Source organism: Crinia signifera, chromosome 11 (assembly GCF_055691185.1).
Source record: "Crinia signifera chromosome 11, ASM5569118v1, whole genome shotgun sequence".
NCBI lineage: Eukaryota > Metazoa > Chordata > Amphibia > Anura > Myobatrachidae > Crinia > Crinia signifera.
The window spans coordinates 67,128,577-67,200,665 of NC_139227.1; the positions used below are offsets into that span (position 1 = coordinate 67,128,577).

Sequence of the window (72,089 nt, forward strand, 5' to 3'; positions counted from 1 at the left end):
TCAAAATAATAAATGCGTTTAGGTGCCTTGACTAAGTACCAGTAACTGGGTTGTGGACCCCCACTCCGGCACTGATACAGTCTCGATTTGTGGTCCGGCACTCCAAATAATTCAGCAACCACCGTGGTGCCCTCCTAGCAATAATATATACTGAAGTGTATCTGACAATACAAATGGGCGGCACTCCAACGGATTTAACTGGCAAATAAATTCAGACCCACGGCTGTGTTTAGTCTGATGTTTTGGTTATTTATTAACCTTTTTCAAAGACAACATGTACAGAGACATAAAACTTACTTTATAGATGAGTTCACCCGTGCTCACTCCCCCGTCAACCACGTCTACGTCCCGACCGCGCATGTGTGTGACGTCATTGGAACCACGTCCTCTGCCGCATCCAGCAGCTGGCCGGCGGCATTACCATGGTAACCAGGGAAGCTGAAAAAAGTCACAGGCACAGAGGCCCCCTTTAGGGGTACACACCAGGGCCAAAGTAGGTGCCCTGGGCATCGAACTCGTCGAGGGCATCAATGGCAGAGAAGCGAAAAAAACTAAACCAAAGGGGAACCAGTAGTGTTCAATTTATCCAAAAGGATATTAACAACTGAAGAAATGTCTGTATTGAATTTGGGGCTATCATTTGTCCCCACAAATTATTACAATGCTCTTAATACTAAAGTGGAAAACTACAAATTTGCTAGATCTCTGAGATTGAAAGAGCATTTTGGCACACTCAACACCAATATCCCCACAGAACAATTACCAATCAGGACAACTTCTAATTATGACCCGTATTCCACGAATCCAAGTATTAAATATCTTACAAGGATGTAAGACCAAGCAAATCCAGCACACCCTATCACTGAGTCACTGCGCAACAATATGACCAAAAATCAACAACATGCCCTTAAACAATTACAATCTTACGAGGACATTGTTGTACGTTCTGCAGATAAGGGTGGTGCAGTGGTCATTCTGGATGTGGAATTTTACAAATCTGATATATATACAAACAATTATCCGACCCTGTGGTATATGAGCGTCTGGTGGGAGACCCGACTCAAAAATTTAAATTGGAGTTGGACGACATCCTAAAGGCAGCAATGGAGAATCAAGTTATCACCAAGAAGTGTGCAGAAGCATTGCAAACTAAACATCCGATGACTCCACTCCTTTACACCATACCAAAGCTGCACAAAAACGCAAGTCCATCGGGAAGGCCGATTATTTCCGCCAGAGGATCACTATACTATGTAATATCTCAGTTTTTGGACGCTTATCTCCAGCCAGTCGTGCAGATGCAAACATTTTTCTCAAAGATACGACGGATCTCATCCTGAGATTAGAAGCCCTGGGAAAATTACCTAATTCTGTCATCCTGTGCTCACTTGATGTGGTGAGCCTTTACACCAACATCCCGCATCAGGATGGACTCTCGGCTACTGCTAATCTGATTCAAAACTGCACTGAATACAAAGGTCCAGTCATAGACTTTTACTTACGTTTATTGGAGCTGACTTTAAAGCGAAATTATTTTTATTTTGATGGGGCGTATTATCTGCAGCGTCGGGGCTGCGCAATGGGATCTTGCGTAGCCCCGACGTATGCGAACGCATACATGTTCCAGATGGAAAACAGTAATCCTTTCCCATCCAACGGCTCAAGGTAACATTGCACTGTACGTGCGATTTATAGATGACATCCTGCTCGTCTGGACTGGGGGGAAAAAAGATTTGGATGTAGTTCTGTCATATGCTAACACTGCAGACAGCAACATCAAGTTTACATCTTGTCAAAGCCCATCCACCATAAGCTAAATGGACGTGCAAATTACAGTCTGTGATAATCGGTTAACAACATCTCTTTTTCATAAAGAGACAGACCGCAACACGCTTCTCAAAGCATCCAGCTTCCATCCACCTGCGGCCAAACGGGGACTTCCATTCTCCCAGATGCTGAGAGCCAGGAGAATCTGCAGCAATGAACAGACAGCAGCAGAACATATGGATGAAATGATCAAAAAATTTGAACATAGAGGATATAAACATGAATCTCTAGTCCATGCCAAGAATCGGGCCTTGTCTATTAATAGAGAGGACACTCTACGAAGCAAGGATAAAAATAGCCAATTGGAGAAAATCCCATTCATCAACACGTATTCGACAGGTAGCTCCGTGTTGGTAAATACAGTGAAAAACATCTGGCCATTGGTTAAACAAGATCCTGACCTACCGGCTTTGCGAAACAAAGAAGTAATGCCATGTTACAAACGAGGAGCAAATCTCCGTGATAAATTTGTGAAAACTGATGTAACTGGTCTGGGCCAACAGAAGAAAACACACTTTTTGATGAGAAAACCGGGCAACTATCGCTGCACAGGATGTGTAACGTGTGGTTACCTGGAGCAAGGCGACACCTTCACACACCCACATACTGGATACCGTTATAAAATCAAGAAGGTATTCACATGCATGAGCCGATATGTGGTATATATAATCAAATGTCCCTGCGGGCTCATGTATGTGGGGAAAACAACTAGGACCTTCAAAGAACGCATGGCCATGCACCGGTCTTCGATCAAACATGCACTTGAAGGAGAGATATCGGAACAACCTGTGGCCAGGCACTTTAGAGAATTGAGGCATAGTCTCCCCACATTAAAATATAAAATGATTGATCAGGTCCCACACAGTATACGTGGTGGTGACCGGGACAAAAAACTGTTCCAATTAGAAGCAAAATGGATTTTCAAACTTAGGGGTTTATTCTAGTTCATTCTTTCTGACAAAATCCTTCTTAGATGGACAAAACGATGTGCACTGCAGGGGGGCAGATGTAACATGTGCAGATAGAATTAGATTTGGGTGAGTTATTTTGTTTCTGTGCAGGGAAAATACTGACTGCTTTATTTTACACTGCAATATAGATCTCACTTTGAAGAAAAACCCCACCCAAATCTAATTCTCTCTGCACAAGTTACATCTTCCCCACCCGCAGCGCACATAGTTTTGTCCATCTAAGAAGGATTTTGTCAGAAAGAATGAACTAGAATAACCCCCTTAATGTGGTGGCACTCTTCCCTCAATTGTTTTTTGTGACACAATGATCGATGTCTGGACACTTAGCAGTTATCCATCCTATTTATATTGTTGGCTATGTTTTTCATCAGCGTATCATGTTTCTCTCGTTGTCATTCTCCTGCATATAATTGTCATGTTGATCTCATTGAATTTTCATATGCATTAGCCTTGTTTACTTATATACATTTAGCTTATTATTTGTAGCTATATCGTCTTTATGACGGCAGTGCTCAACTTACTATGATTAGTCATACCCTATGCAATATGTTATAACATCTTGATTCAGCCTGCTCACAGTGCCTTAACGGTATTTTTCTTTCACATATTCTTTTTTCAGCTTCCCTGGTTACCATGGCAATGCCGCCGGCCGGCTGCTGGATGCGGCAGAGGACGTGGTTCCAATGACGTCACTCACATGCGCGGTCGGGACGTAGACGTGGTTGACGGGGGAGTGAGCACGGGTGAACTCATCTATAAAGTACGTTTTATGTCTCTGTACATGTTGTCTTTGAAAAAGGTTAATAAATAACCGAAACGTCAGACTAAACACAGCCGTGGGTCTGAATTTATTTGCCAGTTAAATCCGTTGGAGTGCCACCCATTTGTATCGTCAGATACACTTCAGTATATATTATTGCTAGGAAGGCACCGCGGTGGTTGCTGAATTATTTGGAGTGCCGGACCACAAATCGAGACTATATATATATATATTAGTTGAAGTAATTACACAAATAGAGACACACCCATCAGCAGACCACCCAACCAGAACAATGGTCACACACCACGCATTATAAGGTGCTGGCAACAACCTCTATTATTGTGCATAATAGGCCCTTGATAATTTTCAGCTCCAGGCCCATTTAGACCTTAATCTGGCACAGCACGCAGGTGCAGGTGGTCACAAGTGCAGGCAGCTGAAGCACAGGTGCAGGTAGTCACAGGTGCTGGTAACTGAAGCACGCAGGTGCAGGTGGTCACAAGTGCAGGTAGTCTAAGCACAGGTGCAGGTGCAGGTAGTCACAGGTGAAGAAAAGAATAGAATAGAAAAAGTATTATTATATGTGAACGTGCTCTATAAAATAATGAATAAGTCAGGTGAAGAGATTAAAAGGCACATACTAGTAGCTGGGATGGGTATCAATACATCCAGAAAATATAGGAGCGAATAAAAATGGGTCTTTTTACAACAAAAATAATTCAAGGATTAATAACTATAACATCAGTGAACAGAATTTCCTCCTGTACGTGTTGCTCCGCCCCCAGATCTCCTTCTACAGCTTCTCAGTTCTGCTGTCCTCCACTGCTTACTGTGAGTCTAGATTCAGGAGGATATCCCCAGCTGTGCCACTGCCTCTACCTACCCCGATGTGTGCCCCTGCCCACCCCATGTGTGCCCCTACCCACCCCATGTGTGTCCCTGTCCATCATATGTGTGCCCATGCTCCTGCAAACCCCATGTGTGTCCTTCCCACCCCATGTGTGACCCTATGCCATCTCTACCTCTTCCCCCCCCCCATGTGTTCCTCTGTTGCTTTCCCCATCTGTACCTCTACAGCTCTGCTATGTCTTATGTGTACCCATGCCTCCCCTCCCCCCTCCATGGCTGTTGGCTGCAAGACCAACACAAAGAAGACCATGTACAGCGCCAAACATTTTAATAATACAGGATGTAAGCACTATTTTATATTGGTAAAGCACTGGTGAGGGTCTGTGTGGATGTGGGGAGGGTTGTGCTCCTTCTCATATGGTGACTTACTGACTGACATCTATTGAGTGTTACCTTATGTCTAGCATACAGTGTAAGGTGCATTACAGTGTGTGGTGTGTAGTGTAAGTGGCGTACAGTGTAAGTGGCACTACAATGTGTGGTGTACAGTGTAAGTGGCATTACGATGTGTGGCATACAGTGTAAGTGGTATTATGTGTTTGGCATACATTGTATGTGTGTGACGTACAGTATAAGTGGCATTATGTGTGTGGTATACAGTGTAAGTGGCATTAAGTGTGTGGCGTACAGTGTAAGTGGCAGTATACGTTGTGTGTGGTGTACAGTGTAAGTGGCATTACAGTGTGTGGCGTACAGTGTAAGTGGCATTACGTTTTGTGCAGCTTACAGTGTTAGTGGCATTACAGTGTAAGTGCCATTACGTTGTGCGTGGCATACCTCCCAACTGTCCTGCTTACCGTGGTAACGTCCCAATATTCTGGGACGTTCCCGCGTCCCGCCCGGGGCCGCCATTGTCCCGCGGTGGGGGGGGGACAGTTGGGAGCCCCCCCAGCCTGCCAAGAATAGACGCTGTGTGCATGCGCACAGCGTCTATTCAGCGCCGACAAGCGGCGAAAACGGGGGGGGGGCGGCCGGAGGACGCGTCACCCTGCGAGACCACGCCCCCTTTTCTAGAGGCCACGCCCCTTTTCGGGAGCGCGCGTGGCGTTGCCGCGCAAAAGTCCCAACCTCCCAACTACAGATGTTGGGAGGTATGTGTGGTGTACAGTGTAAGTGGCATTACAGTGTGTGGCGTACAGTGTAAGTGGCATTACAGTGTGTGGCGTACAGTGTAAGTGGCATTACATTGTGTGGAGTATAGTGTAAGTTGCACTACGGTGTGTGGCATACAGTGTATGTGAAATTATGGTGTAAGCAGCATTATGGGGGCGGCTCCAGATACTATTTTAGCAGGGGGGAGCAAAAGTTATAGTTACGCCACTGCTCTGACCTCTTGTGCAAAGTCTCATGGGTCAACTCCCATTAATGCACTGCCATTGTCACATTGACAGATAGGTGAAGCTGAAGCACTACCCCACTCCCATGCACAAAACCTTTAGCTTAAAAAAAACAAAAATATTTTTTCTCAAAAAGAATACATGCTGACCACAGGGCCCCTAGATAGAGTGGGGCACAGGAGTACTGAGACTCCCCCCTAAACCGGCCCTGGGTTAGAGGGCAGTCCTGTGAGCTTCCTATCTGTATCAGGCTGCTCTCATAGCTTTAGTTTAGACGGTTTGATACATTTCCCTTTAGATGTTTCAGTTGTGATGCATTTGCACATGGTTTGACACGGGATGTATCTCCTTCCTTTCCTGATATCCGGCATATACCAACCCCAGCACAAGCAGTTACAGTAGCTTCTTGGCTGACTCAAGTACGTAACTATAGTAACTGTAGCCCTACGTAATAACGGAGCTTCTGTGCAATACTAGCGGCGGCCACACGTGTCACTAGGGCAACCATGAGCTACAGTCGGACTGTAATGCTGCATTTCTCAGCTAATCAGAGCGCAGAAACAGTGGGAGGGACATTTCAGGGAGTACAACTGTCCTTTGTGTGGCGTAGCCATACCGAAGCTATATAAGGCAGTAATCGCTCCTGGAACGTTAGATGAGCGTACTGCGTATACGTTGTGTGGAGTAGCAGTCTGTCATACGCATGTTATAAGCGTCATACCCAGTCAGATACTAGTAATTCTCATTCTAAGCTCAGCGCCTTCTGCCTTCCGTATTAAAGTTACCATCTCGTTTAGGACAACGTCTATTACTAGGATGAAGACGAAGTTCGCCTGCGAGGATGAGCTGCCTAATTCATTGGGCTTAATCATCAGCGCGGCTGGGGGGCTAGTGGCCGGTCAGAGAATCGTGGAGCCAGTGGTGGCGGACAACCGGGAGAAGGAGGAGGAGAGCCGCAGGGGGCAGGAAGACGAGCCCGACCAGCGCACCAGGCGCAAGGCTTACCGCTGGTGTAAGGAGTTCCTGCCCGGTGCCTGGAAGTTGCTGGAGGAGGAGCGCTTCCAAATCAGTGCTATACGGTCAGTGACGGGCAGGCAGGGGCTCAGGGCACAGGGATAACATTGTGCCATCATGAGTACCCAATGTTGTGCCATGTCTATAACATTGTGCCAGCCATGCTAACATTGTGCCGTGTCTACACACTGTAGATTCATTCACACATACACATCATATCATTAGGATAATATATTATTTCCAACATATATCTCTCTCTCTCTCTCTCTCTCTCTCTCTCTCTCTCTCTCTCTCTCTCTCTCTCTCTCTCTCTCTCTCTCTCTCTCTCTCTCTCTCTCTCTCTCTCTCTCTCTCTCCCATACTACCGTTCTACTGGTACCAGTACTGTCAATAATAATGCTGGGGATTGGCAATTTTAATAACATCACAGCTGCAGATACTGTGGTAAGGTATGATCACAGCTGCAGGTACTGTGGTGAGGTGTGATCACAGCTGCAGGTACTGTGGTGAGGTGTGATCACAGCTGCAGGTACTGTGGTGAGGTGTGATCACAGCTGCAGGTACTGTGGTGAGGTGTGATCACAGCTGCAGGTACTGTGGTGAGGTGTGATCACAGCTGCAGGTACTGTGGTGAGGTGTGATCACAGCTGCAGGTACTGTGGTGAGGTGTGATCACAGCTGCAGGTACTGTGGTGAGGTGTGATCACAGCTGCAGGTACTGTGGTGAGGTGTGATCACAGCTGCAGGTACTGTGGTGAGGTGTGATCACAGCTGCAGGTACTGTGGTGAGGTGTGATCACAGCTGCAGGTACTGTGGTGAGGTGTGATCACAGCTGCAGGTACTGTGGTGAGGTGTGATCACAGCTGCAGGTACTGTGGTGAGGTGTGATCACAGCTGCAGGTACTGTGGTGAGGTGTGATCACAGCTGCAGGTACTGTGGTGAGGTGTTATCACAGCTGCAGGTACTGTGGTGAGGTGTGATCACAGCTGCAGGTACTGTGGTAGGGAATGATAGGTCAGATTACAGCTGATTATTGCTGGTTCTACCAGCCTGCTGCGTGTATATTGCGACTGAGCAGAACCAGAGGCATTTATCCTCACTGTATATCAGATTTCCCTGCTATTTTGATTTCCTTTCATGCCAGTAATCCAGTCCCTTGCCAAAAACATGTTCTAGTTCTAGTTCTTACATGGAGGCGTGTTTTCATTGTCATTTCTACTTCTCCTATTTCACATTCCCCTTATGCTATTTCAGTCTCTTGTCCTTTTTGTTTAATTTTTTTCTATTTTTAAATCTGGTTTACAATACTTGTTAATCTGTGCACTGTTTCTGAAATAGTTGTGCATTAATGGTAAATACACACTTTGGTGTGATCGAACCACCATGACATTCTTTAAAATCCACTTTATTTAAGTGGAAATTACAGACTGATGAAATGAGTCAGTAGATCTGGTGACCTACATTAATGTGTGATAGAAATGAGTCATCTAGATTCTATTGGTGTAATAGACTTCTTGATTTGGTATGTTGCATTTGTGTGTAGTCTGTTTGTAGAACATATCTTTTATGGCTTTTTGTTATTGTAACTAATATAGCTACTGGTGTATTTGTTTAGCTGTGGTTATTTAAAGGACCCTTCGCTTACAACTATATACACCCAAGTAACTACAAAATACCCCTATGTTCTTCTGTTTTTAAATGTATATACCTCCCTGATGACAGAAAGAGAAGGTCCTCGTCAGCTTAATTTTTGTACCTAGATTTTAAGTTCTAAAAGTCATGACCTTGCAGCTGATCAGTCGGTGACATCACTGAGGTGCAGGCATGTAATCTATCACTCACCCTCATGACTACAGTCGTGTTACTGGATGAATCATGGCATAGCCCATAAAATATTGGCAGTGTATCCTACACAGGTGTATTGTCAGGAATAGTAAAATTCCTTAATTAAGCTATATAAATCCAAAATCTGCCGAGATAAAGACATATGCAAAGTTTTCTACTGGAAATTGTTGATTAGCGAGTTTTTTCTTATCCAAGAAAGAATCTTCAACAAACTGAAACATCCACAGTTTGCTTAAGTGTACTTTTGTTCATGAGGGCTAGTGGCCTTGCAACTAAAAACAATGGCCTCACAACCATATATTTTTCGGTCAACATACCTAATTACATGTCCAGCCAAGCTAAGCCTATGAAGTGTTCTGTTTAATGATTTACCACCATAGTGGGTGCAAGTTTCACAACCATTTTTACAGAGATACAGTAGCTGCAGGAATTTGCACTTCATGAATGAAAATTATGCGTAATAAACTAAATATAGTTTATATTGTTTTGCAATAGCTAATCGGTGAAATGTGAATTTTATTTTGCACATCTATATCCTAGATCGGATTGATCCACTATATTATGACTAAAGCTGGCCACTTAGGCTGGTTCTGTTCTTGCCAAGAAACATTGGTGGCCAAAATGGACTTTATGGTAGGGATGACCATTAATGTTTAGAAAACATTGATGGTTTATGGCATAAGTTGAATAGTTTTGACATCGATGGGGGAGAACCTTATGGTTTCCCACCATCAATGTCCAGCTTAAACAAATAGTTTTGTTTTTCCTAGGACACAGAGCATAGCTCCGCCCAGGACACCCGTGAAGCCCTGCCCATGTATTCTGATTGGCCCACAGGCCAATCAGTCAAAGACAATGGATGACCATCAATATGTAAAAACATTGATGGTCAATCATTGCATAGTTATGCACCATCGATGGCCAGTTGCACTTTTGCCATCGATGGCAAAGGCAACGATGGCCATTCCTACTTGATGGGGCCCTTTAGTACACAGCATGATCACTCAACAACCTCATGGGAACTTCAGTAGAGGACTGTACACAAAGGGTGATATTTATCAAAGCTTTGAAAAAGATAATCAATGAATCCGCTTTAATATTTCCTGACTGATTATCACATTTATATATTTTTTGGGGTGATATAATCTAAATTTGGTTTGTAAATGACTGTCCTGTATAAACTGTGTCAATGTAGTTAAATCAGTGTGTAACAAATTGTTGCATTTTTACTGCAGAGGTGGCCTAAGCAACATGCTATTCATTTGCTCCTTACCAGAAGATGAGAACAGTATCGCTAACGAACCACGGAATGTCCTGCTGCGGCTATATGGTGCCATCCTGCAGGTGGGTTAGCTCAAAAAGTTATCTTAACTGTCCTTGTAGGAGAGGCTAACTAGTCAAAGGTAAATTACTTCATTAAAATATATTTGCTCTGATTTACTTAAAACTAGTATAGTGTGACTGCTTATTGTGCTGACTATCACCTATAGTGGTTTCTGCTTAATGTAGAGTACATGTACAATACAGGTTCACAGGTATGTTCATGGGCTTAGTTACTATGATACTGTAGATTGCACACATTCACCAATTGTGTTTGTACACCAGCTTTAACCCTTTGAGCGCCAAGTGAATTTGTGAAAATTGGCAAGCAAACATTTAATGTTTACCTTATATAGAAAATCTTTTTTTACATACTATTTTGTATTTGAATTTATATAACAAATGTGAGCGACACTGGCATTTTTAGCAGATATTTTGCGCGTCTCTCACAGATGTTAGCACTTAAGGTGCCCATACACGTTACAATTATTGTATACAATATTGTATACAATATCGCATCTCATCACATCTCGGTTTTACGATAAGATGAGATGGGATGAGATCTAGTACAAAAAGTATGTGCAGCACATACTTTTTGTACTAGATCTCATCTCATCTGATCTCATCGGAAAACTGATATGCGATGAGATGCGATATTGTATACAATATTGTATACAATAATTGTAACGTGTATGGGCACCATTAGATTTAAATGAAGATTACGGTATAAACAACATTTACATAAACCAATGCTACAACTGTAACTTCACTATTATAAAATATGCACAGTGTGTGTGTGTGTAATATATTTTTTTATTTTTTTAAACAAGTTTTATTAAAGCATCAAGGGTCACATATACAAATACTGTAGTGAACAATAGTGCAAGTATTATGGATATAAAAATGACAGTGTAACAGTACAAAGGAATCAATGCATCAACAAGACAATGAAATAAGGAACCAATAGGCCCCAACACATAGATTCCAGAGTGACATATCAAGACTGCTAAAAATATATTTTTTTTTATGTTGAACTGAATACATCTGTGTTTGTGTGTGGGCGGGCACTGCCCTGCACATTCTAACTCTAAACATACAGAGCCTTGTAGTGGTGGGCCTGTATTTTTGGCCATAATTATTGGAAGAACTGCAAATTTACTTCATGCTAAATTGTGCAGTTTATTATAATTGTTCTGATTACCAATTTTTTAAGTATTTAGAGTGTGCACCTGCATATGAGTCAGTATGTGCCAAGTCTTTGTTATCTTAACACTAAGGGCGGTATTCAATCTGGGGATCACGGCTGTCGAGCATGCTGTGACCCTGTCCCGTTCTCGGTCTTCTCGACCGAGAACACGCAGGCGGGATTCAATGTCCTGCTTGCAGTGGGACAAGAACGGGGCATGGCCACGAGTTGCAGCTGGGAAGAGGCGAGCTGCAGCTGGGAGCTCATCACTTCCCGGACATTCTTGGCAGAACGAGCCCGACTGCTTGTGATTTCGGGCTCATTCTGCCAAGCTCCCCTGTTCAATGCTGTCGGGGAAGACCACTTTGAATAGGGCCCGGCAGCCATCTCCCCCTCAGGAGATGGTAGCTGATGATTGAATACCCCCCTAAGAAATGTATGTCAGTTGAACAATGATCCTGTTATTCTTTAGGGTTATTATTACACACCTGAAACTACTTGGCCAATAGATATATTCCTATGGTAAAATTACTTTACACCTGTTTGTTTTTGACTGCTACTGTGTAGATCAGTCACCAGAAAATGTTGCTCATGGACTCTTAATATAGAGCACAATGTGGAGGTTGTTGGGCATATGACAATGTGGGGTGAGGAGCACAGCAAAATGAGGAAGGGGAACACAGCACCACAAAGCCACACACCCTTTACAGGCTTGCGCAAAGGGGTATGCACCAGCCCAAATCCCACCTAGGGCACCAAATTGGTCAGGGGCAGCCATCAGCAGGAGCATGTAAAGTGCTTATATGCATGCCATCTCCTTGTAAACTTGAGCAGCTTGTTCTCAATTTGTTACCAGAACCCCCTCCACACACACACACACACACACACACACTCACACACACACACACACACCCTTCTAAATGCTAGTCCCTCCACATAAGTAAACATTTGAAGTAAGGAACAATTTGGGGGTATAACTCTTTAAACCTTTATGTTTCTTAAATAATATCTTCACTAGTCCAAGTAAACCTATTAAGATCAGTTGATTAGAAATTAGAGTGATAGCTTCTGTGTTTACATCTGTGCATTCCCCAATCCGTTCACGGTCAAAGTCTAAACTAATAGAGAAACGTGGCCTGGACTTTGCTAATGTTCACACAAAGGATCCACTTACTATCAGCTAATCTCTCTGGTATTTTCCTCTTCATACTGTAGTACCGCACCCAGGTGTAGATGAAGAGACTTTTTTTTTATTTTTTTTACAAATCCACTTCTGACAAAAAAAAAAATGGAGTACAAACTGTTATGTTGGTTCTTATAAATTACCCATTGTAAATTTGCAGAGGTAATCAGCTAGTGCCACTTGGATTGTTGAATTATATCCTGACACACCTTGCCAGTTTGGATACATACGATATCCCGGCGGTCAAAAGACCAACCCCAGCACCCCAATACATAAAATAACGTCAGAGGGTCTGTACGTCCCTTTCCCTCACCTTATCCATCCCCGCTAATGCCTAAACCAACCCCATCCCCAGCCTGACTCTAATCTGCCCTGGCATACTTACATTTGGGATGTCTTTTGAAGTTCCGGCACCAGGGTTCTGACGGCAGTTGGGATGCTAGCAACTGTATATAGTGAACACATCCCTGCCAGTCAGATACCACCTAGATCTGATTCACAATAACAGAATGATAAAACAAAAATACCTTTATAGCAGCCGTATCAGGTGGTTCACAAGTCAATATTGTATTAGGGTTATAGTAATATTTATCAACTTAAGCTCCATAGGTTTAAAAAAGAAGAATATTGTTCACTTACATTCTTGCTAAACTTCTAACGATCTTCATATTTTAGTGCTGTAACTTTACGCTTACAAAGAACAGAAGCTTCCTCCTAATAAACCAGTTTAAAATGTCAGCCTCAGGCCATGGTTCTTTGCTGCAATAGTAGCAGACAGCACTAAACAATCATCCTTTTTTTTTTTTTTTCTCCCTTGAGCAATATTATCTTGCTAAAGCTAAATGTTAAACCATGCACATTCAATTATTTTGGCTTGATGTCTACAGCTTATTTAACATCTGCAACGCCTTTTTTTTTTAAATAATTAGCTGTAATGATTTTTGCTAGAAGCAGCACTTACCTTGGCACGCATTCTAAGAGCCATATAAGCGGAATGTTGCTGTCTTTACTATAAGATGCCAGGCAAATATATATTTTTTTTGTACTAGGAATTGTGTAAAGACTACGGACTAGATCACTTTATGCCAAGAAACTGAAGGTGAAAACTGTTGTGGCTGGTAATGCTTAACTTTACTCTTAATAATGTATAGGACTACCTATTTTGGCCATTCTAACTTTTTTTTAAACACATTTTAAGCTTGATGTATCATGCTTATGATTATTATTAGTTGTGTATACAACAGAATGATTGGTATAATGTGTTGATCACATTTTTATTTTACGTCTTTAGTTGAGGTGTTGGAATTCTTAACTTTTATACTGGCTATCTACTAAAGTTCCAACATTATTCAATAGAACGTAATGAGTATAATAACCTAAAATGCCATTATAACAATACTTATTAGAGAAGTATGACCTGTTTTTGGGGCATCTTCTCTAGTTCTCAGTGGGTGGGTTATGTGGGTGGAGAATAATCAATGTTGGGGCAGGGTGTTATACCTCTTTAGTTGTATGTGCATGTGTTCTTTGCTGCAGGCGTACCCATGCGATCGTGCCTTGCACACTCTGGTTTCCAGGTGACAGACACGATACACGGTATAGTATGCGACCTTGGAGTCGGAGAATTATGTTAAGCTTTACATTTTCATTTTTATAAGCAATGCTTTCCTGTGCATGCATCAGTCTTCTTTTTTTAGAGCCTTTGTGACAGCTGTGCTTAGAACCAAAATGAACTAATGAGGTAGTAAAGAAGTCATAGGGGGGTATTCAATCTGGCAATCCGACTGTCGGGTCGTCCCGACAGTCGGAATTCCAGCCCGTTTTTGTTCCGCTCGACAGGAACTTGGCAGTCGGAATGCAATGTTCTGATTGGCGAGTGCTGAAAACTGGGCGTGTCAGCAAAAACGGCCACTGATTGTCGAAAAACGACCATGAATTTGACAATCCACCGCCGTTTTTGACAAAACAGTTCCGACTGTTAAAGTTGGATCTGTTTTGTTGAAATCTGCCTTCAATGCTGTTGGAAACTGCAGCATTGAATAGGCTGCGGCCGCTATTTCCCCTGTCGGAAATAGCAGCCGGGATTGAATACCGCCCATAAACTCTAAGACTGCTCATATAAAGGTTACATATACAGTTGCTGTGCCATTGACATTGTCATTGTTAAGTTAAGGGAGTCACAACCATCTCAAATAATAAATCAATAACAATCATAACAAAAATAGTTCTTAATCCTCTTCTGATCATTAACCTGACATAATATGGAGCGTAACTTCCTTGTCCTGTGAGCAGATTCCCTCTTGTGTCTGTTTTTACAACAGGGAGTGCAAGCTCCTCTGGCTAACACTACCTAATGCACTCACCTCAGTAAGGCAAGGCCTTGTACAGAGGGAAGGAAGGGGATGGCAGTCTCCTGAGGAAGCTAGACACTATCATGGTAGGGTCCAATAAAACAGTGTCTCCAACTTCCTAGTTTACCTACATTAATGTAAAGCCAAAATAAAAGGCTACATTTGAACAGAGTAAAAACACCATATGTCTACTTAGCATAACTTACTTAGAGTATTCTTCAAAACTCTCTTTGGGAGAGTAAGAAAAGGAGACTTTAGATGCTGATCTGTATGTAGATGGTTGAAGGAATATAAGCTATAACTTAAACACTGAGTAGATACATTTCATGGACTTCTTTCCTAATTACCATGAACATTATGAACCTGAATATGGAGCTTTGGTGTAATAGCTACAGTAGGGAAACTTAAAATCCAACTATATCTCGTACTAAGATACTGCTCAGATTCCTTAGTTCATTTTGGTCCAGCACTTACCCCATAAGATAAGTGATGCCAACTATAATTGGAAACCAGGTTTTCTGAAATCCAATTTGTAACCCTGTATTCATCCAGAACATGGAGTCCTGTATAAAAGGATAAAGTAGACAACTTATATTATGCATACACCGTTTAACCTATGTAAAACAATTCCAAGAACATAATCCATATGCTAAACATATATTTGACTAAATTACTAGTCACTAATCTCATGCTTTCTGTAGCAAAGCTTCTATCATGGCTACTGAAATCATATTTGATTTTGTGATTTAAAGTAATGGTTCCATTATCTGAATATGCATTATTGTTGTCAAGAGATGACATTGCAGGTTAGTCCTGCAACGTGACCTCATTTACCCCAACATACTTGTCTAAAGCAACAATTAATAAACCTGTTGCGTCCATTTGCATGGGTTACAAAGCCCAACTGCTGTTTCATGTAAATCAATTGTTTCAGACACCTGATTTCTATTGTAGCTGGTTTAATGAATTTCCTGGGTATAAGAAATGTTCTGCATTGTTTGCATTACTCTGTGTCTTCATGTTTTCCCATACAGGAATGTGGGTAAACTCTTTAGGATAAGGTATGTCTAGCAAACTTGAATATTGCATTATATTAGTCTCAGGAGGGTAAAAAAATGTATGAGTTGCACATCAGCCAATTAGAAATCTAACATCTGATTGGATTTGGATTCTACTTATTTTGTAAAATGATCCCTTTGTGTTTCTGCCAAAGGGATTGCTAATGAGTGGATGTAGCTGATACAGTAATACAGCAAAAACAGCTGTTACAAGATCTGATTACTATTACAAGCATTACTGCAGTTGATACAGTTTGTCAAATGATAAACACGTATACATGGCTTCTCCTCAAATTTAAATGTACTGCAGCCGAGTTAATGACCAGTGACACCCCATGTATCTTATATGAAGCAAAATCGCTCCTCTATGCAACTCATTTAAGTTCATAAGAAGTGAGTCAGTAAACCAGGCATGTTCAAACTATGGCCCTCCTGCTGTTGTGAAACTACACATCCCAGCATGCCTTGCCATAGTTTTAGCATTCCCTAATAGCAAAACTGTGGCAAGGCATGATGGGACTTGTAGTTTCACAACAGCTGGAGGGCCATAGTTTGGACATGCCTGCAGTAAACAGATGTACATGAAATAAGTGTAGCATGTGTTATGACCATATAGATGACTGCTAACCTGTTCACATGAAATTGAAATCTACTCTTATATTGATCTTTGCACGCTGTACATGTCAGTGCTTGGCATAGCGTTGCGCAAGTTAAAAGTCAAATAACTTTTGTGATTGCAGTAGTCCAAGTCTCATATTTGACAAAGATGTATTTGCCGGCTGATGTGAGTGGAACTTTTATGCTTTTACTGTTTTCATAAATGACTGTTGTATATTTTACTGCTGGCTAAAACTACTGTCTGTAATCCAAACAGATGTCCTACAACAAAGGTGACAACCAAGAGACGCAAAGGGAGATTTTCTTTCGAGTAAGTATTAGAAATTGTAATTTTTGCCTGATCTAGAATAAAGGAGTGACTTCCATAGTCAGGTAGCCAGCAGGGTTTCAGGACTGTGAATGATAAGAACATTGGTAGTATGCCACGACATTAAGATGAATAAATGTAGAAGTGGTAATTTAAAATAGTATTAGTATAGTAAATTGGCATTTTGACCAGCCTCATATACACATATGACATTGTCATATGTCTGTCTATATGAGGCTAGCCATAATGACCAGCCTCGCATAGTCGTAGACCGGTGGCGGGCCTCGCATAGTCGTAGACCGGTGGCGGGCCTCGCATAGTCGTAGACCGGTGGCGGGCCTCGCATAGTCGTAGACCGGTGGCGGGCCTCGCATAGTCGTAGACCGGTGGCGGGCCTCGCATAGTCATAGACCGGTGGCGGGCCTCGCATAGTCGTAGGCCGGTGGCGGGCCTCGCATAGTCGTAGACCGGTGGCGGGCCTCGCATAGTCATGTGGTGGGCCGCGTATAGAAGGTAAAGCTGTTTTCCCCCTGCCTGGTTTCCAGGTGTGGTATATTAGGTCGACAATGTTTAGGTCAACCCCAAAAGATTGATACTGGAAAAAGGTAGACTGCCGATACCTGAGCACGTGGATCCGCAGTTACTGCATCGCTTTGCTTTCTATTCTTCAGGCCAGGTGCATCACTGTGCTCTGCACACTGAATTCATTTAATTTATTTTTTTAAATCCCACCACTCATGTCGACCATAGCCATGTTGACATTTTGTTTGTGTCGATCTTTTGACCATAGTGAACATTTATCTAGACATGATCTATCAGCCATCCGGATACCCTGTTTTTCTTATATTCTTGCTTCAGCCAGTAGTTCCCAAACTGTGTGCCCTGGCACGCTGGGGTGCAGTGGGGGACTTGCAGGGGTGCCCTGGATCAGTGGTCCATGACCAATTCAAATTATTTTTGACATATGTAAAAGGAAAGTTGTGGACAAACAGAAGTGAATCCTGTCCCTCATCACATTACTAATCCCAAGGAAAAGATATAAACGTAATTTACTTCATTTAATATCGTTTCTGATTTTCTCAATGAGACACGTTTGGCAGAGGGGTGCCATGAAAACTCAGGGGCACCATGATCCCAAAAAGTTTGGTAACCACTGGCTCAAGCTATAGAAGTCAGGTTGTCTAGCAGAGTACCTTCACGGTCCATGAAGTGAAAGCCGTTTGGCAGGTTACCCTGTTCCCTCTATGCTAAATCACACATTGCAGTACTATTTACTTTTTGCTGCTTGGCTGCAGTTCTCACATCTCAGTTTTCTGAACTGTGTTAAATACATTAGCATATTTGGCAAATGCTGCGGAACTGTGGAAAATCACAGCGAGCGGCATGCACTTTGCTGTGGCTTAAACACTATGACCCAATGAATCCGCTTTGCCAAATGATTGTTCTTTATGTATGCGTACAGTTAGCTGTAAGTAGAAACTGAGAGGATTCTGCGTGTGCAAGCTCCATAGCAGAGGTCAGAACTCGAACCTTCTGCAATGCAATAAAAACGTTATTACCGATTGAGTGGTTCCCTGAACTGCAGGTTACCAAATGGAATGTCCAGCCAGACCGAGGAACATATAACAGGCCTGTTAACATCTTAGTTTCCTATGCTGGCTTGCCATATAGCAGTCTGAGGGGTTTATTCTGGTCCGTTTGTAAGGACTGTACGTTCGCACGGGGAGCAATGTTTTGCGTATGCGCAGCCGCATTGCTGAGCATGTGCATACACCAGGTGCATGCGGCCATGGCAAACAGACTGTTCGCTGGTTGTATGCACCCAAGGCTGCGGCCAGGGGGCGTGGGGGGGCGGCGGATAGTCGTGCCGATGGTAACACCCAGCTTTTAATGGGTGTTCCCATGAAAATGGCGGCTGTTCTCATAAAGGTCGTCCGGTGACGTGGGTGCCGGAGGCGGGCAGCTGACATCACCGGATGTCAGCTGCCCGCCCACTTCCTTCTGAATGCCCACGCACATCTAAGGTTACCTCAGAGTAAATTGGACTAGTGTATGGGGGCCTTAAATCTAAAGTGCAGTTATTCAAAATAGAATAGTCAATATCTGCCATGAGACAGAATAGAACCGTGTACACACTTTAACTTTGAGCAACTTGTCCTCTTTAGAAGGATTGATACATCTACCCCACATTATCTATCTGTATCATATACAGTATGTTACTTATTAAGTATGTTAGATATTCAGTGTTGATTAGTAAACCTTTATCTCAGGTAGCCTCCGTGCATGCTGTCATAAGTGTTACTATGTTTACAATTAATGTTACTTGTCTTTAATGCAATGCACTGTTCAGCTCTGCTGTTTGGATTGAGGTAAATTGCCTAGATTCTTTACTGACCAATCAGCTGCTGTAATTTTCCAAACACAGCCTGTAATATGGCAGTTAAGAGCTGACTGGCTGGTACATTATCTCCGTACACTTTGTCCCTCTCTCTCCCTCTCTCTCCCTCTCCCTCTGTCTCCCTCTCTCTTTCTCTCTCTCTCTCCCTCTCTCCCTCCCCCCCCCTCTCTCTCTCTCTCTCTCTCTCTCTCTCTCTCGCTTAGAACATAGGCCGTTTTACTCCTTTGATAACTGAGGCATGGTGACAATGTCACGAACTGATCAAGGGCCAGATTCTCTAAACTTCAAAAGTGATAAAATGGAGAGGGATAAACAGCCAGCCGATCAGCACCTGTCTGACATTTTTCAAACCCAGTCTGTCATGACAGCTAGGAGCTGATTGGCTGGCTGTTTATCACTCTCCATTTTATCACTTTTGAAGCTTAGAGAATCTAGCCCCAAATCTTTGTAGCTATTGATTTTAGCTAGACTGATTCTAAACTAGTGTCTCTCAAACAGGGTGCTGCAGCCATGGTAATGGAGAGTGTCATGTTTGCAATCTTGGCAGAAAGATCTCTCGGTCCTAAGCTTTATGGGATATTTCCACAAGGACGTCTAGAGCAATTCATCCCGGTGAGTGTGACTAAAGGTGCCCACAGACGCATCAATTATCGAATGCGTTTTGTACTTTTTAAGCACAAATTGCATCTTATGTACAATTATCGGGTGGTGTTTATGGGCTTGTGCGATGCACGTTCTCGGGAGCCCGATATTGTATGTCTAAAAAAAGTACGTGCTGCATGTACTTTTTAGACTACATCTGAAAATTAACATTACAAACATGGGTTCATCACATCGCATCGCATGCATCCAAGTGCACATTGCATCGCAAGCTGGAAGAAAAATTGTATAGAACCATTGTACAGACAAAAACGCATAGCACAGTACAATTGTAGCGTCTGTGGGCACCTTAAGACCGTGCATTACTCTTTGGCTTGTGCTGAATAAATCATTGTTGTGCAACAGTCTTTTTAATAGAGGATTATGTAACTGCATTTGGCCACTTTCTGTCTTGTGACAGACTGGAACTGGACAGGAAGCTTTCTGGCTCAAGCTGCAGTTTTCCATTTAGTATTAAGTTACAAGACTTAATTTTCACATGAGTGACATCAGTCCTCCTTCTTAATGTTGGGTACTTTCCCGATCACGTTCACTCTGTATCAGTTCAATGTAATATGTACAAGGACAATACAAATGGCAGGTATTACGTCATATTTAAATACAAACCATAATATCTTAAGTCTTTAAGACTCTTTTGTGTAGTAGTGGGCACAAAATAGCAGGTAAAGGTGTTTAATGGAAATAAATAGTATGGGTCTGGACAAGATGTGTTACTTAAGACTTACTGAAATGTGGTTGAAAGGGGAATGAGAGCTACTAGATGGGATATTGGGATACTCAGTGATATATTATTGATAATGAAATAGAATGGGGTGCATATATTCTGATCACATGGTTGTATGTGAATTGTATTTGACTGCTAGACTAATCTCTGGCACTATGCACAAGTTATGACAGATCTGTAGCCTACTGAATTGGTGTGGGTTGTGGATACAATGATGGCTTTTCAGGAGTACGGTAGTCTGTGTAGCTTGGTGGCAAGCTCTTCTTTGACTATCAGTCACCAAAGAGACAACTGATGTCTCCACTGGGCTTTTTAAGCTTTTTTTTTTAATTTTAAAATTCTTTATTTGGTTTTATATAAAATAGAAAACAATAGACATAAATAATATCACAAACATACACATACAGTTCACATATACATTCACATGACTAACTTACATTTAGACAATAACAATTACAGGTCATTGATCATTTACAGGTCATTATTTCACAGCGCATATTCCTTAATGATGCAATCCGTTTTTTTTTTTGTTTTGTGTTTTTTTATTATCATAATTCACGGATTTTTATTTTCCTATTTTATTGGGCTTTTTAAGCTTTTAAACCTTCCAACTAACAGTTCTTCCCAAATGATGGATCAGCAAAGCTATTATACTTCCAAAGGCAAGTCATTCAGGTGTATATCCTAGCCTGTGTATCATTGCAAAGTGATCTCCAGTATAGGATGAAGGCAACATAGATAACTGAAGTAGCAGTCATTTATCTGTAATACAGATGGATTTCTTCTCTATGCATGAGATTAAAAATCGCTTTGCAGCAGCTATTGTTCCTCTCTTGGCAGCACAGGGACAGACTGGCTTGCTGTACATTGTGTACTTTTATTTCCAGGCTTCATATGTAAATCAGTGTAGGATTTGCTTGTCCTAATGAAACGTTCTCATTTTTAGAGTCGGAAACTTAACACTGAAGAACTGAGCCTGCATGATATATCTGCTGAAATAGCAGAGAAGATGGCACGATTTCATGGCATGGGCATGCCCTTCAATAAGGAACCCAAGTGGCTCTTTGGGACAATGGACAAGTATGTTTTTTTTTTAATGTTTTTTTTTAGTCTGTTGGTTTTTATTAAGTTAAATAATATCTCATGGTTCCTGTACACAGCTCTGGCCACTCGGCATGAGCATCCAGATAAATCCAATGTGATCCTGAGAGTAGACTAAAGGGGCATACACACGAGGTGATGTCAGCCCCATTTCTATGCACTGCAATAATGGCTGTCCCGCACATCGCTATCGCCTGTAGGGAAAGAATGTGCTTGCATGATCTTTCCTGCTAGATTGCGGAGTTTTACCTATAAACAATAGGCAAAACCCCACTCAGCATGATCGCTCAGCACACAGCATTGCGGGGTGCATCGTTAGTACTGCAAGCTGTGCTGAGCGACCTGTGCTTAGCACGTCACTCGGCACAGAGGCAGCAATCGCCCCATGTGTACGTGGCTTAACACCAGAAATTTACATTGCAAATCAACATCTCCTTTCATTTTTTAATTGTTTTTTAGTGAACAAGGTTTCCCTTTTTGGTGTCTTGGGTCATTATTCTCCAGGCACATTACACGGAAAGCCTTCAGAAGTGAAAACTGGTATCAGATTAAACTGTCAGGGGCACATTTTCCACCTCCCAGGAATACTTTAGATCAGGCATGTCCAACCTGCGGCCCTCCAGATGTGCTAAAACTACACATCCCAGCATGCATTGCCATCATTCTAGCATTCCCTAAGAGCCAAATTTTGGCAAGGCATGCTGGGATGTGTAGTTTTAGCACATCTGGAGGGCCGCAGGTTGGACATGCCTGCTTTAGATGATCATTATGACAATAGAGATTCTGTCTGTGGGAATATCTGTATCAACCCCTTCCTGGAATGAGTGAGGCCTGTTAGTGCGACCCACACCCAGACTGTTTCTGTCATATTCTGACCATGTAAACCAATAACCATCTGGCCATAACTATTGACAGACCGCACACCAAATGTCCAATATCGGCACTATATCAGCGCATGTACAGCTATGGTTTTATCTGCCCCCATTCATAATTTTGACATGACATTTTGTTGCTGATAAATAGCACTAACTGTTTTGGAAGAGAAAAAGAAGCCTAAGCAACATAACTCCTATAGAACGAAGGCACTATGGATAGCGCGTGGCAAATGGTTCTTGCTTTATTTCTAGGTACTTGAAGCAGGTGCTGAAGATGAAGTTTACAAGAGAGTCACATACCAGGAAACTGAATAAGTTGTTAAGTTACAATCTCCCCAAAGAAATGGCAGCTCTGAAGTAAGTTACAGTACACTTAGCTATTCAATTAGTGGGGCTTGCACAGAATTTCATGTTTTTACATGTGTTAGAGATTGAAACTAGAGAATGATTGCTTTGTATTTACTCTGGGAGGAGGGGGGGAATAAATGGTCTGTTTGCAGAAGTGTTGATTGTGGTGGTTATTCAGTATTGATTGCTATTGGGACAGCACGGGTGAGGTCATGGGTTCCATTCCCACCATGGCTCTAACTAACTGTGCAGAGTTTGTATATTCTCCCCGTACTTGCGGGGGTTTTCTCCGGGTACTCCGGTTTCCTCCCACAATCCAAAAATATACAGGTAGGTTAATTGGCTTCCAACAAAATTAACCCTAGAATGTCTGTGTGCGTGTGTACATGTGGTAGGGACTATAGATTGTAAGTTCCACTGGGGCAGGGACTGATGTGAATGTTCAAGTATACTCTGTAAATTGCTGCGGAATATGTGTGCGCTATATAAGAAACTGTTACTACATAAATAAAATAATAAATATTGTGTGAATTGGAAATGCTATTGATTAACGAACGACAACGCATGGGTATGTATCCTAGCACGCATGCACGAGCCAAGATAGCAACAAAAACAGAAAACCTATGTAATTGCAATCCCTTTGCAATTTGAAGAACAAGAAGTCACCGTGTGTGTGGTTGGAAACCTGCTGTTTTCTGGGAATGTCAGAAAAACACAGATGTGCCCAGGCATTTAAAGGGAGGGCATGTGGCATCTGCCTCAATCAGCCTGTGTTTGTTGCAGAGTTGTGGAAGGGCCTGACTTTCTCACATTTGCACAGACTGGGATATTCATTAGATGGTGTATGAATTGCATATGGATGTGCAGATAATAGCTATCCATTTGCAATACTCTTGCAGATTTGCAGTGGGGGAGGGGGGGGATATTCTTCTGTCTAGGTGTCGGCTATGTACTACCAGTCATCTGCAATTTTGCAGATGAGCAATCCGGTGCGAATTAGGCCCAGTGTTATTTTGCTGCTTTTAATAGCCGCAAAAAATCTGACTATCACATGTCCCCTCTATGCATCATAATAGTATGGAATATATATGACTTGTATATGATTGACAATGACTCTCCATTAAATGAAGATGAGTTGACACTGAAGATTTGAAGACTAATGCCAAAATTTATTATGAATTTAAACCTTAATGTTTGTTTTAGGACTCTATTGGATGCAACCCCCTCCCCTGTTGTGTTTTGTCACAATGACTGCCAAGAAGGTAAGACTTGAGGTGTTGTATTTCATATTTGAGGATGGTTGCTATGTAAGGGACACTGGACTGTTACAGTACTACAGTTGGTGCTATGCAATTAAGAACCCAGTACTGACCATTGGGATTGTTCTCTTAACCGTCAGGTGTCGTTCAACCTTGTTACTGGTAATAAAACCGTTGGCGTCCCTAATACCTCTAACATTTTTTGGTCTTGCAGGAAACATCCTATTACTAGAGGGAAGAGAGAATTCTGAAAAGCAGAAACTTATGCTGATAGACTTTGAATACAGCAGTTACAATTATAGGTATGAGGAGAGATACTTGTAGATTGAAAAAACAAAAGTACAAATCTTCGACTTTATTCTAATGTATTTTGTTTTTAAATGTGCGTCATGGGACACTTGGCTATTTTTCTCCAGTACATGGACTACAGTTTGCAAGTTCTCATTTGCTTTGGTGAAGAGCTCAGTCTTCCTGAGCTGGGTCAATCTGATCACAACAAAAATCTGTATTGTTCTAGTGATGATTCAGAATTGATGTGCATTAAGCACGCTCTCTTGCAGATGAATAAATGCACAGAGACCCTAGTATTGTATATATGAGGGCTAGATTCCATTTATCATTTTGTATCCCTTTCTGTACATAGCTTCGGCTTCTTAACACTAACACTTATTAGCACTATAGTTTTTTCACTGGTGTGCTGCTCTGGGGATTCTGGCGTATGCTGATTTTTGGGGTTCTGCACCCTGAACCTAGATATGTCAATAGGGACCCCCAATACTCATAGAGGCCTTGAAAATTGGCTTGCGGGCTTCCTATATATTTGCAAATATATGTAACCAAGATCTCTGAATTATATAATGTAGATTTAAATCTGGTTACAGCACAAGTGCTGGGGGGAACCAAGTGTGCTTCTCTATACTCACGATTACTCCTCCCTTGGAAACCACCTGTGTGATATTTATACTATATTTTATTTATATATATATATGTATGTAATGTGTATGTGTGTGTGTGTGTGTGTATGTATGTAGTCCGATCTGCCAGATCGTATGACATATCGTCTAGTGCAGGCATAGGCAACCTGCGGACCTCCAGCTGTTGTAAAACTACACATCCCAGCATGCATTGTCAGAGTATTGCTATTAGGACATGCTAAAACTGTAGCAATGCATGCTAGGATGTGTAGTTTCACAACAGCTGGACGTCTGCAGGTCGCCTATCACTGGTGTGTACCCAGCTTAAAGAACTTGTGGTGAAGGGTCTACTATTGTGCAGGCTTCAGTGATCCGATTGGTACACATGTCATATGATTAGGATTACATACTGATGTGGTGCTGTGCACAGCAGGCTATGAAGCCAGAAGAGCACAAGCTAGCTATTCGCCTTTGTGATTGTTGCAGCTTGTAATTCTTACTCCACACATTACTGATCTGACCACAAAATAAGACCTGGGCTGCAATATGTACTGTATAAAAGATTGGCCTGAAACCTGTTTCACTGACCTTTTGGCTTTTCATCTCTCCAGGGGATTTGACATTGGGAATCATTTCTGTGAATGGACATATGACTACACCTATGAGAAATTTCCATTCTTTAAAGCCAATGTTTCAAATTATCCATCAAAGAAACAACAGGTACAAATATGAGAATATCTGAAACCTGGTATAAAGGGGTAGCTGTTAAAGGGCTTTCAGCTGTCATCTGTAAATTCCAGTATGCTCTAATACTTAGGCAGCGGGGGCATGCTGCCAGCTGCAGATACCCACATAACATGGGGTCATAGCTTATGGGTCTGTAAATCTTCTCTCCCTTCCTGACAAATGCCTTGGTGCTGCTTTTGTTTTCTAGCTTCATTTCATATCCACCTATATGGCTGAGTTTCAGCCTGGGTATCAGAACATGAGCAATGAAGAGAGAAGTAAGGTTGAGAGTGAAATGCTATCTGAGGTTAACAGGTGAGTGTGATAGTAATTGCTTATTCTTGTTAGGAAAGGCACATTTCTAATGGCAGGGTAACCTCACCAAGCTAAGCATGGGATATTAGTAGTTCTCCTGCTTGGGAACATTTCCTCTCACTAGTCTCTGCAGAACACATTGGCATCTTCTAATATAAGTATCAGCAGACGTCTCTAACTAGTCTCCTACCTGCTATAGACATTGGGCTAGAGAAAATGATGAACTCAGCAAACCAGTTAAAGGGTTTGTCGAGGTTTATGACATCCCTCTTCCACTTAATTCTCTATTCCTCTGTATAAATTATGATGAGGTAATTCTACAGGGGTCCGCCACTGCTACCCGCTGAACTCAGGAGCTGGTTCCGTTCATGTTGGTTCCATTAATCCTGTCAGTCCAGCACCTCTGAGAATGTCTGCAGTTCATGTCTAGTCAAGTGCTGCATTGATTTTAGTCTGCCCTGATGGAATCAGCATGGAAGACTGATTCCTTCTGTTCTGTAAACTTTCTTGGCTGCCATATTTAAATTTTAAGGCAGTAGCCTGGATGCCATTTAAGTTGTGTGTCCACAGTAATTTGATATATAAGGGGATGCTGCTGCGGCAGTCCATAAATATTGGTGATCTAGAAGTGTACAGCTCCCTTAACAATTACACCTATAAAACCACCACCTTATTTACCTCTTCCATAGCAGCTACAATAAATTCATAGTATATGGAGCTGAATGTTCATGTGGCATGAGAACCTTGTCACACTAAAGGTGCCCACACATGGGACATTTCCGACTGATCGTAATGACCAATCATTTAAAATCTTACTGTGTGTGAGGATGATAAATGATCCAATGTGGGTGCCCATGGGTCGTTCATCGAGCCTGCTGATCCATTCAGCAGGGCGAAAAGATGATCGACCCTTTGTGCTGGATTTGGCCACAACACCCCTGACCATAGCCGCACAGAGCGATATAGAAAATTCTCGAATCATTTACTCAATCGTTCTGCATGTGGCCAAGATCAGGGTTGTTCTGGATTTCAAGGGAAATTGGATTCGACACCTATCCATGTGGGGGCACCGTAATCCATTTTTGTTTACGTGTGTTAAGATGCGGAATGCGACACCTTTACTGGCATAGGAGATATTCATGAATAACTGTGGTATAAAACCTAGTTCTTTAACTTGAGTTTCTTCTCTTAGGTTTGCCCTTGCATCACATTTCTTGTGGGGTCTTTGGGCTATTGTACAATCAAAAATCTCCTCCATTGAGTTTGGCTATATGGTAAGCATTATCTGACTTTTCTTTTAGGAATAAAGTATTTCATTGCAGGGTCTGACGTCAACCTAATGTCCTAAACTAGGGTGGCCAACCTGGTCCTCAAGATCTTCCAACAGTTCATGTTTTCTGGGCCACCTGTGGATCTGTAGAATGTGTCATTTAGGAATTAATGTATCACATGTTTGAAAATGTGACAGTAATGCCAACACCCGAGCAACAGTTTGGGTGGTCTGGAAAACGTGGACTGTTGGTAGATCTTGAGGACCGGTTTGGCCACCTCTGCCCTAAACAAACATTATATTGAAGTGTTCTGTGGTTGTGGTTGTTCCACTCCTAACATGCCTGAGAGCTGTAGGCTGGGAGTTCTAACTCTGTACCATGGACTTTAAGGTTCTGCTTAAATCCAATAAAAACACTTTATCTGGATGGCGTTACAGTATAAAAGCTCAGCAAATATGTGCTATGTGTAATGTCATCCAATAAAGCCTACAGAACAAAGATTGCTCAAACGATAATTTGAGACTTAACATTTGTTTCTTTGTCTCATTTAGGAATACGCGATGGCTAGATTTGATGCTTATTTCCATCAGAAGAGGAAGTTAGGACTGTGATTCCTCGATACATGGACAATGACTAGAAAAATATCCCAGCTTTAAGCTTTTTTTTTTTCCTCTCTCAATGTAATACAAAGCAGTGTTCTTTGGACCATTATCGTCATTCATGAATGTAATATTTCTGTGAAACGTCGCTTAGTTTACAGATTCTTAAAGTTTAAATATCAGTATAAATGACATAAAAACATGAGGATTTGGGGTTAGGAGTAGGCAGATGGATGGGCGGCATTAATATTCATGAGAATAGAACCTATTCAGTAAAAGTGATCATCCTTTAAGCATGAAAGCCTATTGGTGCCTCACGTCGTAGTGATATTAGTTACTGGTGATTAACGGCAATATCCGCAACTGTTCAGACACTTTTCTGATCTGCTTTACTTGTGAAAACAGTAAGTATTATTTCAAGCTTTTTAATATTGTTTATGTACATATTGTATAATTTACAGTATATATATTTTATAATGTTTTGTAACTTTTCAACATTCAAGTATTTTTGCTCAAATCACTGCGGTCCAATGTTATACTTACTGTACATGGTTACGTGAAAAATACTGTAGTTCCTATTAGTTGTATTGTGATAGACCAACACAGCACTTCATCTGAAGCTCTGGACACTGCACAGTTGGGCAGTAAGTACTGAAACTACACAAGCTGGCCAGACTGAGGAAATGAACTTGGACTCTGTAACGCTGTATTGTGCTCTTCATACTTCATTCAGGGCATGCACAGACTGAGAAGATAATTGCATTTTCAGAAGTATAATCTACAAGTCTAATGTGACGCTGAGGTTGCACAAGGCATTTCTTACTGGCTGGAAGACTCTAATTATCCGCTGCCCACAAAAAAAAAATCTGCTCTTAAACTTCAGAACTTGAAAACTGAACTTCAGAATATTGTTGGCTCGTTACGCAATTTGTATAGAATGTTTTTTATCTTGCAGATAGCTGGATACATTTGTATTTTAATACACATGTTTGTAATGTATGCTATTTCTAGCCTTGAACAGTAACCTTACTTAATACCTTAAAACACATGTTTGACTATATCAGTGTTTTTTCTAATCATGTAGACCACCATTTTATGGTCCAGACAATATATTTGGTAAGGCTTCCAGCTCATTGACGAGCACTGAAGCTGGTGGACTGAATGTCCTGCTACCCTTTGTACTGTAACAGACAAAAAGCTGCTTATGCCCTTTGGTGCATACGGGTAATGGTAACGTTCTCCATGAAGACTTATAACATTTGGAAAAATCATAATGTAACTGTGAATGTCTGTGCAAAATGTACTTCATTTAACATTGATACACTAACGTTTCCTTGCAATGTAGCCAGCATCGAGGTTTTACATTATGCATAGGTAAAGGTCATACACACTAGAAGATTATCTGGCTGGTTGGAATGAAAATCTGGAAATTTCTGGGAACAAATTACAATATCAGTTTGCTCTCAAACGCTGGAAAATGGACAAAAGCCGTCACCTGCATAAATTGATTTAACCAATTTGTCTGTAGGACCAGTTTGTGTCTGTTTTCCATGTTTTGGGGGCAAATGGTAGGTTGCCATTTGCTCCCAAACATTTCCAGATTTCATTCCAACCAGCCAGATTGGAAAGATAATTGTGTGTATGGGCCTTTAGACACTATGGGCCTGATTCAGACATGGTCTGAATTCAACCGCCGTGTCAGTGTCTGTCTCTGCCCCCGCAAGATGCCTTGTAAATGGTTTAGCTGGGGCTGTGAATGGATATGTACGGGTACACATCCATTCGCATCCATGCGGCTATAGGCAAAATCATTCGATATACAGTCGACATCGAATGATTTTCAGCCACAGTATAGCCCAGGACTGACTTGGTGGCTGCGATCAAAACAGCTACTTCCAACCTGTTGCTGACATCATCCTCCCTCCCCTAGCAAACGTAAGCACACCTGCATTTTCTGTGGCACTCCCAGTGGTTTATAGGGAGTGCCCTTTATTTTCACGCCAATGAAACAGCCAGGATCCGCTCCCACTTCCTGTCAATCACCCTGCATTTGGCTTGCAAATAGAAATATTTGTAGAATCTAAATGCAGCCGGGCCTCATGCACGCCCATTGTGGCTCATGCCCAGTACCCCTATAATCGTCCAGTGTCCGAAATTGGACCAGACCAACCATGACTCAAACTGGCCTTATGTCCAATGTTCTGAGCCATTGTACAGTATGAGGGATGGGGGGGGGGGGGAGTTTATGCTTAGCATAAGTGCGAAGAGTTGGAGTTGGCATTACTTTGGGTCCAGCATGTGAATATTTTATGATCAGGCAGATCTGTTTTCTGTTCATATAAAATGTGAAGTAAGATTTTAATACATATGTATTTGATTCTGTAGCAAATCTCTCAGTGGGGTTTTAATAATGAGACTGAATATAGAAATACTATGTATTGATTGTTATGTACTAAATTTCAAATGTTTTTGTTAGAGGAACATAATCCCCTTTAGTGAATGTTTAATTATTTAAGTTACAACAGTGCTACATACTGTTTTTGGTCTAAATTCTGCACTATTGAATGGCGCTGTGTCTTCAGATGCTAAATTTAAAGGGACAATTATATTCAATCTAAAACATGCCTGCTTCTATATTGCATACAATTGACCCTTTTAAATTCAGTGACTGAAACCAGTGAAGATGCATTGGCTTTGAAAAGTGACACATAGTCAATGAAGCCTTTTGTGTGCATTCTGTGATGGTGAAAGCTACCATTGTGGGGGCTCTGTTGGCTGTGTAGGATAGAAGCCCACAGCCCTTTTATAAATGTGCCACAAGAGCGTAGAGACGACCAATCGCAGTGTTGTGTACTGTCATGTGATTATCCTACAGAGGTTTAGGGTAGTCTTATTTTCTACAGCTAGTGAAACATTGTTGTGACATATTATACTGTGACATCAGAAAATGCTGTTTCTTAAATATACACTTAAGACTATTGCTTTTCTTTGAGATTTGCTTTTCTATTATGTAATGAATTATTATATAAAAATCTTTGTCATATAATGTATACATATTTTATTTTTCTGATGCATTCCTTGCAACTGTCATGTAAAGCAAAATATCCTTGCACTTATTTTATGAAATGTGAATTGTATTTTTTGTTTACATAATAAAATGTGATTGGTTAATAAAAGTTTTTTTGTTTTTTATTTTTTTTTAAACGTTTTAATACTGTACTTTATTGTCCATGTGGGCTAATGTTGGTCTGATGTGTGGCCAGCATAAGGATGGGAATTGGAAACTTGTCCTGAAGCATGGCGGGTGAAGCGGTACAATAGGAGGTCCACCTGCTCAGATATCAACATTGACACCAATAAATGTGAAGAACTTTTTGACCTTTTGTCATGTTGATCTAGACATTGGCCCTTATTCAGATCTGATCGCAATACAAATTTGTTCTCAAAATGGGCAAAACCATGTGCACTGCAGGTGGGGCAGATGTAACGTGTGCAGAGAGAGTTAAATTTAGGTGCGGTGTTTTGAAACTGAAAACTAAATTGCAGTGTAAAATTAATTCAGCCAGTATTTACCCTGCACAGAAACAAAATAACTCACACAAATCGAACTCTCTCTATACATGGTGCATCTGCCCCACCTGCAGTGCACATGGTTTTGCCCATTTTGAGAAAAAATGTATACTGCGATCAATCTGAATAAGGGCCATTGTCTGTGAGCTTTACCATGCCCAATACATTTTTTTGGCCTTTTTTTGTTTGTGAATTTTCTTTTATAAGCATGGTTACAGAGCCTGTAAACCAATGAAGAAATATTGTAATTTACCAAATACTTTCAGTTATTTGTGAGTGTTCTAAACTTTACATGCCCAATAGACTTATGTAAAAGATTCAATTTCCAGAAATGTGCAGGGTGTACAGTTTCTGCCCCCCTGGACCCAGGGCCCTGTGTGCACAGCAGACCTTGAACCCATTATATAACCCATTGCACCCCAATCTCTACTCTTCATTGTCCCTTTGTAAAATTTTACATAATTATTCTGTAATATTTATATAGCGCACACATATTCCACAGCGCTTTACAGATAATTGTTAAACATTCACATCAGTCCCTGCCCCAGTGAGGCTTGCAATCTGTATTCCCTACCACATGTACACACAGACATTCTAGTGTTCATTTGTTGGGAGCCAATTCGCCTACCAGCATATTTTTAGAATTGTGAGAGGAAACCGGAGGAAACTCAGACAAGCATGGGATATACAGAAATTTACTGTACATACGTATACAAATATACAAACTCTACACAGTAAGGGCTGTTTCACACCTGTTTCAGGGCTGTGTGTGTTCCACACACCGGTCTTAACCGGATGGCAAAAAGCCGGACACTCTGTTAGCCGGTGCTGTGTAAATTTGTGGGTGGAAACTAAAGTGACGTCAGTCTGGTGGCGGTGGAGCGCTATAACCGCTCACCTAACGACCGACCTGTGTGAAAGGCCCCATCACCCTCAGAACACACTGACCTGTCAGGATGGCCACGGCACGGCAGCCATCCACTGCAGTGGTAAGATCTGGCTGCTACCTAGTGGCCGTTCCATGACCGTCCCATATGAAAGGACCAATTGCTGTCCATTATTCGGAGTGGGAACGGCAGGGCTTTTGGCCGTGCTGTGTTTTGCTGCCCGGCAGGAGCCCGGAGCGTGTGAAACTGCCCTTGGGGTCATGGTGGGAATTGTACCCCTGACCTCAGTGCTGTGAGGCAGTAATGCTAAGCATTACACATTCTGTGGTGCTGAAGCAGAGATCACCAGTGCTCTTACCCCTATAAATGTGATGTTAAATGTGCATAGCCACTGACAGGAGAAAGGCAGCATGCAGAGCTACTAGCCACAGGGTTCTGTTAGAACAGTGGTGGGGAACCTCAGGCCCGGGGGCCGTATGCAGCCCCCGTAGCCGATCTGAGTGGCCCACCCGGTGACTTTGCAGGGAGTAAAGTACAGGGGAATTTTCACAAGAGTTCTCACGAGATTCCTCTTAATCAACAGCAGCCGGAGACTGTCAGTCCTATTCAGCGGCCGCCGCCGGAGCGTGGGACGGCTGCAGCAGGACAATTTGTAAGAGAAATTTTTACATATGGCCCCTGAAGGACTTTTTCCCCATACAAATGGCCCTTGGCACAAAAAAGGTTCCCCACCCCTGTGTTAGAAGTACACTGCTAGTCAGATTGCAGTGGTGCAGCAAAAGTAATGCCCTAGGACAGGGGTTCCCAATATTTTTCGAATCACGGCACCCTAGAGCAGGCATGTCCAAACTATGGCCCTCCAATCATGCATTGCCAGAGTCTTGCTATTAGGGAATGCTAAAACTATGGCAAGGCATGGGATGTGTAGTTTCACCACAGCTGGAGGGCCACAGTTTGGACATGCCTGCCCTAGAGTATCAGATTTTTTCCATGGCACCCCTAGGCCCCAAAAAAATATCTAAAATTAAGTAGATTGTGTTTGTGTTTCTTTGGTTCATTTATGTAGTAAAGGGCATGATATGCTTCTGATTGTACACATATGGGCTACCCCAGGGAGCCACGGCACACCGTTTGGGAACCACTGCTCTAGGACCTTGTGACCAGGGCAATTGCGTTACGAATACATTTCCTGGCTGAACTCATTGTTTGCTTCATTAATATATTTGTTACAAAATGTTTGTACTGTCTAATTAAAACCTGTCTTAATTAAGCCAGACGGCATATCAGCCAGTATTGTGCAAAAGTAGCTATTGGGTCCAATGCAAATATGGAGAGTGAAAAATTCATTAGTTTAATACAATATTCCACAAATATACTCTTAAAACATTATAAAAATCATAAATAGCAGACAAGGTATTTCCATAATGTATAAATACAATTGCTTCAACAACTGTTATATTTGTCAGAATACTGATATGCACACTGTACATACATATATATATATATATATATATATAAGTAATTTTCTTGCCTTAAGATAATTCACTGTCCTAACCAGTTTTTATTGTTGTGTTAGAATATGCAAGTAGATATTATCATGGTTGCACTTCCCCCTCAGAACTTCTGTGTCATGTTGGTGTTATGCCATCAAATCTGTCTGTCTGCCAACACCAAAGACTTTGGGGCTCCTTCAACAGCAGCCTTTCAATTATACTTACAGTAAACACACTGTACAAAATCTATAGTACGTGTGCCTCACATGGCGTAGAATGAAAAAAAAAATATATATATATTTTTTTTTTTTTAAATCACTTGGTTACAAAAAAAGTACATATGATTATCTTAAAAATAAACAAAAAAAAAAATAGATTTCTAAAGGGGGAAAAAAAGGAATACAGTTTCAGAAGTTCCAACTTACTAAAGGACATGTGGGGGGAAATTTAATAGGATGAGAGATTCAGAAAGTGAGAGATTTGGTAAGAAATCTCCAGTTTTTATAAAGCGGCGATCATTTACACTGCAAAACCAGTTTGATTTTGCAGTGTAAAAGATTGCCGCTTTAAAAAAATGTGGAGATTTCTTATCAAATCTTTCACTTTCTAAATCTCTCATCCTAATAAATTTTACCCTAGAGCAGAGCTGGGCAACACCGGCCCTCCAGATGTTAATGAACTACACATCCCAGGATGCTTTGCATTAGTTTTGCTATGTGGCCATGCTGAAACTGATGCAAGGCATGCTGGGATGTGTAGTTCATCAACATCTGGAGGGCCGGTGTTGCCCTGCCCTAGAGGGTAAATTCAATGCTGGGAGCGAGCTGCGACAGCGAGCAGTGCTGCCTGCTCGCCGTCACAGGTCGCCCTGTCAGCATTCAACTGACCCTCTGCATACGCCGATTCCCCCCTGATTTACCATAATAACATCCAAATAAGCAACCATGTGCCCTTCCTAGCCTTCCAGCAGGCCACCAATGGTCACTGGAATGAAGCTGGGGCATAATTCATCCCACAGGGCATAACCAGAAACTCAAACAGCCCAAATGGGGTTATAAATGCCAACTGCTCACAGGCTGTGGTTGACAATGTGATCTGCCAGTACCCTTTTCCTGAGATCTAAAATGGTGTGCCTGATCTAACAGTTCACCCATCTGGGCATGTGATAGGCATCAAACACTGGTTCACACAGAACCTGAGTTTTTGGGAACCAAATGCATTTTTTTGGATTTTCAAATACATCCCCAAGGCAGCCTAACAGACCAGAGTTTTGTGTGTGAAGGCTCATGACTCGTGGTGTGTAATTGCAGGCACAGGGAGACAGTGCACGGCTCACAGCACACTCAGGGATTTGCAGAGTCTCTGTCCCTCAGTGTGTGCTGTGTGCCGGCAGACAGAGAGACAGTGCACGGCTCACAGCATAGACTTAACTTGGACTCAGCTGTTACTGCACTCTCCTTTCTCCTGCTGAGCCTGACGATTCAGAGAGGAGGGGCTGAGCTTACTATGCTATAATGCTGCTGCTGCTGCTGCGTTCTCGGCTCTTGCCACAGCGACTGACTCGAATCATGCATTCAGCTTAATGGCTCAAGTCACTAAGTCGAGGCAGCGATTCACTAGCCAGCTCTAGTATCAAGGGTACTATAATGGAAACTACTGAGGAGGAAAGAGATCTAGGAGTCACTATTTCAAGTGACTTAAAGGCAGGAAAGCAATGTAGCAAAGCAATGAGGAAGGCTAGTCAGGTGCTTGGTTGCATAGGGAGAGGAATCGGTAGCAGAAAAAGAAGACGTAATAATGCCACTTTAGAGGTCATTGGTACGGCCTTATCTGGAATACCGTGTCCAGTTCTGGAGACCATATCTACAGAAGGATATAAATACATTGGAGAGTGTACAAAGAAGGGCAACTAAAATGGTGCATGGCCTACATCACAAAACTTACCTGGATAAAAGATATAAACATGTATAGTTTGGAGCAGAGAAGGGAAAGGGGGGACATGATAGAAATCTTCAAATATGTCAAGGGTTTTAACATAGTACGTATAGTATAGGAGGGAAATTTTCTTCAAAGGAAAAAAAAAATAGAACACGAGGACATGCACTGAAACTGGAGGGAGGTAAGTTCAGGGGAAATGTTAGAATTACTTCACAGAAAGGGTAGTGGATAAGTGGAATAGCCTCCCATCAGAGGTGGTAGAGGCTAAGACAGTAGAACAATTTAAACATGCTTGGGATAGGCATATGAATATCCTTACAAAGAAATAAGGATTAAAAAGGTTTGAGATTACCTGAAGGGTAAAAAAAGGGGCAGAGTAGATGGGCCAAACGGTTCTTATCTGCCGTCAAATTCTATGTTTCTATATTCCGATTATAGACATCTTAGGTTTGGGTTAGAAAAAAAACAAAAAATCTATTTAACCCCTTCCCGACATTTGACGTACATTTACGTCATGGTCGGGAAGTACTTCCCGACACATGGCATAAATGTACGTCATGACATTTAACTGCCACCGCGTCTATAGACGCGGTGACAGTTTAAACATGTCTGCTGTCCCTGACAGCAGACATGTCCCTGCATGCCCAGGGGGGGCTGCGATGCCGCCCCCCCGTCGGCGATCACTGTGATTGGCTGTTCAGTGTGAACAGCCATTCACAGCGTTTTCTGTGTCACCGGCGAATAACGTTCGCCGGTGACACAGGGATCGGAGGTGATTGGTGCTGTAAAGTACAGCACCAATCACCGCGGGGTGTAAGGGTGACACTGGTGTCACCCCACCTCACCCCGCCCGCCCCCAAAGGCCGTGATTGGAGCGTCGGACCGACGGACCAATCACAGCCATGGAGGGGGATTTAAACTAACGGTGACTGCACTGCAGACGCCATTCCGGTCTGGAATTGCGTGCAGTGCGGTCACCGTGCCCAGCTGCCGCGATATACTGACCAGAACCCCTCTAAATACTTACCTGATCACTGCCTGGATCTTGCTACTACTTGTGACGTCCTGTGCTGTGTTGTGCTGCTGCGAGTTATTAGATAGAGAGATAGAGAGAGAGAGATAGAGAGAGATAGAGAGGCCTAGTGACAGAGAGTGCTATATTTTGTGCTGCTGCCGTGTGATAGAGTTATAGATAGAGAGATAGAGAGAGATAGAGAGAGATAGAGAGAGATAGAGAGAGATAGTGACAGATTGTGCTATATATTTTTTATATAACTGACTGCTGCCCCCCCTTTTGTGCTGATCAGTATAAATTAACTGATCAGCAACTTTTTGGGGGCGCAGGTTTTTTTTTAATATATATACCTGTCAGTGCTGCTGCTGCAGTGTCATAGAGTGATAGATAGTGAGAGATAGAGAGATAGAGAGAGATAGTGACAGAGAGTGATAGAGAGTGCTATATTTTGTGTCTGCTGCCCCCCTTTTGTGCACCCCCAGCAACTTTTTGGGGGTGCAGGGGTTATTTTTTATATATATAACTGTCAGTGCTGCTGCTGCAGTGTCATAGAGTGATAGATAGTGAGAGATAGAGAGATAGAGAGAGATAGTGACAGAGAGTAATAAATAGTGCTATATTTTGTGTCTGCTGTCCCCGCCTTTTGTGCTGATCACTATATCTGAGGTGATCAGCAACTTTTTGGGGGTGCAGAGGTTTATTTTTTTTTTATATATATACCTGTCAGTTGCTGCCAGTTGCACTGTCAGTTGCACCAAAGGTTGTGCACCTGCTGCCCCTCACTGGTAATCAGTGTCGCATCACTGATCACCTTTTTTTTTTTTTTTGAGGGTGCTGTGTGGTCTTTTTTTAATTTTTTGTTTTACACACACTGTGATTTTGTGGGTGTCCTGTGGCCACTGTGCGCTGATTAGTGACGTACATCACTGATCAGCTTTTTCGGCACAGGGTTGATCTATTTTTTTTTTTTTTGATCAAATTCCTGTTGCCTTTGAGCGCTGTTCAGTGACGGACGTTACTGACCAACATCTGTGCTCAATTTTTGGCGCAGGACCTTTTTTTTTTTTTTTTTAACCCCTTCAATTTTTTATTTTTTTTATTGGGATTAAATTCCTGTATAAAGTATTTTTTTTTTTTCTGCACTACATACACACTACACACTACATACCCCCCGGGTTGAAATAAAGTTTGTACCCCCCCTACACTATACACGTGTTGAAACATTTCACTACCAGAAACACAAAAATAAAAATGGCATCCCAAATGTCATCCCAAATGTCATCCCAGTCATCCAGAAGAATGTATTCAGCGGAGGAGGCATATGCCATGCTTGCCTCTGACTCTGACACAGCCAGTGAGGCAAGCGGGGAATTTGAAGGATTCATCTTAAGCTCCTCTTCCTCCTCTAGTGATGAGGGACCCCCTCAAAGACGCCCCCGTAGAGCAGCTGAGACCCCCCCCCCTAATAATTGATCTCGTATGGACCCCACCACCAGACAATTTTGAGCCCCAGGTTCCTGAGTTTTTGGCCATGCCAGGAATCCAATTTGATTCCACAGGTCTCAGAGAAATTGACTTTTTCAAATTATTTTTCTCTGATGATTTTATAAATTTAATGGTGGACCAAACTAATTTATATGCCCAGCAGTTTATTGCTCAAAACCCCACGTCATCATTTGCTAGGTGGACCCCTGTAGATGCAGTAGAGATGATGACGTTTTGGGGTCTGGTGTTTCATATGGGCATAGTAAAAAAGCCAGAAATTAGGCAATATTGGAGTACAGATGTTCTGTACAGCACCCCACTTTACCGTATGGCCATGACCCGGGCTCGTTTTGAGTTGATCCTTAAATTTTTGCATTACAACGATAATGCACAGTGCCCACCCAGAGATGATCCCACCTTTGACCGGCTATTCAAAGTCAGGCCGGTCATTGATCATTTCAGTGCCAAATTTGCAGAGATGTACATCCCTGAAAAATGTATTTGTATTGACGAGTCCCTTATACATTTTAAAGGAAGGGTTAAATTCCGCCAGTACCTTCCCAGTAAGAGGGCAAGGTATGGCATAAAAATGTATAAGCTGTGTGAAAGCACCTCAGGGTACACCCACATGTTTAGGGTATATGAAGGGAAGGATTCAAGAATTGAACCGCCAGAATGCCCCCCCTCCCTCGTAGGTGTTAGTGGAAAAATTGTCTGGGATTTAGTGCACCCCTTCCTGGATAAAGGTTATCACCTCTATGTGGATAACTTTTACACTAGCATCCCCCTGTTTAAGGCCCTTGGTTCAAGAGGTACAGCAGCTTGCGGTACTGTGCGCAAGAACCAAAGAGGCCTCCCAAAAACGCACATTGCCCAAGTAATGAGAAGGGGTGAAAGCAGGGGAATATGCACCGAAAATATGTTGTTGGTCAAATATAAGGACAAGAGGGATGTCCTTATACTGACAACAATTCACGGAGACAGTACCACCTCCGTCCCTGTACGAGGTACCAGTACCCACACCTCAAAACCTAATTGTATCCTGGATTACAATAGGTACATGGGCGGAGTGGATCTTTCAGATCAGGTACTGAAGCCGTACAGTGCCCTGCGGAAAAAAAAAATCTGGTACAAGAAGCTGGCCGTGTATATCATCCAGATGGCACTGTATAACGCTTACGTGCTATTCCGTTCTACCGGCCAGAGGGGGACATTTATGCACTTTCAAGAGGAAGTCATAAAGGGCCTAATATTTGGGAACCAGCAGGCAGAGGGCCCCAGTACTTCTAGTACTGGCCCCCGTATTGTACCAGGGCAGCATTTTCCTGATGAAATCCCCTCCACTGGAAAAAAGGGCAGGACACAAAAAAGGTGCAAAGTTTGCTATAAAAAGGGAATAAGAAAGCAAACTATTTTCCAGTGTGACACTTGCCCCGACAAACCCGGCCTATGTATAAAGGAGTGTTTTAAAATATACCACACATCTATGGATTATTAGGTTCATAATTTCACTGTGCTTTGGGGGTCTTGCTAATGCCACATAGCACCCACCATTCATTCCACCAGAATCTGAGCCGCAAAATCCAAAAATCACTCCTTACCTTCTGAGTCCTGCCATGCACCCAACTGGTATTTTTTGGTCACATGTGAGGCATTGCCGTACTCGGGAGAAATTGGGGCACAGATTTTGGGGTGCTTTTTCTCCTTCATACCTTCTGAAAATGAAAAATTTTGAGCCAGAACTGCATTTTTGTGTAAAAAAATGTAATTTTTCATTTTCACTGCCCAGTTGTATCAAAATTGGTGAAACCCCTGGGGGTTTGAAATGTACACTATACCCCTAGATGAATTCCCTGAGGGGTGTAGTTTGCAAAATGGGGTCACTTGTGGGGGGGTTCCACTGTATTGGTGCTTTGGGGGTCTTGCTAATGCGACATAGCACCCACCAACATTCCACCAGAATTTGTGCTGCAAAATCCAAATATCACTCCTTCCCTTCTGAGTCCTGCCACTTTTTGGTCACACATGAGGCATTGCCGTACTCGGGAGAAATTGGGGCACAGATTTAGGGGTGCTTTTTCTCCTTCATACCTTCTGAAAATGAAAAATTTTGAGCCAGAACTGCATTTTTGTGTAAAAAAATGTAATTTTTCATTTTCACTGCCCAGTTGTATCAAAATTGGTGAAACCCCTGGGGGTTTGAAATGTACACTATACCCCTAGATGAATTCCCTGAGGGGTGTAGTTTGCAAAATGGGGTCACTTGTGGGGGGGTTCCACTGTATTGGTGCTTTGGGGGTCTTGCTAATGCGACATAGCACCCACCAACATTCCACCAGAATTTGTGCTGCAAAATCCAAATATCACTCCTTCCCTACTGAGTCCTGCCACTTTTTGGTCACACATGAGGCATTGCCGTACTCGGGAGAAATTGGGGCACAGATTTTGGGGTGCTTTTTCTCCTTCATACCTTCTGAAAATGAAAAATTTTGAGCCAGAACTGCATTTTTGTGTAAAAAAATGTAATTTTTCATTTTCACTGCCCAGTTGTATCAAAATTGGTGAAACCCCTGGGGGTTTGAAATGTACACTATACCCCTAGATGAATTCCCTGAGGGGTGTAGTTTGCAAAATGGGGTCACTTGTGGGGGGGTTCCACTGTATTGGTGCTTGGGGGGTCTTGGTAATGCGACATAGCACCCACCAACATTCCACCAGAATCTGAGCTGCAAAATCCAAAAATCACTCCTTCCCTTCTGAGTCCTGCCATGCACCCAAATGGTATTTTTTGGTCACATGTGAAGCATTGCCGTACTCGGGAGAAATTGGGGCACAGATTTTGGGGTGCTTTTTCTCCTTCATACCTTCTGAAAATGAAAAATTTTGAGCCAGAACTGCATTTTTGTGTAAAAAAATGTAATTTTTCATTTTCACTGCCCAGTTGTATCAAAATTGGTGAAACCCCTGGGGGTTTGAAATGTACACTATACCCCTAGATGAATTCCCTGAGGGGTGTAGTTTGCAAAATGGGGTCACTTGTGGGGGGGTTCCACTGTATTGGTGCTTGGGGGGTCTTGCTAATGCGACATAGCACCCACCAACATTCCACCAGAATCTGAGCTGCAAAATCCAAAAATCACTCCTTCCCTTCTGAGTCATGCCATGCACCCAAATGGTATTTTTTGGTCACATGTGAGGCATTGCCGTACTCGGGAGAAATTGGGGCACAGATTTTGGGGTGCTTTTTCTCCTTCATACCTTCTGAAAATGAAAAATTTTGATCCAGAACTGCATTTTTGTGTAAAAAAATGTAATTTTTCATTTTCACTGCCCAGTTGTATCACAATTGGTGAAACCCCTGGGGGTTTGAAATGTACACTATACCCCTAGATGAATTCCCTGAGGGGTGTAGTTTGCAAAATGGGGTCACTTGTGGGGGGTTCCACTGTATTGGTGCTTGGGGGTCTTGCTAATGCGACATAGCACCCACCAACATTCCACCAGAATCTGAGCTGCAAAATCCAAAAATCACTCCTTCCCTTCTGAGTCCTGCCATGCACCCAAATGGTATTTTTTGGTCACATGTGAGGCATTGCCGTACTGGGGAGAAATTGGGGCACAGATTTTGGGGTGCTTTGTCTCCTTCATTCCTTGTGAAAATGAAAAATTTTGAGCCAGAACTGCATTTTTGTGTAAAAAATGTAATTTTTCATTTGCACAGCCCAGTTGTATCAAAATTGGTGAAACCCCTGGGGGTTTGAAATGTACACTATACCCCTAGATGAATTCCCTGAGGGGTGTAGTTTGCAAAATGGGGTCACTTGTGGGGGGGTTCCACTGTATTGGTGCTTGGGGGGTCTTGCTAATGCGACATAGCACCCACCAACATTCCACCAGAATCTGAGCTGCAAAATCCAAAAATCACTCCTTCCCTTCTGAGTCCTGCCATGCACCCAAATGGTATTTTTTGGTCACATGTGAGGCATTGCCGTACTCGGGAGAAATTGGGGCACAGATTTTGGGGTGCTTTTTCTCCTTCATACCTTCTGAAAATGAAAAATTTTGAGCCAGAACTGCATTTTTGTGTAAAAAAATGTAATTTTTCATTTTCACTGCCCAGTTGTATCAAAATTGGTGAAACCCCTGGGGGTTTGAAATGTACACTATACCCCTAGATGAATTCCCTGAGGGGTGTAGTTTGCAAAATGGGGTCACTTGTGGGGGGGTTCCACTGTATTGGTGCTTGGGGGGTCTTGCTAATGCGACATAGCACCCACCAACATTCCACCAGAATCTGAGCTGCAAAATCCAAAAATCACTCCTTCCCTTCTGAGTTCTGCCATGCACCCAAATGGTATTTTTTGGTCACATGTGAGGCATTGCCGTACTCGGGAGAAATTGGGGCACAGATTTTGGGGTGCTTTTTCTCCTTCATACCTTCTGAAAATGAAAAATTTTGAGCCAGAACTGCATTTTTGTGTAAAAAATTTAATTTTTCATTTTCACTGCCCAGTTGTACCACAATTGGTGAAACCCCTGGGGGTTTGAAATGTACACTATACCCCTAGATGAATTCCCTGAGGGGTGTAGTTTGCAAAATGGGGTCACTTGTGGTGGGGTTCCTATATTTTAGCATCTTATGGTGCCTAGAAACCTACATGGTGCCTAAAAAATAATCTCATAAAAAGGAGGCTCCAAAATCAAGTAGGTGCTCCTTCTATTATGAAGCCTGTGGTTTGGTCAACGTGCACACTAGGGCCACATATAGGATATTTATGAAAACAAAAGAATTGGGGGAATCAATTTTTAGTCACATTTCTCTAGTAAAATGTACTGTGTTCCTTAGAAAAATGTATTAAAATTGCAAATCTGCAAAAAAAAAAAAAATTTGAAATTTCACCTACACTTTGTTTTAATTCCTGTGAAACACCTAAAGGGTTAACAAACTTCCAAAATGCTTTTTTGAATACTGTGAGGGGTGCAGTTTTTGAAATGGCATCATTTATGGGGGTGTCTCACATACAAGTCCCTCAAAGTCTCATCAGAACTGAACTGGTCCCTAAAAAAATCAGTGTTTGAAATTTTCTTGAAAATTTGAGAATTTGCTATTCATATTGTAAACCTCCTAGTGTCCAAAAAAATTAAAAGGAAGTTGAAATAATGATGGAAACATAAAGTAGACATATGGTCTATGTTAGTTATTAACTATTTTGAGTGGTATGATTATTTGTCTCACAAGCAGAAAATTTAACATTTTGCAAATTGCTAAATTTTCCATTTTTTTACGACATTTTGGTATTTTTCACAAAAAAAACACAGACTGTATCGACCCAAATTTACCACTAATTTGAAGTACAATGTGTCACGAAAAAACAATCTCAAAATCACTGGGATAAGTAAAAGCAAAAAAAAGTTATACCCACTTAAGTGATACATGTCAGATTTGAAGAAAATGGCTCTGTCAGGAACGCAAAAACTGGCTGTGTCAGGAAGGGGTTAAAGTTTTAGAAAAGTTTTCAGCAAAATAAACATAACTTCATTTTTGAAGGCTAGCTTTTGTTTTGTCTTTGAAATCATTGAGAAAATATTGGCTGCAAAGGTTGACCGGATAAGTTCTCCACTAGCCTCATGATCCCCTCATGGGTGCTGGATGACTGCCCTACAAGGGGGATCCCGACTGCCAGTGCTCTGACAGGGGAGAGTCCACGCATCGAGCCCGCAAGGGGCTTCTTTGCGCTCGCCCCCCTGTCGGGATACTGACCATGTCGGACCACCATACCACACCCCACCTTCCCCATAGCATATCAATTTAATGCCCCCTCCTCACTGTCCTGCACATGTCACTCCAGAAGTAAGTGGTCCTTTGTATTTCACAAATATTGTGCAGGATACAGCAGGCTGCTAATACATTGGGCACGATTTTTAATATTAAATAATTTTGTTTAATTAAAAAGTGCCAGCATCCTTTTAACTGTCCAAAAGCATTTTCTACAGCCATCCGGCCAGAACTTGCTGCACTGGTGGTCACCAATTCTTCTTCGTCATAGAGGTCCTTGCAGCTGTGTATCCCTCGGTGAAGCTGGCAGCCTCCTATATTGTCTTGGGTTCACAGGCTTAATCAGACCTGATTGCAGGACAAATTTGTTCTCAAAATGATTACTTAGAAATTAGGCGCTCAATGTGTGTATAGATCAGTGGTAGCCAACTTCGGTCCTCGATAGCTACCAACAGGTCACATTTTCCTACCTAGCTGCTGCAAAGGTGCACTCATTACTAGCAGAAACATTTTCAAAGATCCACAGGTGGAGCTAATTACTTCACTTGTGATTCTGTGAGGAGATCTGGAAAACATTAACTGTTGGTAGATCTCGAGGACTGGAGTTGGCGACCCCAGGTATAGATTATATTAAATTAATATTTGATTTTAATTTCTTGCATTGTTTATTAAAATATATAGAGAGAGTTTGGATCAGTCCGTGTACACAATCAGCGGCACTCCTAGGACTTTATATATATAAAGAGAGAGAGAGAGATATTAGGTATCGAGAGCAGGGCACTCCATTGAGTTGAAAACTGATCTTTTAATAGAATATAGAGCAATGTTTCAATAATAAACAGTATTTTCATCAGGCTTAAAGAAAATGACAAGCAAAAAGACCTTAACCCCTTCATGACAGAGCCAGTTTTTGCCTTCCTGACAGAGCCCTTTTTTTCAAATCTGGCATGTATCACTTAAGTGGGGATAACTTTTTTTTGCTTTTACTTATCCCAGTGATTTTGAGATTGTTTTCTCGTGACACATTGTACTTCAAGTTAGTGGTAAATTTTCGTCGATACAGTCTGTGTTTTTTTGTGAAAAATACCAAAATGTCGTAAAAAAATGGAAAATTTTGCGATTTGCAAAATGTTAAATTTTCTGCTTGTGAGACAAATAATCTTACCACTCAAAATAGTGAATAACTAACATAGACCATATGTCTACTTTATGTTGCCATCATTATTTCAACCTCATTTTCATTTTTTTGGACACTAGGAGGCTTAAAATATGAATAGCAAATTCTCAAATTTTCAAGAAAATTTCAAACTCTGATTTTTTTAGGGACCAGGTCAGTTATGATGTGACTTTGAGTGACTTGTATGTGAGACACCCCCATAAATGATGCCATTTCAAAAACTGCACCCCTCACAGTATTCAAAACAGCATTTTGGAAGTTTGTTAACCCTTTAGGTGTTTCACAGGAATTAAAAGAAAGTGTAGGTGAAATTTCAAAATTTCATTTTTTTTGCAGATTTGCAATTTTAATACATTTTTCTAAGGAACACAGTAGATTTTACTAGAGAAATGTGACTAAAAATTGATTCCCCCAATTCTTTGGTTTTCATAAATATCCTATATGTGGCCCTAGTGTGCACGGTGACCAAACCACAGGCTTCATAATAGAAGGAGCACCTACTTGATTTTGGAGCCTCCTTTTTATGAGATTATTTTTTAGGCACCATGTAGAGTTCTAGGCACCATAAGATGCTAAAAGTTAGGTACCCCCCCACAAGTGACCCCATTTTGCAAACTACACCCTTCAGGGAATTCATCTAGGGGTATAGTGTACATTTCAAATCCCCAGGGGTTTCACCAATTGTGGTACAACTGGGCAGTGAAAATGAAAAAAATTAATTTTTAATTTTCACAGCTCAGTTGTATCAAAATTGGTGAAACCCCTGGGGGTTTGAAATGTACACTATACCCCTAGATGAATTCCCTGAGGGGTGTACTTTGCAAAATGGGGTGACTTGTGGGGGGGTTCCACTGTATTGGTGCAACATAGCACCCACCATTCATTCCACCAAAATCTGTGCTGCAAAATCCAAAAAACACTCCTTCCCTTCTGAGTCCTGCCATGCACCCAACTGGTATTTTTTGGTCACATGTGAGGCATTGCCGTACTCGGGAGAAATTGGGGCACAGATTTTGGGGTGCTTTGTCTCCTTCATTCCTTGTGAAAATGAAAAATTTTGAGCCAGATCTGCATTTTTGTGTAAAAAAATGTAATTTTTTACAGAAAAATGCAGTTCTGGCTCAAAATTTTTTATTTTCACAAGGAATGAAGGAGACAAAGCACCCCAAAATCTGTGCCCCAATTTCTCCCGAGTACGGCAATGCCTCACGTGTGACCAAAAAATACCAGTTGGGTGCATGGCAGGACTCAGAAGGGAAGGAGTGATTTTTGGTGGTGGAATGAATGGTGGGTGCTATGTCGCATTAGCAAGACCCCCGAAGCACCAATACAGTGGAACCCCCCCACAAGTGACCCCATTTTAGTCACCAGCTTTGGGAGGGGGGCTGGCGCTGCGGCTGGCGGGGGGGTGGGAGGGGTGCTGGTGCTGCGGCAGCCGGGTGGGTGGGAGGGAGGGGGGCTGCCGGGTGGGATAGGGGGGGGGGGGGGCTGGCGATCGGTGGTAATCGGTGCGGTATATACACACACACACACACACACACACATATATATATATATATGTGTATATATATATATATATATATATACAAATATATATACACACACATATATACGGTGTGATGGCGGACCGGCACTCAGTTCCTGACTTGTTGTATTTGCTGCGGTGCCTTCCAATAATGGGAGCAATAGGAGGTAAAGAAATAGCGGCACTCGCAGGCTTGATGAAAAAGATTATCTTTTATAAAAGCATTTTCAAGTGCAAAAGAGTGACCGACGTTTCGGGGTCAAGCCCCGTTTTCAAGGTGCAGAAAGTACAACAACAATGTGAAATGTAAAGTCTCTTACCTATATAGGGTCAGAGAAGGCTGAGGCGGGAGCCCGTCTCCCACGTCCGTGGCCGGCGTCTCACAGGAAGACGCTGGTGTAGCGCTTCCGGTTCTTCCGCCGCACACACGCGACCTGGGTAACCAAGGCAACCTGGGTATACAAGAAAACGTGCAAGCGTAAACATAATGAAGAGAAATACAGTGCTGTGACAAATAAATGTATTATAACGTAGAAGATTAAAAAGCAGTGCTGGGGATATTCTAAATATATCTTAGCATCCTGAATTACTGGACAGCTAGATTTGTAAGCAGTGTGCAGCATAGCGTCCGTTGTTCAGTTGGCAGTGACCGACACGGCCAAAACTGTCATAGCTGGATGGTTAATGCTAATATAAAAGAGTAAGTATCATAATTGTCAACGGGAGCGCTAGGCTGTATAGAGGTCCAGGCATCTGCAAAAGGAAAAGATGTTAAACCGTCCTGGTCTATTTGAGGAACACACTCCAAGGCATTCTTTCATTCAATCCAAGTGGATGCGAGGTTTTTAAACGGAAGATCCACCCTGCTTCAGCTCGTAATAGAGCAGTGTCTCTGTCCCCACCTCTTAATTGAGCTGGTACATGTTCAATGATGAGGTGTTTGAGGTCAAACGGTCCAAGCATGCCACAGTAACTGAGGACTATGATACCAATAAGGTATACCGTTGGGCTATGGGGGGTGATCAACCCACCCAGCGCCCTTACAATGCCAGAGCCAAACATCACTGGCGGAAGAGACGTGAAGGGCATGGCCGGGAGACTGCCACCTCCAACAGCGACAGTGAGTTCGCATACAATGATATTGACTCAATTCCTGAAGCATCAGCATCCATCCCTTTAGGGAACTCTCAACAGGCAACCGTCCCTATTCAAAGAGGAAGAGGCAGGCCACCCGCCGGGGCGGACAAAATCAAAGGCACGCCAACAAGAACCACACCGAGGATTCGATAATTTACAATTTATCATCCCACACCTTGTCCTCAGCTGAGAAATCTGCCCTGGAAAGAGGACTGTCATTTATACCCACAAATAAACATAATGACCTGCAATGGGGTATCGATTCGTACAAATTGGGCCGCAAGCTGAGATTGGGAGAATTCTTCCAGCATTCGACAAACCCCCCCACACTTGACGACCATCAATTATTCATTAACTCCCGAAAAAAGTCCAGTTTTGATCCCCCTTCCACCAATGCATCGATCAAAAGCTACATGAGGCTTCTAGGTGAGTCAGTGACTAAATACACGGAGGCAAATACAGTGACACATTCCAACATGTCAAATGATGAACGCCAAGCCATCCGCACTCTGGGCACCAACAAAAATGTGGTGATACGCCCGGCGGATAAGGGCGGCGGCATCGTCATTATGAACACTGACGATTACCGCACTGAGGCACTCCTCCAACTCAATGACTCTAAAACCTACCAGAAGCTCACCAAAGATCCCACTAGGGGTTACAAAACTGAACTGGACTCCATCTTGGAAGAGGCACATAAACAAAACAAAATATCCAGCAAATTGATGACGGCTCTTAAACAAGAATTTCCAATCTGCCCAGTTTTCTTCACAGTGCCCAAGATGCACAAAGACAGTGTACACCCGCCTGGCAGGCCTATCATTTCGGCCAGGAATGGCCTGTATCACCCTATTTCGGCGTTCCTTGATGGAATCCTGCAGCCGCTGATCCTAAAACAGCCCAACCATATTAAGGACACTACAAGCTTCCTGCAAAAAATACAGAAATGTCCCCCTATCAACGATGACACCTGGCTTTGCACAATGGACATTTGTAGCCTATACACGGCAATCCCCCATGACAAGGGATTACAGGCTATGCGAAACTTCCTAATGGATGAAGAAAATCTCTCTGTGGACATTGAGCTGTTCCTCAATCTATTGGAACTCATTTTAAAAAGAAATTACTTCCTTTTCGACGGCCTTTATTACCTACAAGTCAGTGGGTGTGCGATGGGGAGCAATGTCTCCCCATCGTACGCTAATGTGTTTATGCAACAAGAGGAAAAACACATGTTCTTCTCTAACACCAATTGGGCCTCCAACATCATCTCATATTGTCGCTACATAGACGACGTCTTCCTGCTGTGGCAGGGCAGGAAGGATAGTCTAGAAGACCTCATCTTATTCATCAATGATAGAGATTCCCCAATAAAGGTCACATTTCAAATAGAAAACACAGCTATCAATTACCTGGATGTTCTAGTGACTAAAAGGGACGGTACACTTGACACCTCTGTATACCGTAAGCCTACAAGCAAAAACACATTACTCAAGGCTTCAAGCCATCATCCAAGAGCCCTGAAAATTGGCCTTTCCAAATCACAGCTCATCCGCAGTGCCAGGATCACCAGCAACCCTGAAAAAACGGAAGCAGCGTTGGATCAAGTGGTACAACGGTTCATCTGCAAGGGCTATGATGAAAAGATCTTGAATAAACAGAAAGAGGAAGTATTAAGTACCCCCAGAGATACCCTTTTGACAAGCATCCCCAAGCCAAGTAGTAAAGTCATCGCATGGACAACCAGATATTCTACCACTAGTCCTGTGATTCCAAGGGCAACACGCGCTCTCTGGCCTATAGTCAGTACCGACAAAGGACTCCAGTGCTACAAGAATAAAAGACCCATGGCCTGCTTTACTAGAAATAAAAGCATCAAAGATATAGTGGTCCATACGGACATTACGGGTTTCACCTCTGAAATTCAGCGGTCTCAGAAAGGCAGCACTTTTCTAACCAGAGCCCCAGGATGCTACAAATGTGTCCAATGTACCACCTGTCAGTTCATGAGAACGGGTTCCTCATTTACATTACCGTCAGCTAAAGGACTTTTCAAAATCAACCAAACGGTCACGTGCAGCACAGCATATGTAGTGTACCTTCTCACATGCCCGTGCAACAAGGGCTACGTAGGAAAAACTATTAGACCATTTAAGGAACGGGCAGCTATGCACCGATCCACCATCAAAGCGGCACTGAGTAATAAAACTAAAGGCAAAAAATCAGAGCACCCAGTGGCAAGACATTTTGCTGAGGAGGATCACACACTCAATGACCTCAAACACCTCATCATTGAACATGTACCAGCTCAATTAAGAGGTGGGGACAGAGACACTGCTCTATTACGAGCTGAAGCAGGGTGGATCTTCCGTTTAAAAACCTCGCATCCACTTGGATTGAATGAAAGAATGCCTTGGAGTGTGTTCCTCAAATAGACCAGGACGGTTTAACATCTTTTCCTTTTGCAGATGCCTGGACCTCTATACAGCCTAGCGCTCCCGTTGACAATTATGATACTTACTCTTTTATATTAGCATTAACCATCCAGCTATGACAGTTTTGGCCGTGTCGGTCACTGCCAACTGAACAACGGACGCTATGCTGCACACTGCTTACAAATCTAGCTGTCCAGTAATTCAGGATGCTAAGATATATTTAGAATATCCCCAGCACTGCTTTTTAATCTTCTACGTTATAATACATTTATTTGTCACAGCACTGTATTTCTCTTCATTATGTTTACGCTTGCACGTTTTCTTGTATACCCAGGTTGCCTTGGTTACCCAGGTCGCGTGTGTGCGGCGGAAGAACCGGAAGCGCTACACCAGCGTCTTCCTGTGAGACGCCGGCCACGGACGTGGGAGACGGGCTCCCGCCTCAGCCTTCTCTGACCCTATATAGGTAAGAGACTTTACATTTCACATTGTTGTTGTACTTTCTGCACCTTGAAAACGGGGCTTGACCCCGAAACGTCGGTCACTCTTTTGCACTTGAAAATGCTTTTATAAAAGATAATCTTTTTCATCAAGCCTGCGAGTGCCGCTATTTCTTTACCTCCTATTGCTCCCATTATTGGAAGGCACCGCAGCAAATACAACAAGTCAGGAACTGAGTGCCGGTCCGCCATCACACCGTACCTATCTGGACCCCTTCACAGGGACTCCGCTTGGGACAAGGCACCCCCAACCATCAATCCTTTCAAATACCCCGCAAGGCAGAGGAAGGAGCAACCATTTTAACCAGCACCTGATCACTCAGCGGCATATGTGGACACCACTTGTCGACACACCGCTCACTTTTTTCTTCACTTTCAAAGACATTCACTTTAAGCACCAGCAGTTCTGGGCACCTTACATCTTACAGTGTGCGCCACCTATCTCAAGCGCAATTTACCTATTGGGATCCCACAGCTAGACGCAGTGGATTGCCTGTGTCGACTGAAAACCGTTTACCAACATGCAACAATCTAGTGACACCAGGGGTTATGCGAATATACCGCTACCCAGAGGTTACACCTATGGCTTCTCAGAAGATGAAATAACCAGAGTATTATTTGCCGACCAGTTGTCGACACAGGAGGTCAACAAAGATGCCGATGACCTCTTTCAACAATTATTACGCCTGAAAAAGAGAGAGTCTGATTTCCAGCTACATGGCATAGCCTTATCAGACTACTTCAGGGAAAAAATGATCCCCCGGGGATTCAGGATTCGTAACGTCCCGACCATCGGGCGTTACAATCCTGAGTTCTGCAGCAAATGGGTGGGCATCCTGAATCGCTGCAGTCTGGACCTGGTGCTCCTGGTCATAGAGGAGGCAGGACGTGAGCTAACATTGACCAGGGACAAAATCAAACAAGTTGAACCTGCATTCAAAGCAGCAGCGCAGGAGGATCCCAGTCAACAATGGCTGAGCAAGCTACAGCTTCAAGTTGAGAAATATCATCAGGACCTGGTCAAATTCAAACGGTCCAAGCATGCCACAGTAACTGAGGACTATGATACCAATAAGGTATACCGTTGGGCTATGGGGGGTGATCAACCCACCCAGCGCCCTTACAATGCCAGAGCCAAACATCACTGGCGGAAGAGACGTGAAGGGCATGGCCGGGAGACTGCCACCTCCAACAGCGACAGTGAGTTCGCATACAATGATATTGACTCAATTCCTGAAGCATCAGCATCCATCCCTTTAGGGAACTCTCAACAGGCAACCGTCCCTATTCAAAGAGGAAGAGGCAGGCCACCCGCCGGGGCGGACAAAATCAAAGGCACGCCAACAAGAACCACACCGAGGATTCGATAATTTACAATTTATCATCCCACACCTTGTCCTCAGCTGAGAAATCTGCCCTGGAAAGAGGACTGTCATTTATACCCACAAATAAACATAATGACCTGCAATGGGGTATCGATTCGTACAAATTGGGCCGCAAGCTGAGATTGGGAGAATTCTTCCAGCATTCGACAAACCCCCCCACACTTGACGACCATCAATTATTCATTAACTCCCGAAAAAAGTCCAGTTTTGATCCCCCTTCCACCAATGCATCGATCAAAAGCTACATGAGGCTTCTAGGTGAGTCAGTGACTAAATACACGGAGGCAAATACAGTGACACATTCCAACATGTCAAATGATGAACGCCAAGCCATCCGCACTCTGGGCACCAACAAAAATGTGGTGATACGCCCGGCGGATAAGGGCGGCGGCATCGTCATTATGAACACTGACGATTACCGCACTGAGGCACTCCTCCAACTCAATGACTCTAAAACCTACCAGAAGCTCACCAAAGATCCCACTAGGGGTTACAAAACTGAACTGGACTCCATCTTGGAAGAGGCACATAAACAAAACAAAATATCCAGCAAATTGATGACGGCTCTTAAACAAGAATTTCCAATCTGCCCAGTTTTCTTCACAGTGCCCAAGATGCACAAAGACAGTGTACACCCGCCTGGCAGGCCTATCATTTCGGCCAGGAATGGCCTGTATCACCCTATTTCGGCGTTCCTTGATGGAATCCTGCAGCCGCTGATCCTAAAACAGCCCAACCATATTAAGGACACTACAAGCTTCCTGCAAAAAATACAGAAATGTCCCCCTATCAACGATGACACCTGGCTTTGCACAATGGACATTTGTAGCCTATACACGGCAATCCCCCATGACAAGGGATTACAGGCTATGCGAAACTTCCTAATGGATGAAGAAAATCTCTCTGTGGACATTGAGCTGTTCCTCAATCTATTGGAACTCATTTTAAAAAGAAATTACTTCCTTTTCGACGGCCTTTATTACCTACAAGTCAGTGGGTGTGCGATGGGGAGCAATGTCTCCCCATCGTACGCTAATGTGTTTATGCAACAAGAGGAAAAACACATGTTCTTCTCTAACACCAATTGGGCCTCCAACATCATCTCATATTGTCGCTACATAGACGACGTCTTCCTGCTGTGGCAGGGCAGGAAGGATAGTCTAGAAGACCTCATCTTATTCATCAATGATAGAGATTCCCCAATAAAGGTCACATTTCAAATAGAAAACACAGCTATCAATTACCTGGATGTTCTAGTGACTAAAAGGGACGGTACACTTGACACCTCTGTATACCGTAAGCCTACAAGCAAAAACACATTACTCAAGGCTTCAAGCCATCATCCAAGAGCCCTGAAAATTGGCCTTTCCAAATCACAGCTCATCCGCAGTGCCAGGATCACCAGCAACCCTGAAAAAACGGAAGCAGCGTTGGATCAAGTGGTACAACGGTTCATCTGCAAGGGCTATGATGAAAAGATCTTGAATAAACAGAAAGAGGAAGTATTAAGTACCCCCAGAGATACCCTTTTGACAAGCATCCCCAAGCCAAGTAGTAAAGTCATCGCATGGACAACCAGATATTCTACCACTAGTCCTGTGATTCCAAGGGCAACACGCGCTCTCTGGCCTATAGTCAGTACCGACAAAGGACTCCAGTGCTACAAGAATAAAAGACCCATGGCCTGCTTTACTAGAAATAAAAGCATCAAAGATATAGTGGTCCATACGGACATTACGGGTTTCACCTCTGAAATTCAGCGGTCTCAGAAAGGCAGCACTTTTCTAACCAGAGCCCCAGGATGCTACAAATGTGTCCAATGTACCACCTGTCAGTTCATGAGAACGGGTTCCTCATTTACATTACCGTCAGCTAAAGGACTTTTCAAAATCAACCAAACGGTCACGTGCAGCACAGCATATGTAGTGTACCTTCTCACATGCCCGTGCAACAAGGGCTACGTAGGAAAAACTATTAGACCATTTAAGGAACGGGCAGCTATGCACCGATCCACCATCAAAGCGGCACTGAGTAATAAAACTAAAGGCAAAAAATCAGAGCACCCAGTGGCAAGACATTTTGCTGAGGAGGATCACACACTCAATGACCTCAAACACCTCATCATTGAACATGTACCAGCTCAATTAAGAGGTGGGGACAGAGACACTGCTCTATTACGAGCTGAAGCAGGGTGGATCTTCCGTTTAAAAACCTCGCATCCACTTGGATTGAATGAAAGAATGCCTTGGAGTGTGTTCCTCAAATAGACCAGGACGGTTTAACATCTTTTCCTTTTGCAGATGCCTGGACCTCTATACAGCCTAGCGCTCCCGTTGACAATTATGATACTTACTCTTTTATATTAGCATTAACCATCCAGCTATGACAGTTTTGGCCGTGTCGGTCACTGCCAACTGAACAACGGACGCTATGCTGCACACTGCTTACAAATCTAGCTGTCCAGTAATTCAGGATGCTAAGATATATTTAGAATATCCCCAGCACTGCTTTTTAATCTTCTACGTTATAATACATTTATTTGTCACAGCACTGTATTTCTCTTCATTATGTTTACGCTTGCACGTTTTCTTGTATACCCAGGTTGCCTTGGTTACCCAGGTCGCGTGTGTGCGGCGGAAGAACCGGAAGCGCTACACCAGCGTCTTCCTGTGAGACGCCGGCCACGGACGTGGGAGACGGGCTCCCGCCTCAGCCTTCTCTGACCCTATATAGGTAAGAGACTTTACATTTCACATTGTTGTTGTACTTTCTGCACCTTGAAAACGGGGCTTGACCCCGAAACGTCGGTCACTCTTTTGCACTTGAAAATGCTTTTATAAAAGATAATCTTTTTCATCAAGCCTGCGAGTGCCGCTATTTCTTTACCTCCTATCACACACATATATATATATATATATATATGTGTGTGTATATATATATATATATATATATATATAAATATATTTTTTCAGTGCATACTGTACATTTAATTTTTAACTTTTTCTGCAGCTTGATGCTGCTGCTGCTGCTGCGGGGGGGAGGGGGGAGGAGGGCAGCGCTGCGTGCGCTCCAGACGCTCCGGGGGAGCCGGGGGAGCTGCTGCTGCTGCCGGGTGAGTGCCCGGCGGGTTCGAGGGGGGGCTGCACATCGGTGGTGATCGGTGCTGTACTTGACAGCACCGATCACCAGTGAATCCCTGTGTTACCGAGCGGCTTAGCCGCCGGTAACACAGGAAACGCTGTGAATGGCTGTTCAGATTTGAACAGCCAATCACAGCGATCGCCGACCGGGGGGGGGCACCCCTGCCCCCCCTGGGCGGCGAGGGGGGATGTCTGCTGTCAGGGACAGCAGACATCACCTAACTGTCACTGCGTCTCTAGACGCAGTGACAGTTAGAAGTCATGACGTATATATACGTCATGTGTCGGGAAGTACTTCCCGACCATGACGTATATATACGTCAAATGTCGTGAAGGGGTTAAATACCATCCGGGTGGGACACAAGCGGGATTTTTGTAGGTACGCTAGTATGTCAGAAACAGCAGACATTTATACATACAAGATTATCATATTCATAAGGCTGCACTATACAAAATACAAAATACAACAGCACATTGGGAATTAATCAGAATCAGCTTTATTGGCCAGGTATACTTGCGTATACTAGGAATTTGTTTTCGGTTTGCTGTGCAGCATCCAGGTGGGTAACAAGTAAACAGCATACAGTATAAACAATAAACAATATAAACAGGTGGGGGAACATGTACAGTCACATATAAAGTTATTCCGAGGGGACACCATGTTAGATTATGTGCAAAGGGTTATGGCGCGACTAGACAGTGAGGAGTTCATGAGTTCATGTGTCAGCAGGTGAACCACTTGAGGAAAGAAACTTTTTAGGCTTCTGGTGGACCTGGTGGGAATAGCCCTGTAGCATCTGCCTGATGGCAGCAGGTTAAACAAGCCATGGCCAGGATGTAGTTGGTCCTTGACTATCTTCGTTGCTCGCTTTTTTGCTCTGGACAGGTACAGGTACAGGTCCTGGACAGAGGGAAGGTCTGTCCCAATTATCTTCTCCGCAGTTCTGACTACCTTTTGGAGTCTGCATTTGTCTCTCTCGCTGGCGGAGCCGTAACAGACCAGTATTGAGGAGCACAGTACAGACTTCACAATTGCGGAGTAGAAGAGGAGCAGGAACTTCTGTGGGATGTTGAACTTCCTCAGTTGCCTAAAGAAGAATAGCTTCTGCTGCACTTTTCCAACAATAGTATCAGTGTTGGGCCCCCATTTAAGGTCCCGGGAGATTGTGGTTCCTAGGAACTTGAAGGAGTCCACTAGCGACACCACACTGCCAGCAATTGTTAGCGGAGGAACACCAACAGCCTTCTTCCTAAAGTCCACTACCATCTCAACAGTTTTGAGTGGGTTGAGCTGTAGATGGTTGCTGCTGCACCACTAGGCCAATCGGTCCACTTCTTGTCTGTAGGCCGATTCGTCCCTGTCCTTCATAAGACCAATGACTGTAGTGTCATCTGCAAATTTTATTATCTTTTCTGATTGCCCCTCTGAGGTGCAGTCATTGGTGTACATGGAGAAGAGCAGGGGTGAGACTACACAGCCCTGGGGGGCTCCTGTGCTGATGGACCGCACTTGGGAGGTGAATTCCCCCGCTTTCACAACTTGCTTTCTATCATTCAGAAAGTCCACAATCCAAGAACACATAGCTTCAGGGACTCCTAGGTGTAGTTTGGGGTGGAGGATGTATGGGATGATTGTGTTGAAAGCTGGGTGCAGGCCCAGGTTGACTGCCTCCTCAATGCTTCGATTAGATCGGTAGGCGAACTGGAGGGGGTCTAGCTGGTGGCCAGTCACAGCTTTCAGGTGGTTCAGTACCAGGCGCTCAATTGTTTTCATGATCACAGACGTCAGAGCTATCGGCTGGTAGTCATTCAGATTTGTAATAGTTGATTTCTTGGGGACTGGAACAATAGTGGAGCTTTTGAGGCAGGAGGGAACCTTGCATAGCTCCAGTGATTTGTTCCTGGTGAACATGGGGGCAAGTTGACCCGCACATACTCTCAGGGCAGATGGTGACACCCCCGTCAGGACCTGGCGCTTTCCTTGGTTTGGCCCTCTTGAACAACTCCTCCACCTCTACTTGGGTGACCTGGAGTGACTGGAGTTGGCTGTCGACATTTGGGGCAGCACAGAGGGTATGGTTTGGTTCACAGTAGACTACTTTTTCAAACCTGCAATAGAAGTTGTTCAGCTCATCAGGTAGGTCTTGGTACATGGCGGTGGCTTTGGGTGTTTTCTTGTAGCTGGTTATAGATTGCATTCCTTTCCACACAGATACAGGGTCATTAATGGACAGGTCATTTGTCAGCTTGTCAGAGCCTGATTAGTTTTGTTAGGGAGTTCCTGGCTTGGTTGTATTGTGGTCTGTCACCGTTGCTGTAGGCCTCCTCTTTAGCTCGGCGGAGTTGTCTGAGCTGGGCGTTGAACCAGGGGTTGTTGTTGTTGAAGATGCGGTAGGTCTTGGTGGGTATACACATGTCCTCACAGTAGCTTATGTAGGATGTGACGGTGTCAGTCAGGTCATTAAGGTCAGTTGCAGAGGCTTCAAAGACCCAGTCCATGCAGTCGAGGCAGGACTGGAGTTTGAGCTTAGCCTCGTTAGTCCATTTCTTAACTGTCTTGTTGACAGGCTTAGCTGCGAATAGGTAGGGAGTAGTTGGATGAGGCAGTGGTCAGATAGTCCGAGTGCAGCATTGGGGATTGACCGGAAGGCAGACTTAAGGGTGGTGTAGCAGTGGTCAAGGGTTCACCCTTCCCTGGTGGGGCACGTGACTTGTTGTTTGAACTTGGGTAGCTCCTGGCTTAGATTAGTTTTTGCTCCATGTCAGATATGCTGGTGGCCAGGTGGTGCAGGGCTTCCTTTGTGCAGGCAAGGGGGGGGGGGGGATGTTCACTCCCACTAGGACAATCAAGGCAAATTCCTGGGGGGAATAGAAGGGTTTGCAGTTTATAAACACACAGAAAATAATAGCTAATAAAAAAAAAAAAAGAAATAGAAAAAACATGACCAGAAAGACAAATTAAGTATATACAAGAGAATGTAGAAAAATATAGAATTTCACAATACACCTAATGGTTTACAGTATATGAGAATATTAGAGCTAAACCAAATTTTAACTAATATCAGAGAATATATTGTTGAAATATATTAAGGCTGGATACCTCGTTAAGGCCTCTAGGGGCCATAGTACCCATGTACCCATGATCCAGCGTGCTTCACATTCTAATAATTTGAATCAGGGATGTGGTCGATCATACAATATTTTAAGCTGGAAATGCTATGGGAAGCCTCAACGTTGGACGCTAGTCCCTTTCTTCAACACCTTTCTGATGGCGGACTGATGGGTCCATATATATATTGTTTGTTTCATGTATGTATTTTATGTGTAATATTTTATAATATGTGATTTATGACCTGTCATCACTAAATTACAACATATAAACCAGGCATGTCCAAACTATGGCTCTACAGTTGTTGTGAAACTACATTGCTACAGTTTTGCTATTAGGGAAATATTAAATCTATTCCAAGGTATGCAGGGATGTGTGGTTTCGCAACAGCTGGAGGGCCATAGTTTGGACATGCCTGATAAAAAAATTTACTTTTTTTATTGTGTGAAGTTTTTCATGTCAGCAAGCTTAATGGTCACCACTAGATAAGTGCAGAGAGCCATTTCTTTTTTCCTTGTTCTCAAAATGGGCAAAACCATGTGCACTGCAGGTTAGGCAAATGTGCAAAGTTAGATTTGGGTGAATTATTTTGTTTCTGTGCAGGTCAAATACCGACTGCTTTATTTTAACACTGCAATTTAGATGTCAGTTTGATCACACCCCAACCAAACCTAACTCTCTCTGCACATTACATTTGCCCCACCTGTAGTGCAGCATGGTTTTGCCCAAATGTGCCCTGCAATTAGGTCTAAATTAGGCCAATGGTCCAAGACCCTGTCCTTGACCTTGGTTGGGAGCAGTGAGATGAATTGCTTCTGTAGAATGAGGTCTTTTAGCTTAGCATAGTCTTTTACTTGCTCTTCAACTAAGTGGTGCAAAGGGCAGTTAATTGTGCGCACAGTCCAACATAAGTATCAGAAGTATGTGGGTTGAAGTCTCTGAACTTTTGTCATAAAGCCTCGGGGTTCATTGCTTTGTTGCAGCGTAATCACTATATCATTCTTGTGTAAGGTCTGCAAATGCTTCTGGGGATTTCCCTCTTAGTCCAAGGGTTAAATAAATCACCAATAAACTAGTGTCCTGTGCAAACTGTCTGCAAATTTTTTAAAGCTCTTGAAGAAGGTGTCCAACTACATGTCCTTCTTCATCAGAGGGAATTGTTTGTGATGCAGTCTGTTGGGAGAGTCTGCGGTGCCTTAGAAAAAGAGAGAACACTAATACCCCTTTCACATCGCAGATGCTTGGTCGCACCTGGGATTTGGACACAGGTCTGTTCCGGGAGCGACCCGGCATTTGCAGTGTTTAGCTCCTCACAGCAACCCGGCTTATTGCTGGGTCGCTAACATCATCAAGGGGACGGGCAGAGTGGCAGCGCATCAGACAGGGGATGACACAGCACTAAGGTGACACCTTTTGCCTTCCCATAGAGGTGCATGGGACCCGGGACGCTTGACCCGGGTTACCCGTTCACACTGCTCAGCAACCCAGGCCCGACCTGGGAATAACACTTCTTTTATCCTGGCTCGGGTTGCTGGACCCAGGATATACAAAATATGTTAGTGTTCTATATGATTATGGTATAAAGGATCGACAAGCAAAACCTTGACAGTATCTAGGTTGACCCCAAATAGCTGGCATGGAAATGACTGAAGAAGCGTAACTGGGCTGTAACTTGGCATTCTCACAGATGTAATGGTCAGTGAAAGCGGGTTGGTGCATCAAGATATGCAGAGTAGGCAGCAGCACTGTCAGAATAGCCCTAAAAATGGCCGCGGCACCAAGTTCTGCGCATGCGTAGTAGAGTCTGAGCCCGCTAGAGCTCAGACTCTACTGCACTGTGCACTATTGTGGCACTGCGGCCGGGACTCCGGTATAAGGAGCCTATGGTAATATAAAGGTATTCCTAAAAAAATCGAATCCCCATAAGAATTCCCCCTATGTGACACTGCACTGACCTAAGTGACTGTTAATCACTCATGAGATTACGGATGACTCCCTATAGACTTGGATTATTGACTGATTTGCTTTACTACTATTTTAAACAGTGATACAGTAAATATTTTTGTTTTCCATACCCTCGATTCCCTATACTGACATTCCAGACACTTTACTTTCCTCCGAAACTTGGTCAATCTGATAACACAAATATTCCATCTTTCATCCTACGCATATGCATTCAAGTGCATGATAGTAGTGGAATGTCAGAATGCCTCGCATATTCACCTGTTACCAGCAATGATGAGGCATGAGGCATGGGCCACAGGGGTTGCACACCAGGTGAGGGTGCTGTGCGGATGGTAACTGGTCCCAAAATGGTAGGGGTATGGTCGCGTACCCACAAGGTTGGGACAGGTAAGCCACATGATGTACAACATTGGGAAAGCCTTTACACACTGCTTCTCTTTCAGTGCCCTATGATTGGTTTGGTTGTGATTATGTACATTACATTTGTTGGCTGTTATTTGTCTGTTTGTTTGTCCGTTATACATTCGGACATTGTTAGATGGATTTGCACAAAACCAATGTATGGTGGCTTGATGGGGTCCAGATTAGATTCACGGCCACTAAATCCCCAATCCCAACCCCACCGGGGCCCCAAAAAGGGGTTTAGCCACTTACACAAAGTGGGTCAGGGAAGCAAGATATGGCAAAGTTGCTTAACATAGAGGGGGTAGAGAACATGGGCTTTAAGACAAAAATGTGGTTATATCCAGGAGAAGACCACAGAGAGGTGAATGCTGGGCACAATATGGGTGTAAGCAGCATGTACAGGGCCTTCCGCTGGACAGATTTGGATGAGAACTTCAGATAACACTAGGCAGCCACCTCCTGGGTCTGTTGGAAGAGCCGTCAAGCTTAAAACAAGAGAAGGATAAAGTTCAGGTAATGCTTATTGCGCAACCAAACCCGAGCAATGCCTGGAACCTTAGCTAGCTGAGAAATAAAGCTGTGACTGATTTAAATTTGCCCAAAGTTGTGTAGTCTCATCTAGGTTACTGGTTGGACCTGGCGGGGCACCGGTAAGTCATCCTCTCCATGCTTACACCCTTTATGAGAGACAGCTGTCTCTGCTGCTCTTCTACCCTCAGCAGCCTCCTTATGCCATACAGGAATGACGATTTATCATTTAGAAGCAAAATGGAAAGCTGAGATTTCCATGCTTCTATGAATCACCCTTTCGTACGACTGTATGAGGAAGCTGGGGCACTGCTGGATAAACTAGTAATTACTCCATGGTAAACATTTCTGTGAATGGCATTAAGCAGTGAATAGCCCTGTTATGACTCATAAAGGCTGTTCAATGCACCATGAATCGACCCTTATGTACGGTATATACGTAAACAGTGCTAACTAGCTGAACACTATCGCTGATAGGATTGGATACTTATGTATTATCTGGACTCCCATGTTAAATGCACCCCATTTTTCCATACCCCTACTATCCAACTACGCATGGAGTTGTTTTTATATAGTGTGGCGAGCGCAGCCAGGCGAGCGGACACGGTCTCATAAGAAAACCGGGAGCACCAAATATTACATAAGTACCGAATTGCTTAATACACCTAATGGTTTACAGTATATGTGAATATCAGAGCTATACCAAATTTTAACTATTATCAGAGAATATATTGTTGAATATATATTAAGGCCGGATACCTCGTTAAGGCCTCTAGGGGCCATAGTACCCATCCTCATGATCCAGCGTGCTTCACATTCTAATAATTTGAATCAGGGATGTGGTCAATCATACAATATTTTAAGCTGGCAATGCTGTGGGAAGCCTCAACAAAATGGTGTGCTAGTGGTTGGTCGCTAGTCCCTTTCTTCAACGCCTTTCTGATGGCGGACAGATGCTTGGTCGCACCTGGGATTTGGACACAGGTCTGTTCCGGGAGCGACCCGGCATTTGCAGTGTTTAGCTCCTCACAGCAACCCGGCTTATTGCTGGGTCGCTAACATCATCAAGGGGACGGGCAGAGTGGCAGCGCATCAGACAGAGGATGACACAGCACTGAGGTGACACCTTTTGCCTTCCCATAGAGGTGCATGGGACCTGGGACGCTTGACCCGGGTTACCCGTTCACACTGCTCAGCAACCCAGGCCCGACCTGGGAATAACACTTCTTTTATCCTGGCTCGGGTTGCTGGACCCAGGATATTCAAAATATGTTAGTGTTCTATATGATTATGGTATAAAGGATCGACAAGCAAAACCTTGACAGTATCTAGGTTGACCCCAAATAGCTGGCATGGAAATGACTGAAGAAGCGTAACTGGGCTGTAACTTGGCATTCTCACAGATGTAATGGTCAGTGAAAGCGGGTTGGTGCATCAAGATATGCAGAGTAGGCAGCAGCACTGTCAGAATAGCCCTAAAAATGGCCGCGGCACCAAGTTCTGCGCATGCGTAGTAGAGTCTGAGCCCGCTAGCAGAGCCAGATTAGGGTCTAAATGGGCCTGGAGCTGAAAATGATCAAGGGCCTATTATGCGCAATAATAGGGGTTGCGGCCAGCACCTAATAATGTGGGTGGCGTGACCAGTGTTCTGTTTGGGTGGTCTGCTCATGGGTGTGTCTCTATTTGTCTGGAGAAATGGACCAATGGGCGATGGAGGGTAGTATACATAAATCTCCGGTGTGTCTCTCAGGATCAGGAGATATATAAAAAATAAAGGCAAGTATCAGCAATGATGTCGTCAAGTATCAGGAATATGTAATGGGTTCCACAACGTGGGTAACCATATGCGTACCCCAACTCACTATCAGGAAAGTAGGAGGTGCTCATAAAGGTATCTTTACCAAGGAGGCAGGAGAGGAGCGGACTTTCTGTTACACCACTGGGATTTTTTGTGCTTGCAGACGGTGTTAGACTGGGGTATAAGGCCAATACCCCAGCCTCAAGGTACCGTGTTCTGTTTCCATCTAGCATATCCCAGTTCATTTTTATCCGTTCCAAATAAATTGTATCTACCTTTAAAAGTGGGCTCTCTGTTTTTTATATACCCGCATATGGAGTTGTGATATTCCCATGAGAGGACCACACTTTCCTAAAAGATACCCAGATGTGCCTGTATTTATACTTTGTCGTGTGAGTACGGTACGCATCCCCTAATCTTGATGTTGCACGCGTGGTGAACCTGTAAAGAAAAAGATACCTTTATGAGCACCTCCTACTTTCCTGATAGTGAGTTGGGGTACGCATATGGTTACCCACGTTGTGGAACCCATTACATATTCCTGATACTTGACGACATCATTGCTGATACTTGCCTTTATTTTTTTATATCTCCTGATCCTGAGAGACACACCAGAGATTTGTGTATACTACCCTCCATCGCCCATTGGTCCATTTCTCCAGACAAGCTTTCCTATATTCTGGGTTGAGTGGTGACCCAGTCCTGTGGATCCGGCTGAAGGAGGGCTTTGCGCCTTGGGACTTATTTCTGTTTGTTTTGTATATTGTGTCTCTATTTGTGTAAATACTTTCAATTAATTATATATGCCTGTAAAAGGCAGGGGGATGGCATAAGAAAAATGCAGGGATATATATTGGCGGGTGCACTCCAAAGGTGCACCCGCAGGACGCCGATGTCCTAAGATACTTGTGGGGTGAGGCGGCACTCCAGTCATAAAAAAATACTGAAAATCGAAACTTGGTAGACAATATGTCAGCACCTTTTATGTGGTCACCTAAGTTTACCACACCATATACACCTTATACAAATCATGCAACACAATAGTAACCCCTTATACTGTACTTGCTTCTTACACATTATGCCACATGGAATGAGACAAAATTCACACCGATTGAGCAAAAATTCACACTATGGCACACAGATTGAGTCAAAATTCACGTTATGCCACACAGATTAGGGCAAAATTCACATTTTGCCACATGGATTGAGCCAAAATACACACTATACCAGGCATGTCCAAACAGTGGCCCTCAAGCTGTTGTGAAACTACACGTCCCAGCAAGCCTTGCCATAGTTTTAGCATTCCCTAATTGCAAAACTGTGGCAATGCATGATGGGACTTGTAGTTTCACAGCTGGAGGGCTATAGTTTGGACATGCCTGCATACCAAACAGATTGAGCAATAATGCACAATATGCTTCATAAATAGGGGCATTGCGCGCCAAAGGCGCACATTAAAAATTTACATTATAATGCCCATTACATGTTAAGCCTCACACCATAATCTCCATTACGTATTATGCCAAACACCATAATGCCTATTAAAAATTATGATACATAAGTGTTGCTTACCTACATGTTCATTGCCAGGAGTTCCATGTTCATTGCCAGGGGTTCCATGTTCATTGCCAGGGGTTCCATGCTCATTGCCAGGGGTTCCATGCTCGTTGCCATGTGGGATTACATGCTCATTGCCAAGGAGGAATACATGCTCGCGGTAACTGGGGGACAGTCGCCGCCGGGCAGAAATGACAGCCATTAACAGCTGGGCAGAGAGCAGGGGGCTGCCCCGCTGCATGCCCGACTGCATGTCCCGGCTATTTGAAATAATACCCCTTTGATACCAGAAAATGCAGGGAATATGGTCCCAGGATCATGCAGGGACATTCTCGGACTGGCCCCTTTTACACCAGCCTAGTCCCTGCATTTTCTGGTGTGAGGGGGAGAAAACCACCCCTGCCCCCTTTAAACAACCAGCTATATCTTCAGAACCAACTGACCCATTTACATGTAGCCTTCGAATGATTTTGGTCCCGTGAAACTGGGCCGTTTGGTTCCAGAGAAATCTGTCCTCAAACAACTTGAACAGCCATGAAATTACATTTCAGAAATGAAAAAAGAAAATAGTTTTACCTGCAATATCTCTAGAACCAATGAACCCATATGGACCAGGTATCAGATTGAAGGCCCAGCGATTTGGGTTCGACTGAGATCAACCTCGAGTTTCTGTGATGCTGTAAGACAGGGGTGGGGAACCTTTTTTGTGCCAAGGGCCAATTTTTATGGTGGAGAAATCCATCGGGGGCCATATATAAAAATGAATCTTACAAATTGTCCTGCTGCAGCTGTCCCACGCCCCGGCAGCTGCCGCTGAATAGGACTGATAGTCTTTGGTTGCTGTTAATTAAGAGGAATCTCACAAGAACTACCAACCTCTCGCAAGAAGTCCCCTGTACTTGACTCATGGCAGAGCTGCCGGGTGGGTAGGAGGGCCACTCAGACCGGGTATGAGGGCCGCATACGGCCCCCGGGCCTGAGGTTCCCCACCACTGCTGTAGGGGAACTGGCAGCCGTTGGAACCGGGTGGAGGTCGGAATTAGCGGGTCCCATGTTATCCTATGGGGAAAACGTTCCAGGTTTGCCTGGCAGTATCTCCGGTTCCCGGGAGGCTAGCGACGCGAGGCTGGTCTCATTGGAAAGCCCTGACCCTGAGCTACAAAATGGGCCTATTTGGAGAGTGGGCCTGGAGCTATAGCTCCATCAGGTCCATTGTTAATCCGGCTCTGCCCGCTAGAGCTCAGACTCTACTGCACTGTGCACTATTGTGGCACTGCGGCCGGGACTCCGGTATAAGGAGCCTATGGTAATATAAAGGTATTCCTAAAAAAATCGAATCCCCATAAGAATTCCCCCTATGTGACACTGCACTGACCTAAGTGACTGTTAATCACTCATGAGATTACGGATGACTCCCTATAGACTTGGATTATTGACTGATTTGCTTTACTACTATTTTAAACAGTGATACAGTAAATATTTTTGTTTTCCATACCCTCGATTCCCTATACTGACATTCCAGACACTTTACTTTCCTCCGAAACTTGGTCAATCTGATAACACAAATATTCCATCTTTCATCCTACGCATATGCATTCAAGTGCATGATAGTAGTGGAATGTCAGAATGCCTCGCATATTCACCTGTTACCAGCAATGATGAGGCATGAGGCATGGGCCACAGGGGTTGCACACCAGGTGAGGGTGCTGTGCGGATGGTAACTGGTCCCAAAATGGTAGGGGTGTGGTCGCGTACCCACAAGGTTGGGACAGGTAAGCCACATGATGTAAAACATTGGGAAAGCCTTTACACACTGCTTCTCTTTCAGTGCCCTATGATTGGTTTGGTTGTGATTATGTACATTACATTTGTTGGCTGTTATTTGTCTGTTTATTTGTCCGTTATACATTCGGACATTGTTAGATGGATTTGCACAAAACCAATGTATGGTGGCTTGATGGGGTCCAGATTAGATTCACGGCCACTAAATCCCCAATCCCAACCCCACCGGGGCCCCAAAAAGGGGTTTAGCCACTATAGCAAGATATGGCAAAGTTGCTTAACATAGAGGGGGTAGAGAACATGGGCTTTAAGACAAAAATGTGGTTATATCCAGGAGAAGACCACAGAGAGGTGAATGCTGGGCACAATATGGGTGTAAGCAGCATGTACAGGGCCTTCCGCTGGACAGATTTGGATGAGAACTTCAGATAACACTAGGCAGCCACCTCCTGGGTCTGTTGGAAGAGCCGTCAAGCTTAAAACAAGAGAAGGATAAAGTTCAGGTAATGCTTATTGCGCAACCAAACCCGAGCAATGCCTGGAACCTCAGCTAGCTGAGAAATAAAGCTGTGACTGATTTAAATTTGCCCAAAGTTGTGTAGTCTCATCTAGGTTACTGGTTGGACCTGGCGGGGCACCGGTAAGTCATCCTCTCCATGCTTACACCCTTTATGAGAGACAGCTGTCTCTGCTGCTCTTCTACCCTCAGCAGCCTCCTTATGCCATACAGGAATGACGATTTATCATTTAGAAGCAAAATGGAAAGCTGAGATTTCCATGCTTCTATGAATCACCCTTTCGTACGACTGTATGAGGAAGCTGGGGCACTGCTGGATAAACTAGTAATTACTCCATGGTAAACATTTCTGTGAATGGCATTAAGCAGTGAATAGCCCTGTTATGACTCATAAAGGCTGTTCAATGCACCATGAATCGACCCTTATGTACGGTATATACGTAAACAGTGCTTACTAGCTGAACACTATCGCTGATAGGATTGGGTACTTATGTATTATCTGGACTCCCATGTTAAATGCACCCCATTTTTCCATACCCCTACTATCCAACTATGCATGGAGTTGTTTTTATATAGTGTGGCGAGCGCAGCCAGGCGAGCGGACACAGTCTCATAAGAAAACCGGGAGCACCAAATATTACATAAGTACCGAATTGCTTAATACACCTAATGGTTTACAGTATATGTGAATATCAGAGCTATACCAAATTTTAACTTTTATCAGAGAATATATTGTTGAATATATATTAAGGCCGGATACCTCGTTAAGGCCTCTAGGGGCCATAGTACCCATCCTCATGATCCAGCGTGCTTCACATTCTAATAATTTGAATCAGGGATGTGGTCGATCATACAATATTTTAAGCTGGCAATGCTGTGGGAAGCCTCAACGAAATGGCGTGCTAGTGGTTGGTCGCTAGTCTCTTTCTTCAACGGCTTTCTGATGGCGGACTGATGGGTCCATATATAGTTTGTTTCATTTATGAAATGCCATCACTAAATTACATGTCCTTCTTCATCAGAGGGAATTGTTTGTGATGCAGTCTGTTGGGAGAGTCTGCGGTGCCTTAGAAAAAGAGAGAACACTAATACCCCTTTCACATCGCAGATGCTTGGTCGCACCTGGGATATGGACACAGGTCTGTTCCGGGAGCGACCTGGCATTTGCAGTGTTTAGCTCCTCACAGCAACCCGGCTTATTGCTGGGTCGCTAACATCATCAAGGGGATGGGCAAAGTGGCAGCACATCAGACAGGGGATGACGCAGCACTGAGGTGACACTGCTGCCTTCCCATAGAGGTGAATGGGACCCGGGTCGCTCGACTCGGGTTACCCGTTCACACTGCTCAGCAACCCAGGTCGGACCTGGTAATAATTGTCACGATCCGAGCTGTCAGACAGACTTTCTTACCGGCTAAGTGCCTCCGCAGGTTCAGCTTGCGGGCCAGACGTCATCTCTGCCGGCCTCCTGTCTCCCAGTGACAGTCCCCAGTGCACGGCAATCCACCTGTCTGCCGCCATTGCTCCCAGTATCCAGCATGGTGTGCACAAACACACTTTCCCGCCATAGCAGACATGGGGGCTGCCATGTTCTTTCCAGTCACATGTCTGTGCTGTCCAATCCTGTTGGTTCTGATCTCCCTGTCATACTTCCTCGGCCAATCCTGGCCACCCAGTGGGGATAAGTATGCTGGGAGCTCTCAGAACCATTGCTAGTGCTTCAGTTGTCTCCAGTGTATGGTCAGCTGTCCTTGTCTCCGTGCAAGTGTATTTCTCTGCTGGTGTTGTTTTCCATGCTGCAGTGTGTTCCAGGTTGTTCCATCTCCTGTGAAGTCCAGGTTATTCCACCGCCTGTGATCCTGCCTCTCAGCCCAGCGACCAAGCCTAGCTCCGGGACTCTGGTCCTTCCGATGCTCCAGCATCATCCACCATCGATGTTTCATCGCTAGTCCGATATTCCGGATCTCCTGCTTCCGTCTGTCATTCCGGACCCACAGTCATCTCCCGTCCATCATTCCGGACCCACAGTCTCCTTCCATATCCGATACCCGAATCCGATGTTCCCACATCATCATCGATAGTCCGATATTCCGGATCTCCAAGCCAAGCTTCCGTCCGTCATTCCGGACCCACAGTCAAGCTCAAGTCTTCCGTCCGTCATTCCGGACCCACAGTCTTCACATCCGATGTTCCACCATCGATCCCACATCACATCACATCTGTAAAGTATTGCAATCTGCATGAACTCTGTTATTTCTCCTGCATACTTTACTGTCTGTTTATATTACAACCATCTGCAAATAAACTCCGGTTGTATTTTACCTCTGACTGCTTATTGGCTCTGGGTGCACTGTCGCGCCCTCCATGCGCAAGGGTCCTCTCCAACCTCACCGGTCCAGGTCCCCACCAGAGGTCTCAGTCTCGTCGACTGAGCCCCCCTGGTGTGACAGTAAGCACTAGCCAAATGGATCCAGCCGCAAACCAAGCATCTCCACCCAGCCCTGTACAGCAACTGGCTGTTCGCTTGGATCAGCAAGAGGCTGCGCAGAGCCAAGTGATTCATTGTCTGCAAGATCTGTCTTCCCGGCTGGATAAGCTACAGACCACTCTCAGTGGCCCTGAGCCTGTCAGAGAACTTCCAAGTCCAGTTCATCCTCCTGTAATGGCTGCTGCACCTCGCCTTCATCTCTTTGTCCCCACCAAGTATGATGGGAACCCCAAGACCTGTCGAGGTTTTCTCAATCAGTGTGAGATTCACTTCGAGCTGCAACCCAGCAACTTCCCTACTGAAAGGGTCAAGATCGCCTACATCATCTCCCTCCTGTGTGGAGCAGCATTAGAATGGGCGTCTCCCTTATGGGAAAGATCTGATGCCATCCTGTCCAACTACAAGGACTTCGTGTCAACATTCCGGCGTATCTTCGATGAGCCTGGGCGATCAGCATCTGCCTCCACTGAACTCCTCCGTCTCAGACAGGGATCCCGCTCCGTCGGGCAATATCTGGTCCAGTTCCAGATTCTGGTGTCTGAACTCTCCTGGTGTGATGGGGCCTTATACGCAGCTTTCTGGCATGGCCTATCCGATCATATTAAGGATGAACTCGCTACCAGAGACTTACCCTCAGGTCTAAATGACCTTATATCATTGTGTATCAAAGTAGACCTACGCTTCCGAGAAAGGGCTGTCGAACGTCACAAGAGCGCTCCAGTTAAAGTGCCAACTCCTCCGCCTTCTTTACCCACTGCTCCTGCGGTCCATTCCAAAGAAGAGCCAATGGAGATAAACCGTTTCCGTTTGTCTCCAGGAGAACGTCGACGTCGACGGTTGGCACAGCTCTGCCTGTATTGTGCCGATCCTGCACATCAAATTTCTGCATGCCCAAAGCGTCAGGAAAACTCCTCCTCCTAGCCCGTCAAGGAGAGGGTAGGCTAGGAGTAATTAAGTCCTCTCCATCAGCAACTGATTGTGTCCTTCCAGTTTCCCTACAAGTTGGTCAGCATTTCAAGACTGTCTCCGCACTTCTTGATTCCGGTGCCGCTGGCAACTTCGTTACTGCAGAACTGGTCCGCAAGTGGGGGTTACCCACTGAAAGTCTTTCCAAGACTGTCTTCCTTACTGCTGTGGATGGCAGTAGGATTCCTGATGCGACAGTCTCCCGCAGAACTTTGCCACTTACAGTAAAAGTGGGAGTCCTGCACACTGAACTTTTGTCCTTCCTGGTTTTACCCCGAGCCACTCATGCTCTGGTTCTGGGTTTACCCTGGCTCCGTCTTCACAATCCTCGTCTTGATTGGAAGACATCGGAAATCCTTTCCTGGGATCCTTCCTGCTCCGGTACCTGTCTCCAAAAGGTACTCCCAGCTCGTCATTCTTCAGCCGATGCAGCAGACCTTCCGCCTCTTCCCTACCAAGAGTACTCAGATGTATTCAGCAAGTCTGGCGCTGATGTCCTACCTCCTCACAGACCGTGGGATTGCCCTATCGACCTTATCCCAGGCAAAGAACCACCCAGAGGTAGAACTTATCCTCTCTCTCTTCCAGAGACTCAAGCCATGACCAATTACATCAAGGAAAATCTGGCAAAGGGATTCATCCGTCCTTCGACTTCTCCTGCTGGCGCAGGGTTCTTCTTCGTAAAGAAGAAGGATGGAGGCCTACGTCCCTGCATTGATTATCGCGGCCTCAATGACATTACAGTAAAGAACCGATATCCGTTGCCCCTCATCACCGAGCTGTTTGACCGTGTCAGCGGTGCAACCATCTTCAAAATTCGCTGGCCATGCAGGCATTCAGAAAACTTACGAGTTTATCACCAGGTCCTACTGGTGGCCGTCCCTCAAACAGGATGTACAGGACTTTGTTTCCTCTTGTGCTAAATGTGCTCAGCACAAGACCAGTCGTCAGTCTCCTCCTGGGCAATTGATGCCACTGTCAGTGCCACATCGTCCTTGGACGCATATCTCTATGGACTTTGTAACTGATCTTCCAGAGTCTGACAAGTTCACCACCATCTGGGTGATTGTTGACCGGTTCACCAAGATGGCTCACTTCGTTCCCCTCACCGGTCTTCCATCAGCTTCCAAGCTGTCCCAGCTCTTCATCAAAGAGATATTCAAGCTTCATGGGCTGCCTCTTGAAATCATCTCCGATAGAGGAGTCCAATTCGTAGCCAAGTTCTGGCGAAGCCTGTGCTCCCTGCTTCAAATCAAGTTAAAGTTTTCCACAGCCTACCACCCTCAAACCAATGGCCAAACGGAGAGGGTGAATCAGGACCTTGAAGCATTTCTCCGCACATATGTCTCTTCTTCCCAAGATGACTGGGCTCAACTCCTTCCATGGGCAGAGTTCTGCCATAATAACCAATATCATTCTTCATCAAATGTCACTCCATTCCTTGCCAATTATGGGTTTCATCCTCGAGTTCCTGACTTCACTCTGCAACCTGTGTCCTCTGTTCCAGCGGTCGACACGACCATCCGGCAGTTCGTCAAATCCTGGAAGCTCATTCGTTCTTCACTTCTGAAGGCTTCAAGCAGGTACAAAAAATTTGCCGACAGGAAACGCAGAGCTGTGCCAGCCCTCCGTC

At 43.8% G+C, this 72,089-nt stretch overlaps 1 protein-coding gene across 1 annotated transcript; it reads left to right on the forward strand.

Moving 5' to 3' along the window:
- Positions 1-6,427: 6,427 nt before the first annotated feature.
- CHKA (choline kinase alpha) lies at positions 6,428-31,021 on the forward strand. The gene is made up of 12 exons (XM_083163928.1): positions 6,428-6,883; positions 9,901-10,009; positions 16,638-16,691; positions 19,585-19,698; positions 21,417-21,550; positions 22,699-22,803; positions 23,998-24,056; positions 24,268-24,355; positions 25,579-25,687; positions 25,902-26,008; positions 27,201-27,282; positions 27,831-31,021. The coding sequence occupies exons 1-12, from the start codon at positions 6,621-6,623 to the stop codon at positions 27,888-27,890; spliced, it is 1,284 nt and encodes a 427-aa protein (XP_083020054.1). The 5' UTR covers positions 6,428-6,620; the 3' UTR covers positions 27,891-31,021.
- Positions 31,022-72,089: the final 41,068 nt, after the last annotated feature.

Coding starts and splice junctions, on each gene's coding strand:
- CHKA (XM_083163928.1), top strand. CDS start 6,621: ATGAAGACGAAGTTCGCCTGCGAGGATGAGCTGCCTAATTCATTGGGC. Junction 10,010..16,637: donor TATATGGTGCCATCCTGCAG/GTGGGTTAGCTC, acceptor TAATCCAAACAG/ATGTCCTACAACAAAGGTGA. Junction 27,283..27,830: donor CCATTGAGTTTGGCTATATG/GTAAGCATTATC, acceptor TGTCTCATTTAG/GAATACGCGATGGCTAGATT.